We start from the raw sequence: 72,089 nt of genomic DNA, 5'->3' as shown, positions 1-72,089 counted from the left end.
CGGACAGGTGAGTAAGATACTGTTCGGGTCATTAGATGAAACAAATGCAGCATATTACAAGGAAAAAGTAGATGGGAAGGAAAGAAATTCAGGAAGATTGGTAAGGTTAACAAAGGAACAAGTGGCAGAAGTAAGGGCCACGTTAGCAGGAGTGAACAAGACAGTGTATACGTTAAAATCAAACGAACATGTTCTAAAGACGGGCATGCATAGTTTAGATAGGTTCATGAAAGACTATGTGAAAGAAACAGACATGGGTTTCAAACGTTTAGCGTCCTTTGCCACAATAACAGAACAAATATTACAATTAGCGGCAGTGTTTGGCCAAATTGAGGAAAAATATGAACAGATGATACACGCTATTGTAAATGGACAAAAGGGAATACTGCAGTCTCACATCATAAACCCAGTTCAAATTGTGAAATATTTAAGTTTAATACGTGACGAGCTAAAAGTTGTAAGTTTTCCTGTTCCTCTAGCCGTATCCTCAGGTTACCTACTACTTAGAATATTTGATTTAGATGTTTTCACCGCGGATAGTATATTAGGCTATGTAATCAGCATCCCCTTGATAGATAATAATAATTTCAACTTGTATAGAGTACATCCACTACCTATAGAGATCACGGAAATGAAAGGGAGGTATGTATACACAGAGCCAGAAAAGAAATTCTTACTAATAGACGCGTCCAAAAGGCAATACGAGAAAATTTCTGCGGAGCAGCTGAAATGCAACGAACTATGTAAGGGTAGACTACTATGCAGACTGTCATTTGCCTTGTTGTCAACATCCGATCACGAAGAGTGTGAAGCCAAGTTGTTGCAACCGGTGAGAAAAATTCGGGAAGATTGTGTGCGAGAAGTAGTCGCACTGAATCAAAGCATTTGCACACATCTAAACAGTAATGGATGGTAGTGCATAGCGCCAAAAGAGGAAGGCCTAACTGTACCACGCGGAAAGGAACCACCACGGGACCTAATAATGAAAGGCGTGGGTAAAATAAGCTTCTTTAGTAAATGTAAGGGATATGGAACCAGAGTGTTCATACAGACAGACAGAGGAAACCGTAGTAATACCACAAAGAAAGAGGTAGTGCCTCAGATTAATCTAGAATTCGATTGATTGATTGATTGAGAGAGGGGTCAACGATAAAAATGCATAGCCCGCGTTTTGGAGGAGGAAAGCTGCAAGCCATGGGCGGTGGCCCACGTAGAGGGCCGTCTGTTGGCGCCTTGGAGCTGGTGCTCAGCAGATGCCATCGAGAGGGAGCTGCACTAGATGCAAAAATCGTCAACATACAATGCCGGAGTAACCAGAGGCCCAACAGACATCACAAGCCCATTTATGGCAATGGAAGAGCGTAACACTTAGCACAGAACCCTGTGGGATACCATTCTCCTGAATCTGAAGGGTGCTGAGTGAAGTGCCAACTCGAACCCAGAAGAGCCGGTAAGATAAAAACTCGCGGATAAAAGTCGGAAGGGTACCACGGAAGCCCCAGTCATGGAGGGTAACTAAAATGTAATGGCGCCAAGCCATGGCATGCGCCTTATGTAGGTCAAATAACACTGCAAAAGGTGCCGGTGTTGAGTAAAAGCCTGTAGAATGGCTGATTCCAATCAGAGTAAATGGTCGGCTGGAGGTTGCCCTGCCTGGAAGCCACACCGATACAGTGACAAAAGGCCCCGAGATTCGAGTGCCCAACATAATCTAGAGTTGACCATCCTTTCAAGCAGTTTACAAAGCACATTTGTAAGGCTATTGGGGAGGTAGCTGTCGAGAGACGTTGGGGTTTTCCCAGGCTTAAGGACGGTTATAAGTATAGTGTCTCGCCATTGTGACGGAAAAACACCCACGAGCCAGATGTGACTGAAGACCCTGAGTAGCTGTTGAAGTGGAAGTCAAACCTCAGGTGGGGAACAATACGCAAAAAGGGTGAAAGAACCGGCAAAAGGAACAAAATTGCAACCAATACAGGAAACCAGGGGATTAGCCACATCGACATAAAGCAGAACACCGAGAGAGGGGAAGGAGGTTGCAACGGGGAAGGAGTGGGGATAGGGATGGAGGGGTCAGGGAGAAGGAAAAGCTGTTAGGGAATGAAGAATGAGCTGCAATAGCTTGGGGCCCTGTGTGCGCCACGCACGAACTCACGAAAGAACCGTGATACCCTGGAAAAATGGTTCAAATGGCTCTGAGCACTATGGGACTCAACTGCTGAGGTCATTAGTCCCCTAGAACTTAGAACTAGTTAAACCTAACTAACCTAAGGACATCACAAACATCCATGCCCGAGGCAGGATTCGAACCTGCGACCGTAGCGGTCCTGCGGTTCCAGACTGCAGCGCCTTTAACCGCACGGCCACTTCGGCCGGCGAGACCCTGGAGGCTAGAATTCGATTGTTGTATTCTGAATGAAGAGAAGGGAAGTGTCTCAGTGTTAACGTTAGATTCACGATTAGAGCAGCTAGTAACACAGTTGCACGATTTAAAATTCGCAGGAAAAGTACTGGACGATGTCCAGAGAATGGCAGAAAGACAGGAGAAGGAACTGAAATATTCTCGATACTTCACACACTATTCAGTACTTACATACAGGGTGGCGCACGAAATGTGTTACCAATTGTTTCTTTCACAATTTACGACGCATATTAGATATCCCACTGGGATATCTACAGCAGTACCAGCAGAACGTGGAAAAACAAATGAGTTACGAAATGACGTGTAATTTACGATACTGCCGCTAGGACACTAGTAAGCAGCAATGGCTGACAATGGAAGACTGACGACACAACAACGATCGGCAATTGTGTTATCTTTTTAATGAAGCGGATAGCCTTGTTGTGACTCAGAGGCGTTTTCGGCAACATTTTAACACACGATGGGTCCCTGGCAAGATATATAATACGGCAGCAAAGCATTAAATTTTTTTGGCATCCCAGCAGTCGGTAACGGTATGTTCAAGATAGTGTAGACGAATTCACAATAAACGTTTTTTGTTACAAACATTACTCCTTTATATATCGCTGAATCGAAGTTGTTAAAAAGCTGCTAAAACTTTAAATCACACCAAAAGTTCATTTTCCAGGAGAACATTAGGAACATACAACGTTGATGAGCATATATGATTAAAGCAACATCTTATTAAGTAACTAGGAACTTTTAATTTAAATTCAAACTAACCTACCTTCGTGTATATGATGAGTATGGGTCATTGGCTTAAAAAAGTTATCTCCGCTTTTATTTTTATGATCAGTAATGTAGTGTGTCTCGCATAGGGTCTTTTAAACCTAGTACAGATACATCACTTCAATAGTAGAGATGTTACGATTATTATGTAAATATACTGAAGGTGTTAAATTAAATGAAATTATATTTTGCTACTATAGTTGCATGAATTGTAGGTGTAATATCTGATTAAACCCTTCATCTCGATTCCTTTACGGCTCTAATTATCCCATGGTGGTTTGATGAATCTTAAATTATTTCACTTTACTTGATAAGATTGGATACTGCTGACTGCTGATCAGCTCACAAAAAATGTTATTTGTGCATTACTATTCACTGGTTAGGTCCAAAAACAAAAGCCAGATTGCATACAGTGTTGTCATGCATACGATTAAAAGGTTGCCATTCGCAGGATGTACTGGTGCAGGCAATTTTTGATATCCGTTATGAGTTAAAAAATAAGCTGGACAGTTAAGAGGGTAAATACTTCCATTTAATTCATTAAAAAAGAAAGAAAATAATGTAAAAATATACATAAAATTGATTGATTGGCGACTCCATGGAGTGATGTGTGCACAACGACCATATACACTCCTGGAAATTGAAATAAGAACACCGTGAATTCATTGTCCCAGGAAGGGGAAACTTTATTGACACATTCCTGGGGTCAGATACATCACATGATCACACTGACAGAACCACAGGCACATAGACACAGGCAACAGAGCATGCACAATGTCGGCACTAGTACAGTGTGTATCCACCTTTCGCAGCAATGCAGACTGCTATTCTCCCATGGAGACGATCGTAGAGATGCTGGATGTAGTCCTGTGGAACGGCTTGCCATGGCATTTCCACCTGGCGCCTCAGTTGGACCAGCGTTCGTGCTGGACGTGCAGACCGCGTGAGACGACGCTTCATCCAGTCCCAAACACGCTCAATGGGGGACAGATCCGGAGATCTTGCTGGCCAGGGTAGTTGACTTACACCTTCTAGAGCACGTTGGGTGGCACGGGATACATGCGGACGTGCATTGTCCTGTTGGAACAGCAAGTTCCTATGCCGGTCTAGGAATGGTAGAACGATGGGTTCGATGACGGTTTGGATGTACCGTGCACTATTCAGTGTCCCCTCGACGATCACCAGTGGTGTACGGCCAGTGTAGGAGATCGCTCCCCACACCATGATGCCGGGTGTTGGCCCTGTGTGCCTCGGTCGTATGCAGTCCTGATTGTGGCGCGCACCTGCACGGCGCCAAACACGCATACGACCATCATTGGCACCAAGGCAGAAGCGACTCTCATCGCTGAAGACGACACGTCTCCATTCGTCCCTCCATTCACGCCTGTCGCGACACCACTGGAGGCGGGCTGCACGATGTTGGAGCGTGAGCGGAAGACGGCCTAACGGTGTGCGGGACCGTAGCCCAGCTTCATGGAGACGGTTGCGAATGGTCCTCGCCGATACCCCAGGAGCAACAGTGTCCCTAATTTGCTGGGAAGTGGCGGTGCGGTCCCCTACGGCACTGCGTAGGATCCTACGGTCTTGGCGTGCATCCGTGCGTCGCTGCGGTCCGGTCCCAGGTCGACGGGCACGTGCACCTTTCGCCGACCACTGGTGACAACATCGATGTACTGTGGAGACCTCACGCCCCACGTGTTGAGCAATTCGGCGGTACGTCCACCCGGCCTCCCGCATGCCCACTATACGCCCTCGCTCAAAGTCCGTCAACTGCACATACGGTTCACGTCCACTCTGTCGCGGCATGCTACCAGTGTTAAAGACTGCGATGGAGCTCCGTATGCCACGGCAAACTGGCTGACACTGACGGCGGCGGTGCACAAATGCTGCGCAGCTAGCGCCATTCGACGGCCAACACCGCGGTTCCTGGTGTGTCCGCTGTGCCGTGCGTGTGATCATTGCTTGTACAGCCCTCTCGCAGTGTCCGGAGCAAGTATGGTGGGTCTGACACACCGGTGTCAATGTGTTCTTTTTTCCATTTCCAGGAGTGTATGTTAAATTAAAAGGAAGGTCAGCGTTGGCCGTAGTATTGATGGTTTATTGATAGCAAAATCGATTTCAATCACATAGTGATCATCTTCAGTGCTGGAAGTTAAAAATTTCACACAGCGATCAGTGAATAAGAAACAAAAACCACAAATACACCTGAGCATAAGCCAACTGTTGGAAAGAACATACCTGTGGTGTTCAAATTAAACTCATAGGCACTGGTATCACGTTATTGTCACTAACTAAAACTGAGAAACAATCGCAATAACTAAAGCAGCTGTTTACGCTCACCTATACAGCAGACCTCGGTGTGACAGGGTCTTGGAACGCCCTATATGTGCCGTGTGTCACTTGAAACTTAACAATACTTTATTTTGCAAGAGATTACCACAAAATATCGAAGTGCACTTGCAAATCATTAATTGAATATTTCAATTTTAAAATTGTTCATTAAAAAACGCATAGCAAAGAAGAAATGGGGAAATGCACATCGTGCCAACATACGCTAGCGTGTTATTTTCAAACAACTTAAAAAAAAACATGTAAGAATAAAGATCAACAGTTAAAGTTATATGGTGTCAGATTACAGGACTAGTAAAGAGGAAGTATATACAAATAACATTACATCAAATATAACAGAATTTGGTATTACACAGTAACCGCCAAATCAAATACATTAATAGTGGTAATTATTCAATGTATGTCACAATACAGCAGGTCAAAATGCCATGAAACACATTACGTGTTATAATTTTCTTTCGGGTGCAGACTAACAATTTTCATCGTATTTAACGACGTGATGATACACACTTCTAATTCGTCCCGTTGGGACATGTGAACACTTTATATAAATTTTAAAAAATCATCATAATTGTGAAAGAAGAATGTCTTAAAAGCACATTGTGGATCAGAGATCGTTTAGCGCACTCGTGAGTAAAAACTACTGTTACAATTTGCAAATAATTTATTATATGTTGGATACAGACATGTGTACGAAATACGCTAGCTTAGTAGATACCTCCACTATCACACCTATTATTTATAGAAAAATTTCTCATATGATACAAACAGAACTTAGGTATAAGGAAACAGTGTTCTCTTTAAGGTTTGTCCCAAAAACGTAGATCACACTCTAGTTACACCCATTTGCACAAGTGGTGGGTCAGAATCCATCATACATTTACGGTTGATACATGTTTTTTAATTGTTTGAAAATAACACGCCAGCGTATGTTGGGAAGATGTGCATTTCCCCATTCTTTTTTGCTATGCGTTTTAATGTACAATTTTAAAATTGAAATATTCAATTAATGATTTGCAAGTTCACTTTCGTATTTTGTGATATTCTTGCCAAATAGAGTATTGTTACGTCTTAACGTGTCACACGCCACATAGAGGGAGTTCCAAGACCCTGTCACAACGAGGTCTGCTGTATAGGTGAATGTAAACAGCGGCTTCAGTTATTATGATTGTTTCTCAGTTTTAGTTACGGATAATAACTTGATACCAGTGCCTATGAGTTTAATTTGTACACTACAGGTATGTTCTTTTCAACAGTTGGTTTATACTCAGGTGTATTTGAGGTTCTTGTTTTTTATTCACTGATCGCTATGTGAAATTTTTAACTTCCAGCACTGAAGATGACCATTATGTGATTGAAAATCGATTGTGCTATCAATAAACCATGAATATTAAGGCCAACGCTGACCTTCCTTTTAATATAAAAATGCCACTCCTTGACACCTTTCGATTTGTGGCTGTGAGACTGGTTGAAAGGCGAAGTCTACATAAGCAAATTAAATACAAGAGACGAACTGTTGGCTTGGATTATTAATAATGATGTCCCCAGAAAACTCGTGTTCTGAAAAGAGTTAAAAACAATACTGAAGTGGGATGTGGAATTTAAGAAAATCAAATTCAGAAATATAATTTGCCTTACCTTAACACTTTCGAGAGTATTTGTCTTCGTTACATTTTTTCATCAGTATCACTGCAACCAATAAATCTGGACACAAATTAAAGAGAACACTTTATTGGAAACAGTCTACAGTACCACATTCTAGAATATTTGTAGTAGATGAGTACCTGTCGTTACCTAGGTATGCATTTATTCCAATTCTGTAAGTCAGTTGCTATTCCCCCCTCTCTCTATCTATCTGCTCTTCCCCAGTCTATCTGCCCATCTCTTCCTCCCCTCTCTGTACATTTGCTCCTTCCTCCTCTGTCCTTCTCCTCCTTCTCTCTCTTATTCCATCCCCTCCGCCCCCTCTGTCTCCAGGCACCCTCACCAGCAACAAGGCGACTGTCCAATCCAACCAGATGAACCCTGCCGTCAATTTTCTTATTCAGGAAGGTTACACCTAAAGAAAAACATTTTAGCTACTTAGACACGCTGTAGCCAATAGCCTTGCTGCAGTGATAACACCGGTTCTTGTCACATCACCGTAGTTAAGCGCTGTCGGGTTGGGATAGCACTTGGGTGGATGACCAACCGGTGTGCCGAACGATGTTGACAAGCGGGGTGCCCTCAGCCCTTGTGAGGCAAACTGAGGAGCTACTTGATTGTGAAGTTGCGGCTCCTGTCTCGCAAACCGACAAAGGACTGAGAGAGCGGTGTGCTGACCACATGCCCCTTCATATCCGCATTCAGTGACGCCTGTGGGCCGAGAATGACAGAATGCCGCGGCGGCCTGTCGGTACCGTTGGCCTTCATGGCCGGTTCTGGAGGAATTTAGTTTAGTTTTAAGACAAACAGTACGTATTTAAGAAATGGTGAAATTTGTCAAATTCGTAGGTTTCATGATGGCAGGAGAACTGTATACCCCTGGCGTTACTTTATCAGACAGCACATGCGCAACACGGTGGGCACACATTCTTGGTTGACGGAACATCGGTATAAAGGTAACTTGGCAAAATGCGGTCATAATTTAAGCTAATTTCTGTTTTCATTGGTAGTTTCTCTGACACAATTGTCCACAGTTACTATTCGCTCTAATTTAATATCCGTAGTTATTAGGAGTTGGCCTTTGGTGTATCGCTAAGTGTTAAGAATGGAGATGGAACAGAATTGATATTCTATGAGATTTCTTCGTATATACTCGATGATAGCCTCTAGCTTTGTGGATGTTGCTGAGTTTCACAATAATGTGCACTCCAATTTATGATTTAGACCTTGCAGAGATAAAATATGAAGAACGTGGTATGCAGTCAAAATCATTCACTTCTGCTGAAGATATATACATGTCTAATTTATTAGTTAACTCCTTCTACATTTATCAGAATGATGTCGACATTTCGTTAGAAATTGCGTGAAAATTGGAAGAAACAGAAAATTCCCTGAATTGTGATTCTAACGGTGATATTTTGCTAATTACAGTCGGGGAACAAAAACACAGCATCTTCCAGGCTCAAAGCAACCATGTACAGTATAAGCTTTCAGTGAAAAATAACAGGCTATATATTTTTAGTTTTACGACAGAAGGAGGAAACACTTGCACATAATCGGTGTGTAAGACGCTTTAGTTTCGTAAAATATGAATAAGAAATGTCTAAACGTATCAAATAATGCACCAAAATAAAACACGCAAAAGAGTGAGACTAAAACCAATCCAACAAATTGGAACACCTCTTGAGAGTCAGTGCACTATTGTTGGGGGAGATCCAGGAGACTGGGCCGTCTGAATTGCAAGTGCGATGAACATTACTGATTTCTAGTCTTACGAAATTTGTCTCAAGTGAATCTGCAGAGGAGATATCATTAATAAGTAGTACTCTAGAGAAATTCGTAGCTGATGTGAAGATGAAGCTTCTTGTTGTCCCGTAAAATGCTGTTTATAAAGCCAATCAGTCAGATTCAATGCACAGCTCACTTTACTATTTCAAGCGAAAAAAGGGCAACGACATCTGCAAAGCCGATGAAAGCTATGACACATCAGTACTCAATAGCACCGGTGATAAAAATCAGTTGATTATCGTTTCCACTGTTCTGTATCTCTTTCCACGAGCACCAAAAGAAATAAGGACCAACAATTTTAAAAAGGACTGGTAACTTGCAAAAATCTTGTAATCGACGTAAGCAAATCTGTAATAATGGGAGAGAATAACTTACAACGTTAGACCGGAGACTATTTAAAGTAAATAATTTATTGCTTTTGTTGGACTCTTGGCTTGGACGTAACGACACCTCTGCCCTTAGGAGAGCGATGAAAAGACTGTTAACGTAATTAGCATTCCACAGGGAACTTACAGCGCGATTTAACCTCTGGATAAAAAAAATTTTCGACAGAATTGACGAAGGACATCTAAAATGTTCAAAGAAGGGCAGATCGTTTTGTATTATTGCAAAATAAGGGAGAGAGTGTCACGAATATGACACGTGAGCTAGGATGGCGGTCATTCAAACAAAGAAGTTTTTTGTAGCGGTAGGACCTTCTCATGAAATTTCCGTCACTATCTTTCTCCTCCGAATACGAAATTATTTTCTTTTGGCGCCCACCTACGTAAGGAAAAGATCATCGAAATAAAATAAAAGAAAACAGAGGTCGCACGGACGGATTTAAATTTTCGTTATTTTCACGCACTATTTGTGACTGGAATGGCAGAGAAATAGCTTAAAGGTGTTTCGATGAAACCTATGCAGGACACTTTAATTGCGAAACGTAGAGTAGTCGTGTGGATGTAGAAGACGCACATCTGTTTATTTCGACAACATGTTTCGAATGATTGACTTGCAGGACCCTGTTATTTCTTTTCAATGCGTAGTTTTCTCTCCTCAGCAGTTGTGTCTTAATTTTTAATCTGTCTATTTCGTGTTTAGCAGTAGCGTCAATGTTAAAACTACATCTGTACTGGTCGAAGGATCTAAATTAATTTTGTTTGGTGATAAAGCTTGTAAAGCTGACAGCATACTTTTCTCTTTCCACTCCGGTGATCTCTATAAAAAACAATGCGACATTAATTCTAAAGACGATAGTACGTAGAAACATGTTTCCAAAGACGCTGAATATCTGGCATTGTGTTTGCTGATGCTTGAGACAGCCTTAGATGCATATCCGTGCCAACTGGGAATTTTTTCTGATGCAAAAAGTCACCCTTTAATTATCATTTCAAAGGAATCCGCAGAAGCTCATTTTGTAAGGCCTCTTCGTAATCTTCGGAAAGGAAATTATCTCAATAAATATTTCCGCCATTCGCATTAACAGGGTCAGTTCTCTTACAGCAAGACACTCATTTGAGATATAGTTCTCATATCTTTAGGAAATCATTGGTAAGAGACATCCACAGTTTTATATGAAACATTTTTTCATTCAGTAGTAGCACAATAATTTCTAATTTTGCTCGTATTATAACAATTCGACCAGCAAGAAGAATAGCTAATATGAACTTCATCATATTAATTTAATTCGACCAGCACAATGAATAGCTAATATGAACTTCATTCTATTAACTTTAATTGGGAATCTCAGAGTTTGCGTGCACTAACAACGCACGTGTAGCGTTCTCGCCACCAGCTTCTCCTTTCCCGTATTCCGAACGACTACACGCCGTTTCGTCCAGGGCCAATGATATTTAAGGGCCATGTACCGAACTTGTGACGTCACACTTGTGAGCTAATCCGCCACACTTGGTGAACGCGAATCTCCGTGCAGGGCCGATGGGAAATCAACATTTAATTGAAAAGTTGTCCAACAAAGGTCTTAATTTTGTCGTATGCTATCTAGAACTTCCAAGCACGTAACCACACATTCAGGAATTACTAAATTCGTCTGAAATAGTTACTCCCTTCCCGCCGGAGATGGCTGCTGGCACTCATAAGACCTGTAGTGTCACGTGCTGTGACACACGTGCCACGGCCTGTCTTTCTTGTGAGCCTCAGTTTCGCCAGCAGACCGCGCGGGTAGCCACTGTGGCATGCACTGGGTCCCTGCAGCTTATCAGTGTGATGTGTGACGCTAGTTGCATAGCCACTAGGGGATACTACTGGAGACCTCAGTGCCTTAAATGAACTGTTCATTTTGTACTGATTGTGTGTGTCATTCAGTACACAGTGGAACGCACAAGTGAATTGTTGAAATAAATGCGGTAGACGAAAACTGAAAATCGGACGTCCAGAGCATGGAGACCGAGTAAATACATCTCAAGGATGAAACACATGGATTAAAAACACTGGAAATCGCCAATGAAGATAATTCATAAACAGAAAAAGCGAAACTTGTATGCCAAAAACCTTACTGTCTCCATCTAGTTGCAAAAACAGAACATCTGTCCATGATGTTTGAAGGAACTGGGGAACGACAGAAAATGAAATCAATGAGAGTTTATGTACCTTTATGTAGCTGAAATTTAATGTTTGCTGTCTCATTGCTAGAAGGCGATATAATACACATTTAAAATGTGTGAAATGTACCTGCATCTATGCACTAAAAACACCAGAACTATGTATTAAATTAGGGATATATGTGTTACCGGCCAAACCTGATTTTAGGATGAACTCGTTCATCCTGGTGCCAAGAGGATAAAACAGATAAGCCTAGGTCGAATCGGTTTATCCTATTTAGGATTTACATGCTTTAGGATAATCAGGTACGTGATACTCTGAACTAATTTTGCCTAGTCGGAACGCATATCGCTGCCTGTACACACGGGGAATCCCCCAATCATCTTTGGCTCGCCCTCGCGCTTCTCAACCGCTCTTCGCTAGCACTCTCCTTTGTTTTGAACGGTATGTTACATCGACGAGTGCGAGTGTTAAGTTGTTGTTTACGTTTAAAAGATTTTGTTAAAATCCTAGTATAATTATTGTGGGGCGTTTCATCACGGATGAGCCTTCGTGTAGTAGAAAAGCTAATCAAAAGCTCTGGAGAGAAAAGGTTCTGGACGAAATTTTACAGGGCGAAAAGAAAAAGTCTTCTCATTATAATGTTTTATCAATAGACGAATATGTGGATTTGGTTGAACAAGTAGAAGACGCGGAAAAGTTGGAAAAAAGAACATCATTACATGAAAGAAGACTGAAACGATTTGCTGTTTTGAAAATTGGTGATGTGAAAAAAAATCATTGCACGGGGTCAAGGGAATATAAAATACTTTGTTCCAGCTGATGAACTTCATACTGTGATTGATGCAGCTCATATAGCAGTAGGTCATGGTGGTCGCGAAGGGATGTTAGTCGAGACATCAATGAAGTATGCTAATGTCACAAAGGAAATGATATGCCTCTGTTTATCAATGTCTGATGTTTGTCAACAAAAGAAGACGAAAAAGAAAAGAGGACTATTTTCAAAGCGAATTCTCCATTCGGAAATGAACACCAGATGCCAAGTCGATTTGATTGATTTTCAATCATGAATTTTAAATTCATTCTAGTTTACCAAGACCATCTCACAACATTTCTTCTCCTTCGTGCGTTAACATCAAAGAGGGCTGAATAAGTAGCTTATCATTTGACTGACACATTCCTAACTGTAGGGGCGTCGTGCATTCTTCAATCTGATAATGGCAGAGAATTTGTCAATAATGTTACAAGTGATCTCGCAAATTTTTGGTCAGAACTGAAAATTGTGCATGGAAAACCAAGGCACAGCGAAAGTCCGGGTTTTGTTGAACGAGCCAACCAAGTATTGAAAATATGATAAGTTCTTGATTAAAGGACAACAGTTCGACAAAGTGACCGAAAGGATTGAGGTATGTCCAATTAATGAAAAATCGAGCTTAAGGCCCTGTCATAAAACAGTCACCTTACAAAGCATTATTCGGAATCAAACCTAGAATAGGACTTCAAAAGACTGATGAGGGCCTCTACAAAGTTGGACCAAACATGGCGTACTTCAAAAACATTGCAGGTATAATTTTATTAAAATTTTTCATTATTTTTTTCTAATAAAACATTAAAATATATTTGTTTTAACGTCTTTTTTATTTTTGTAGAACTGATTTCGACGTCTGCATTCTGAAGTTTTTATATATGGAAGATATTAACCAGGATATTGAAATATTTTTAAGAACTACAGCCACAAAACATTGTGTTGGATCAAGGCAAGGCTTCGTGAGATGCAGTTGCATGAAAATCTCCACAACAAACAAATGCAATTCTAAGAAAAACAAAGCGCCACCAAAGAAAAACTTTCAAAAATAAGTAAATAAGCAAATTGCAGATAAGGTGAATTCTGTGGATGGATATATTTAAGTTGACCTAGTGATATATGTGAAATTACTGATTAGTTAATTAATAACTTTAATGAAACATATTGACTGTTTTATTTCTATTCCTTTATATAGTTTACTTTGAAATGCTTATAGAAGACACAAACAAGGTGAAATTAGTTCAGGTTAGGACGTACCAGTTTATACTGAAGCATATAAATTCTAACTAGGATAAACCGATTCGACCTAGGCTAAACTGTTTTTCCTATCGGTAACAGAATGAACGAGTTTGACCTAGCCGAAACTAGTTCATCCTAAAAGCGGGTTTGGCCAGTAACATATGCACTTAAATATCTTAAACTAAAAATACGTCAACCATACACTTCAAAGGAACCTATTTGTATCTCTCTTATGGTAGATTGGGAAAAGGAATACAATATGTCTATAGTTAAAAAAAAGACTTAGTTAATATACATGTCATTCCATTTTCGCTTCTGCTCACACACTCAGCGCTTAGATGTAACTCGGATCCTGACTGATCAGCCTAAATAAGAGTAAGTTTATAGGTTCTACATTAACCTTTCGGTGGGCGTGCTTGCGACAGATAGCCGCAAGATTTAGTTTTCTGTTAGTATCACAGATACCTTTGCAATTACGTCCACGCCCAGATACGGATTTCTCGTTCTCAACGGATGTCACCACTTGCTACATTTGCGCGATTCATGCTTTCAGCAGTTTAGTAGCTAATGTTGTTTCAAACGTGAGTGTTGCCTTTGCGGTGTGTGCGTCTTGTGATGTAAGTATTTTCTGTACTTACGTTTTTTTTTCACCTCAAGGCAATCTTTCTTTTAAATTAGTATATAATGGATATTCGAATCGAATCAAAGTTCCCATATACAATTTTCACTGCTTTTTACAGTCTTTGATATTGATTTGCTACAATATATTACTTTTACAAAAACATGTGTTTCATTAGATCTCATAAAAGCGTGGAAGTGAAGAAAAATGGCATCTGACAGGCACCGCCTAATTGTGAGTCGAGAAGAGTATGATAAAGTACTGCGAGAATTGTCAGAAGAAGAATTACAAGAGTTGTCAGATTCATGTGAATCTGAGTCGGAAGAGGTCGTTATTGAAGAAGAAAACCACAGCAGTGACTCCGAACAATCAACAGAGGAAACAGATGGCCACCAGGTTGAAGAGGGGAGACAACAAACAGAGGATTACCGTTTTTATGTGGGAAAAAATGAAACTATTTGCGTAAGTGAACCGCTTCCTTCATCTTCTAAAACCAAGACCAAGAACATCATAAAATTTTTGTCAGGTCCAAAAGAAAGTGCAGAAATTACGGAAAAAGAAATTGATGCATTTTACCTATCTATTACTGATGGGATGTTTATTTTTCCTTAGGTTAAAAATGAAAAACTAATTGCGGTGCAAAAGCCGCAACGCGGCCACTCATGGAAGTATGACAGGCGTGCCCACCGAAGGGTTAATATAGTTCGTTTTCAATTATGTTTACAATTAAAACTATTCAGAATACCACCCAACCCGAAAAGCTGGAAGGATGTCTACATTTTTCGACACAAGTCAAATATGTATCAGGCTGCTAGAGACGTTACAGAGCTATCCTTACATCTCATCATGTTCTCACCACCAGCGCCAGAAATAAGAATGTTACCGGTGTTTTATTATCACGAGAAATATCTCCTGGTACTAACACATATTGGTACCAAGTTTGATTGACATTGCTAGAGGTGTTACAGAATAATGGTCTACAAGACACACACTAATTTAAAATAAAAATTGTGTATGTATTGTTTATTATCTGTTTTACTGCAAAGGGAAGCCAAAGAAGTATTAGTATGTTTTACTGACGACTGATTTCTCTCTTTACATAGAGAAGTCTTGGTCACACTTCACGTTGAGAAATTTTGTGGAATATTTTTAGAAATATACTTCAGTTGTAGCTTAAGTTGCGTCGTAGATTGTTATGTAGATTTTAAACACCGGCCGCGGTGGTCTCGCGGTTCTAGGCGCGCAGTCCGGAACCGTGCGACTGCTACGGTCGCAGGTTCGAATCCTGCCTCGGGCATGGATGTGTGTGATGTCCTTAGGTTAGTTAGGTTTAAGTAGTTCTAAGTTCTAGGGGACTAATAACCACAGCAGTTGAGTCCCATAGTGCTCAGAGCCATTTGAACCATTTTTTTAAACTCAACAATTTGCATGGTTTTAGGTTTGTACAACCTGCTATGAGTGCTTCAGTATTTCTTCGACCAGGGTGACATTTACTGGAGCATATAAAATGAAATCGTCATAACTTCTGAACGGTTTTCGTTACGACGTTCAAACCGCACAGCTGACCGCGGGGCATGATGGGAATTAGTATGTGCATGCCTAAGGTTTGATTTAGCAACGAAGCCCACTTTCATTACGATGGCTTCGTCAATAAGCAAACTTCGCTCATCTGGGGGACTGAGAATCCGCATTTCGTAATTGAGAAGTCTCTTCGCCATCATTGGATGACTGCGTAGTGTGCAATGTCCAGTCACAGAATAATCGGTGCGTTATTACTTGATGGCACGTTGATTAGAAAACGGTACGTGAAGGTTTTGGAAAATGATTTCATCCCCATTATGCAATGTGACCCTGATTTCGACAAGATGTTGTTCATGTAAGACCGACCTCGACCCCATTGAAGCTGGAGAGCGTTTGATGTCCTGGAGGAGCACTTTGAGGACCGCATACTGGCTCTGGGGTACAAAGAGGCCGTTGTCATGAGCCTCGATTTTCCGCCATGTTCTCCGGATCTGAACACATGCGACTCCTTTTTGTTGGACTATATTAAAGACAAGGTGTTCAGCAATAACCCCAAAACCATTGCTGAGATGAAAAGATTCATACAGGAGGTCATCGACTGCATCGATGTTCCGACACTTCAGCGGATCTTCCAGAATTTAGCTATTAGTCTGCGCCACATCATTGCCAATGATGACAGGCATATCGAACATATCATAACCTAAATCTGATTATATGTAGTAACGTTTACATGTTGATTAAGGTGTGTGCACTGCGTACTTAGTATGTAATTTACGTTTCTTTTCATTTAGTTCAATAATTGTCAGGCTTTACTGCTAGAAAGGTATTCCCGTCACGTTTTCCAAGTTCGCACCTAACGGCAACTGCTTCAACATCTTTGTTCTTGAAGGGGCTTAAAGGCATTGCAGAACTGGCTTCAGGATTCAGGAAATTGAAGTCTTTCCCTACTGTGCCAAACAAGTTACGTGCTTTAATTTGAAGTAGAAATACCACCAACACTGACAAATACAGCCAGTCTGGTATCTACCAACTTACTTTCAACTGCTGTCAATCTGTGTATGTGGGTCGAACATTCAGGAATTTCAGAACCAGGTATATAGAACATCTTAGAGCACTGAAAAGCAATAGCTCACACTCAACATTCGCAGACTACCAGATAGCACACAATCACAACCCAACAAACATTGAAACTGTCTTACACATCCTAAAACTACTAGGAGCTTATACCAAAAATTAACTATAGAAGAAAACTATCGAATCCAGAAACAAGTAGACCAAGGAAAGACAATATTAAATGAATACACATTACTGTGCAATGAAACTCTATGTGTTGTAATTGTATGATAACTATACAAATAACACCCGCACAAAAACAACTCATGAGAAGAAAGAAGTCTCTCTCTCTCTCTCTCTCTCGCACACACACACACACACACACACACACACACACACACACACGGTCGCACGCTCACACAAACCAACCACCACAAACTTGCGCGCCTCATCTAGCCAAACACGCTATGAAACAAATGAATACTACATTGCCACAACACGTAATGGCGGCGAAAACTCTGCCCATGTTTTGAAAATTCGGAGAAAGTGTGATGTCAAGCGACCATAGGTCACGAAATCAGCCTATTCACCTCGCCAACAACATATGAGAAAACACTGCAACATCAAAACCTTACAAAAAACGTGATATATATTCATTTCCGTTTGTAAATCTATAATAAACAGAAAAATAAAAAATTATGTTTTGCAGGTGAGAAGTTTTAGATTGAGTAGCAGACTAGCTACAAACATAAATATCCAGCGGCATCATGTGAGGTATGTAAACTAATTCATACATACACTCATTTGCCGACTAAGCTATAACTAGAAATTTATGCATAATGTTATAAAAAATACACAGTGCATCAGGTCGTTAATACATATCTCAACTGTGAACAAATGATGTATAATATTTTACAACAATTATTCATTCACAATTGTAAATATTTTGTACCATAATTTCGCTAAATGTTAATATGAAACAACAATTTTACAGAAAGAAAAATAAAATAAAATAACCCACTGAAGGTAGCACAAAAAGTGCTGAAACATATCTGAGTAAAACAAACCTGAAAACGTGTCTTCCATAAGGCGGAATTCCTCGTCCAATTTTCATAGCAAGCACGGACATAACAAGAACTGCAACACCACAAGATGATTACCTAGGAAAAGTCTCAGGTTTACAAGCATGTTCTGTATTGTAGACGCTACATTCCCGTATAAATCTTGCGGAAAGGCAGAACTATGTTCCCAGGAGTGAGGACTGGAAAGGAGCACCACTTCCCTACTTCCTGCCGCTATCACGTCTAAAGCATCGAATTCGACTCCTACTACAGGAGTTATTCAACCTTGTTTCCACAATCACAGCGGATAGATTTAGGTCACAAAGGGATAGCACTACTCTATGGATATAAGAGTCGACTCCAGACTAAATTAAATATCTCACAAATCGAACAGGGTAACTAGGCATAGAAACAGGCGTCAAAACTGCCTGGGTACCAGAAAGTTATTACTGGACCAGTACACAACACTCCATCAGTCATACAAAACTACAGATGTAAGTAATCGGTGGACACAAAACGAAGAATGAAGCACGTAAATGATGGCGACTGAGAGAGACACTAATAATGGCACATGGCAATCGAATGTGGCACGTTACCCCGTGAACTGCATGGAAACAAAAATAAGAATTAAGGACGTAATTGAGGGCGACTGAGAGAGGCACTAAGGGTAGCACATGGCAATCGACTGCGGCACGTTACCCTGTGAATTGCATGGAAAGTTCTCGGGATGCAGTCATAATTGCGAGTTGCCATAGTAGTTCCAGCTGATCTGTTTGTCACAACAACAAGATCATTAAATTATTCCCTGACTACCCTGCCATCCATTACCAGATCTTTTAGTGCCTGTACCACTCAACCGCACAGTCTGAACATCGCGCCTCGACGGCAAGACCATGTTTTCTGGAGACTGACTGTACCAGTTTCAGAAACGCGTCTTGAAGGCAGTTGATACTGGGTCTCAGTGAGGCTGAGATCTTGCTGTGAGGAATAGTAGTATATCTACGGGTCTTCTGCCACATTCCTTAGCCTTGCGTTAGAAGCTAGGGGTCCTGGCTCCAGAAACCTGTGAGAGAACTATGCCAATATTTGTGGGGCGACTAGATGCAGGGACTTTTACATCGCAATTGAAGATGGCTGTGGCGGGACATTTAGAGATGCACAATGAAGCTGGCGGAAAATTTAAAAGTAAAAGATGGTAGTCGTGCGAAATTTAAAAGTTTTAGCATCCATTAAAATGAAATAACCAACAAACAGACAATCATTATGTGGTCGCCAAGTTCAACGTTATCTGAATGATCTCAATGTTATTTTTTGCTTCATATTAAAAAGATATTTGGAATACAACGGTAATTCAATATCACAAAAATTATGTCAGTTCCACCTAAATGTTGTAAATTCGCGGAGTGGTCAAAAGTGTCTAAATTACCAGAAATTTTATAGAAATTGTATTAGCCCATGTAGACACTCACACACACATCAATGTTGCATAACATTTCGCCTCAGAATTCCATCTCTCTCTCTCTCTCTCTCTCTCTCGGTCTCCCTCTCCCAATCTGTCTTTCTCTGTCTCTTCCGTTGTGTACTTCACTAAACAAATGTTTGTGTCAAATCCTCTACTATTTTGTCAGTAAATTTCATCTCACAAGAGAACACACACCAGCAAAAGTCACGCAAAAGCGTTAAGTAAAAAAATATTTGTGTCAGAGACCATACTGCCTTTTTTGTAAATTTCATCCCTGTCATGTCAGCTACTGTGTTACAGTCAATCACAATAACAAATCCATGTCTCCGCAATATCCTTTCTTTCAGGAGAGCTACTTCTGCAAGATTCGCAGGAGAGCTTCTGTAAAGTTTGGAAGGTAGGAGACGAGGTTCTGGCAGAAGTAAAGCTGTGAGGAGGGGGCGTGAGCCGTGCTTGGGCAGCTCAGTTGGTAGAGCACTTGCCCGTGAAAGGCAAAGGTCCCGATTCGTGTCTCGGCCTGGCACACAGTTTTAATCTGCCAGGAAGTTTCAAATCAGTGCACACTCTGCTGCAGACTGAAAATCTCATTCTGGAAACAAAGATGCAGTCTGAATTACTTTACTGCGATGGTCAAATGGTTCAAATGGCTCTGAGCACTATGGGACTTAACATCTACGTTCATGAGTCCCCTAGAACTTAGAACTACTTAAACCTAACTAACCTAAGGACATCACACACATCCATGCCCGAGGCAGGATTCGAACCTGCGACCGTAGCAGTCGCGTGGTTCCGGACTGAGCGCCTAGGTACCAAACTTCGTACCATTAATGTCCAGCCTGTGGGGAGCATATTTTTATGAGTCACAGCGCTGTCGTCGAGTTCCAACTATGGTCACCAGGTGCCATTATGAGTCAACGTGATTCATAGTTGCACACACCTGACCAGTCGCAGTGCATTTGTTGACGTGTCAACATGAGCTTTCATGCAAGATGGGGCCTCACCACACATCACTCGTGGAGTTCACCTGCTTCTCCGAAACATATGTGGAAACGATCGAATTATCAGTCGATCGTTTCCAAAAGTTTGGCCGGCACAATCACCTGATCTCACTTCCTGTGGTTTCTGGTTGTGGGGCTACCTGAAGGACGGTGTGTACCAGGGGACGATTGTTTGGTTTAAAAGAGGGGGAAGGGACCAAGCTGCTAGGTCATCGGTACCTTGTTCTGAATAAAACAATTCCACAAGGGTGAGAGTAAAACAAGAGAGATTGACAACACAAAACGGAGAGAAAGGAAAAACCGCAAGAACAGCGGAAGGGTAACAAAGAATTAAATGGACTAAAGAGGAGAAGAAAACTACAGAAACGGATGAATCTGGTAGAAGAGATGAAAACGACAAAACAGATTACCATTGCTGGCTGACAATGAGAAGAAAAAGGAGAAGCCACCCACTCTGCAACACGTTAAAACCTCCACTCTAAAAGCACTAGGCTGGAGGGACATGAGATAAAACGTACATCAAATGATAAAACCCTCCCTCACGAATGGAACGTAAAACTGAATCACTCGATGAGGTGTTGTCAGGTAAACGGCAACGAGAACGGTGACCGAAGATTTCTTCGCAGGGCAGTCAAAGTGGGACAGTGCACCAGAATATGGGCCACTGTCAACCGGGCGCTGCATCGACACTAAGGCTGATCTTCACAGGGTAGGAGGTAGCCGTGAGTCGCCCAAGCGCGGCCAATGTGAAGCCGGCAGAGAACCACAGAGTCCCTGCAAGAGGTCTGATTCGAGGACTACCACACATTCGTAGCCTCCTTAATGGCACGCAGTTTTTTGTGCGTACTGTGAGGTAATGGGCGAGATGTGGCGGCCTGAAAATATTCTAAGTTCTGAGTTGGCGTGGCCGCGCGGGGGCGTCTCGGCGGCCACGGCTCGTCGGTGCCTCATGGTGCCGAACGTTAGCGGGGTAGCCCCAGCGCGTGGTCCAGGCCATCCACATGGCTGGGAATTCAATGTTGACGCTTTGATGAGGCCTGTGCTTTGTGTTGATGAAGGAGATGTGTATGATGGGATTGCCAAAGATGCCGGGCTTTGTGAAACCATAATAGCAGACGTTACACAGCTCATGTGGAAATTAATAATAGCCCGAGGGATCATGATATCTTAAAAAGAAACATGTACATTACCATTATTTGCATGACGATTCTGATGGTGGAATCAGATTTTCAACATCTTTATTAGTTTAAAGTTTAGTATCCGACTATAAATAATACAAGTAACACCGAGCAACGAATTTCCAAAATCCAAACGGTTCCTCCAATTTTGTAGATCGACGTGCCTGTAGAAAGATATTAGTGTAACCTTAACTGATATGAATTACAGGCATCTAACTTGAATACTATATGAGTTATTGAAGGTCAAAGTGGCCGATTACTGGTAATCACGCCAGGCCAGAAGTACTCCACAGTTACACGAAAAAACGGTAGCAGCATGCTTATAAATATATTTATTCGTGTATGTCTTTGTTTATATCTGATGTATACTATTCATGAAGAAATTGGTTATATATTTACTGTGTATTAGAAAGCAAAGAGACATTAGGCTACTGGACTGCCTATTGTTTCTATTCCTTTGATAAATGTTTATATGATTCGTTTATGTTTTTAATAATGTGTTTTAGAGCGTGATTACGGTCCAGCAGTAGGAATATTTATTTAATTTCAAATTATTTAAATGTAAAAGCAGGATTTCGTATGTGTTTTAATATGTGTTAGAGTGTGCGTAGGCTTGAAGACATGGTGGGAGCACTCTAGCCAATCACAGCGCTCGTTAATGGATACACTGTATGGAAGAGAGGGAGGCGCATAGAGTGCTAGACAGGAGAGAGAGTGCCGGACGGGAGGCAGCGACGGGAGGTCTGGGGAAAGACTTGGAGAGTGGAGCAGTACGCGCGTGGTCACGATAGATAGAAATGTTTCTTAGTGTCGACTTGTGCACGTGTGAAATTTCCGTGGCTTCTGCAGTGAAGACGTAGTATGCGTTTAGAAGTGAATATCTCGTGAGTTATGTTGTTGCTCATCACTAATTACGTGAAGTAGGAATCTATTGTTTCCCTGTTATTCAACTTATATTTCATGTAATTGCTGGACCATCGACAACAATAAGTGTTTTTCAGTAACAAAGGGCATTCTTGAAGGTACTTCTGCTATCGCGCTCATCATTTAAAGTCGTTCAAACAGTACCTGCAGATTTTATTTAATTGAAATCTTTCAATTTTAAATTTCTATGTAACATTCAAAATTCGCAATTGCAGAGTGATAGGAACCTTCGACCACTCGATTCATGTGTATATTCATATTGTATACTGTAGACTCAGCAGTATTTGGCTTGTAATGCGGCAACTACGTATCCCAGCCCCTAGACAACGTAACCAGCCAAAACTTTCAATATTTCAACTCTGGGTCTGAGGGCACGTAGTTCAGGGTCACATCATTCATCACATTTTGTTTTTTGAAAGCCCGTAATTGGGGGATCGTCCGGGATTTGTGTCCTGCAAAGTGGTGGTGGTGGTGGTGGTGGTGGTGGTGGTTGTGGTTAGTGTTTAACGTCCCGTCGACAACGAGGTCATTAGAGACGGAGCGCAAGCTCGGGTTAGGGAAGGATTGGGAAGGAAATAGGCCGTGCCCTTTCAAAGGAACCATCCCGGCATTTCCCTGAAACGATTTAGGGAAATCACGGAAAACCTAAATCAGGATGGCCGGAGACGGGATTGAACCGTCGTCCTCCCGAATGTGCAAAGTGGTAATTCCTTTACTGTCTGCTATTCAGTCAACTATGTGAAGTGTGAAACCCTTTGCAAAACCAGTAGAGATTCCTGTACAGTGAACCTCTCACAAAACACAGTGTGAGATCGTTTTTTCTTCCAAAGTAGGTTTCTGGATTTAGTGAAATCACGCAGTAATTTTCCCAACTAACACATGCTATCGCTAGAGGTCGTAATTTGTCACATTAAAGGCAATTTGCTTGGTGGCTAGGAGTCTAAATAAGTTTAAGTACAGCGAACAATAGCGGTTAGCGCATTTAACAGACAGCGGTATCGGAGATGGTTGGAACACGCATTAACCAGCGGTAGCTACAGTTACTTTAGGGCGACTTCTCCAGTGGCGGACACAGTTCAACAGCAATACGACAGCAGCTCCTTCGTTTACTCAAGGGCAGTCGTCAATGTCGACTTCCACTACAACTGACGGCGTCACCATGGCAGAGGGAACCATCTCAGATCAGATAAGTGCCTGCGCAAGTAGTGAGACAGTGTTTAACTCTGAAGTTCAAGCTCCACTTATAGATCTCGCGAATATAAAACAGTAACCTAGTATGTGTAATTCAGAAAGCGGAAATGAGCCGGTTAGTCTCAAATCAGAGCGCGAAAGTGTAACTAGTAGGAATCCAGGGAAGGAGAAAGAATGTAGGGGAGATATGATGTCTCAGCTAATGTAAATGATCCAGGGATTGGAAAATAATATGAATACAATGGCAAATAATATCAGTACAATTCGAACAGACACGGATACAATTTGGACTGATAAGGGTACAATGTACAGGTTCCGCTATGAAAGAGGAAGTTGAAAAAATTATCGGTAATCTTGAAATAACAATATATGATAAATTAAAATGTGTCCGAATGAATACGGGGAAAATTACAGACGAAGCTGTAATAGGAAAATCTAAAATCGAATCAGTGGAAAGAGATCTTGGGGAAAAATGGATAAGATACAGACGGAACTTGGGGGCAGGGTAAGCGACTGTATAAAAGCACAATATACTAACGAAAGCGATGTAAATTTAGCAATTAGTGACATTGACAATCGTGTAGGTGAGGGGAGAATGAAGTGGGAAAAATTAAAGATAAAATAGAGTCCAGTATCACTTGTAAAAATGAATTTAAAAAACAAATACAACAGATAAAAAGTGATTTGAATTCGTTAGCCTCCCAACAAGTCACGCCGGTTATAAATATCTCTTGGGCAAATACCGGATCTGCGAAATGTTACACAGATGATGGAAGATATCACCCAGAAAATTTCTTGGCTTCGTGTAGGGACGCCTTTGTTCACGGAATGTCGGACAAAGCGAAACTAAAATACGTTAAATGGCATTTGGAGGGAGACCCACAGTCTTGGGCAAATGTTAAATGTAGTTCGTGCGAATCGTAAGAAGAGTTTGAAAAGTGTTTTTTGGATAAATTCTGGAGCAAGGCAAAACAGACAAGGATCCAAAATGAATTTTTAAACGTTTCAAGTTACAAGTCCGGTAATGGGACCATGAGAGATTTTTGCAAGCGCGAACTTGGCAAGCTTATGCATGTGAAACATCAGTAGGGGGTTTTGACGGAAATCACCACGTTAAAAAGGCGATTAATCGAAAATTTGCAGTTGGATCTTGTTCATAGTCCATGTGGTTCCATGGACGAATTTCTAGAATTTGTAGAAAAATTAGAGAGGGCTTTGAAGTTCAAACCCCAGAGCAAACCGGGTGGTAGTTATCAAAATGGGAATCCAAATAATCATCACCAAAATAAAAATCGTGAGTGGAATCAAAGGAATTCTCATAGAGATAGTAGTTGGAATGAGCAGAATGGTCGGAGAACGAACGGGAGTGATTACTTCAGTGAAAAGGACCCAAGTAAAGAACGCAGATTTGATGGGGGAAATTCGCGCGAAGTGCAATCGCTTAACAATCGGTCGGGAAACTGATGTTCGCCACATCTCAGGTTTGGGGATGGTGATCTGAACAGGCGATGGAAAGGACTGAAGATAATGGTAATGATAGAAATATTAATAGGTTTGGAGAAAGGCAACAAATATCTAATATGGAGTATGTTAAAGAGGAAAGCTGTATAGGTGGCTCTTTCAATAAAAGCAGGCGCTAACAGCGGAAGCATAGAGCTGTGAAAGATTTAAGTAAAAGCAATGGGAATAAATTTGCGGCGAATGATGTAAGTTACGGATGTGTAATGAATGTGTGTGTGTGAATGGTGATGAATGGGAAGATTCAGTGGTTCAAAAAGAAGTAAAAAAGGAGATGAATTATGTGAAAGCAAATTGTGTGGAGAGTTCTGAAGAGGTATTAGCAAATAGTAGCAATTGCAGTAAGTAAGGTGTCATAGTAGCAAGTATTTGCGAATCGGCGGAAAGCGTCGATGTTAGTGAAGGCGGTGTTGCTTTGGTCTCGCCAGCTGCAAGAGAGGGTAATTGTATTCCGGCGGAAAGAATTAATTTTACTAAGGGAGGCTTACCATTGCTCTCGCCAGCAGTTGACGTTAAAAACGTATCGGCGGAGATAGATGATTTCTGTTTAAAGGAACAAAGTAATGGTAATTTATGTAATGATGTAAAAGATACTGGTAGTGATACTTCGGAGGAAGGAATTACGTGTTTCTAGTCACGAATGAAGGCGAAACGAAACTTATTGAGGAATGTGTGGATCCAAAACGTTTGCCAGAGTGTGAATGTGAGAATGTACGTCAAGTAGGATTGGGGGTTAATCTGGATGAAGAGTGTGTAAAAATGGCAGTGTATGCTGATTTTTGTCGAATCACAGCGGACTGTAACAATTCTGGAAGTCCCAAAATTGTACGACAAGGTAGCAGCAATTTGCGTAATCTAGAGGCGGAGGATAAAGTTGTGTACGAAAAGTTAATTTGCCGACGAAGGAAAGTAAGGTTTCTGACACGAATTTTTCTGGTGATTTAAATGGTGTATCAGCAGATAAGGTTGCTGAGATGAATATTTACGGTGATGATGGCTTAGGCATCGATGTATTGTTTCAGGAAGATATAGCGTTTAACAGTGAATCGATGTGTAATTTCGTTGAAGCTGCAAGTGTAGATATTTTGGAGCGGAGGAACAGTAAAGTTGTGCGTGCTGTGAGTAGTGAATGGGCGAAAGGTCTGCAAGAACTAACAGAAAATATACAGAAGGCTGAAGTGAATAGTGTGGATGAGGGTAGTTTGTGTAATGAAGTACGTATGAACTGGTATATGAAGGAGGAGTGTGATTTTAGTGTGACTGATATGCGTTCGTACGGTAGAAAATTACGGTCGCTACCGCCGCATATGTGGTAAAGAGAGAAGTTTCAAATTGTTAGAGGTTTAGAAAACGGAAGGAAGGAATTTGGGGCGAAGGAAATATTTAATGAATTATTTCTGGATGAACATGAGACTGAAGGATGGATAGAACAGGATATGTGTACGCTAGAATGGGAAGACAAGGGACGAGATGTAGAAAATGATTTATTAAGGGAGATATATTTAGAAAGAAAGTAAAAGGTAAATGTACAGAAAATAATTGAAATGAAAGTTGGCAAAGAAATGGTAGATGTACTTCTAGATTCAAGCAGTAGTGTCTCAGCAGTGTGGTAAAGGCAAGGGCTCCAGTTTGGAAAGAAGGAGTGGTACACGAACTGCAATTGGAAGCCCTTACTTGGGCCGCCAATGCAGGAGATGAACGGCCATAGGTGGGAAATGGGTACGGTAATTTCAATGCGCAGGAGAATTACGAACGTGTGCAATGTGACTGGGCAGCAGTTGTGCACGCCTATCCTGCAATGGAAAGGCTCCGGCCTCCAGCAGGACGCTGGTCACCTGATCCGACCTAAAAGCTCCTGTCGCTAGGCGAAAGCCACAGTGGTGCACTGGGCCAAGTAAACGCCGAAACATAAACCAGACATACATAGTCATGGCGGGTCTGAACAAGGGATCTGTAGAGCTGCAGCAGCGTAGAGCGATTTGCACCCCAGCTGGTGCTGCTCAGGCAGCGCCTGTTAGACTGTGAAGGTCCGACAACCGATTAGTTCCAGTCAATCCAGCAGGAAGGAGGTACACAGCTCGTGTTGTCTCTAGTTCAACCATGCCTAGGCGGTGAATACCGCGGTTCGATCGCATTGTTACTTTGTGACAGGAAGGGCACTCAACAAGGGAAGTGTCCAGCTGTCTCGGAGTGAACCAAAGCGATGTTGTTGGGACATAGACAGATACAGAGAGGTAGGAATTGTCGATTGCATTCCTCGCTCAGGCCGCCCAAGGACTACTACTGCAGTGGATGACCGCTGCCTACGGATTATGGCTCGGAGGAAACCTGACAGCAAGGCCATCATGATGAATAATGCTTTTTGTGCAGCCACAGGATATCTTGTTATGACTGAGACTGTGCGCTACAGGCTACATGATGCGCAACTTTAGTCCCGACGTCCATGGCGAGGTCCATCTTTGCAACCGCGAATCCATGAAAAGCGGTGCAGATGGGCCCAACAACATTCCGAATGGACCGCTTGTGATTGGCATCACGTTCTCTCCACCAATGGGTGTCGCATATGCCTTCAAGTAGAGAATCGTCGGAGATGTGTTTGGAGGAAACCCATCAGGCTGAACGCCTTAGACACACTGTCCAGCTAGTGCATCAATGTGGAGGTTCCCTGCTGTTTGGGGGTGGCATTATGTGGGGCCGACTCACGCCGCTGGTCGTCATGGAAGGTGCCGTAACGGCTGTACGATACGTGAATGCTAACCCCCGATAGTGCAACCATATCGGCAGCATATTGGCGAGGGATTTGTCTTCATGGGCGCAATTCGCGCACCTATCGTGGGCATCTTGTGAATGACTTCCTTCAGGATAACGACATCGCTCGACTAGATTGGCCAGCATGTTTTCCAGACATGAACCCTGTTGAACACAGCTGGGATAGATTGAAAACGTCTGTTTATGGATGACGTGACCCACCAACCACTCTGAGGGATCTACGCCGAATCGTCGTTGAGGAGTGGGACAATCTGGACCAACAATGCCTTGATGAACTTGTGGATAGTATGCCATGACGAATGCAGGCACGCATCAATGCAAGAGGAGGTGTTACTGGGTATTAGAAGTACCGGTGTGTACAGCAATGTGGACCACCACCTCTGCAGGTTTCGGTGTATGGTGGTACAACATGCAATTTGTGGTTTTCATGAGCTATAAAAAGGGCGCAAATTATGTTTATGTTGATCTCTATTCCAAATATCTGTACATGTTCCGGAATTCTCGGAACGGAGGTGATGAGAAACTTTTTTGATTTGTATATGTGAGCACCGATTAATGAGCATACCCACAATGTTTGTAACCTACGATGTATTTAGGAAGCACTACAGCACTCTGAATAATCTCAGTTCAATTATACGTACCCAATATCTTTGAAAGTAAACAGTTATATTGTGTACGTTCATTAAATATAATTAGTTTCTGAGAGTGCATGTGTCTGTACAGTTCACGTCAATCTGCCAAACACATAAATGTATGTGATCGTTATGAACGAAGGTTCTTGTGTCCTATGAAACAAGTAAATACAATGTAAATACATTTGCTGGCACTGTGTATTTTGAATAATTACGATCCGTGGACACAATATTTAAAACATCTGTTTACTTAAATTAGAAAAATGTAAGAACGTAATACTAATAATTTCATGTAGAAGGGCTTGATTTTAAGTTCTACAGTTAGAACAGTTAATGACTCTCCTCTAAGCGATGCTAGCAAGTGCTGACATAAACAAGTCTACGACATAAATGGATAAACTGCGATTCCTCGCTCAATATATTCAAGTCTGGCCCGCATCTCGTGGTCGTGCGGTAGCGTTCTCGCTTCCCATGCCCGGGTTCCCGGGTTCGATTCCCGGCGGGGTCAGGGATTTTATCTGCCTCGTGATGGGTGGGTGTTGTGTGCTCTCCTTAGGTTAGTTGGGTTTAAGTAGTTCTAAGTTCTAGGGGACTTATGACCACAGCAGTTGAGACCCATAGTGCTCAGAGCCATTTGAACCATTTTATTCAAGTCTGTAGCCAATTGTTTCCACATCTGTGATGAAGTCACACCTCAACTTCACACGAGTTATATAAACTATTATGTAAGCAAGCGCACGCAAGGCCACTGTGAAAGAACGGTAAGCAGCCACTCCTTCCGGGCTCGCTTTATCGGGAATACTGACTGTGCTGTATAGGACTGTCGAAACGGAGTGCTGAGCGGATAACCATTATTGGCTTAAACTTTGCACTGCCAAATTTTAAAATTAACCTGCTAGAGATACTCAGCCAGTGCATGTTGTGGACATGGACATTCATAAAACTTCTCCGTGAAATATAGGACACGTCCTGAATAATAGGCAATAAATGAATCAGTATATAAAATGTACGCAGATGTGACGAAAGGCATGGGACACCATCTAATAGCCGGCCGAAGTGGCCGTGCGGTTAAAGGCGCTGCAGTCTGGAACCGCAAGACCGCTACGGTCGCAGGTTCGAATCCTGCCTCGGGCATGGATGTTTGTGATGTCCTTAGGTTAGTTAGGTTTAACTAGTTCTAAGTTCTAGGGGACTAATGACCTCAGCAGTTGAGTCCCATAGTGCTCAGAGCCATTTTTTGAACCATCTAATATCGTGTCAGACCTCCTTTTTGGCCGACATAGTGCAGCAACTGGAAGTGGCATGGACTAAACATGTCGCTGGAAGTCCCCTGCTGAAATATTGAGCCATGCTGCCTGTATAGCAGCCCATAACTCCTAAAGCGTTGCCTGTGCCAGAATTTGTGCACGAAATGATCTCTCGATTATATCCCATAAATGTTCGATGGAATTCATGTCGGGCGAACTGGGTAACCAAATCATTCGCTCTAAATTTCCAGAATATTCTTTGTTACAGCGTAAAGTGAAGCGCCGTCACGTCAGTCGGGAACGACAAAGAAGAGAAGGCTGTGAGAAGAAGTCAGCCAATCGCACGCTGACCAGCCCCCTTCCAGGACGACAACGCCACAGCAGCGGCCCCTATGTGAAGACAAGCGCCGCGCCCGAATGGTGGCTGTCAGTTAGATAGCAGCGTCAACGTTAGCAACTTCAACAGCAGATTCTAGATTAGCTACTTGGATAGCAGCATCAATGATGGCGACTTCGACAGCAGTTCAGAACAGACTTGTCAGTTACAGATCAGCAGTCCCTGCAAAGACTTATTATTTCGTAAGACGCCCTTTGCTTGCCACACATACGTGTGATTGCCAAAGTTAAGTACTGCATTTGATTAATTGTAATAAAACTCATTAATATGACTTGTTTGATTGTTTGTCTAGCAAAAAGAGTATTCCTAGACACAACAAGTGTGACTGCGAGGCTCGTCCAAAAAGATTCTTCAAACAAATCGCGAACAATAGTTGCTCGGCGCACGATCATTGATAAAAATTTCATCGTTGTTTGGAACATGAAGTCCAGTAACGTCTGCAAATGATCTCCGAGTAGCCGAACACAATCAGTACAAAGCCCATTCCATGCAAACGCAGCCCACACCGTTATGGAGCCACCACCAGCTTGCACAGTGCCTTGTTGACAACTTGTGTCCATGGCTTCGTAGGGTCTTCACCACACTCGAACCCTATCGTCAGCTCTTACCAACTGAAATCTGGACTCGCCTGACCAGGTCACGGTTTTCCAGCATCTATGGATCAACCGATATGGTCACGAGCCCAGAAGAGACGCTGCAGGCCACGTCGTGCTGTTAGTGAAAGCACTCACGTCGGTAGTCTGCTGCCACATCTACATCTACATCTACATTGATACTCCGCAAGCCACCCAACGGTGTGTGGCGGAGGGCACTTTACGTGCCACTGTCATTACCTCCCTTTCCTGTTCCAGTCGCGTATGGTTCGCGGGAAGAACGACTGTCTGAAAGCCTCCGTGCGCGCTCTAATCTCTCTAATTTTTTCCACTCTGCCCTGAACGCCAGATTTCGTCGCACTGTACTAACGGATACGTTCGTCGTACGTCCTACGTTGATTATTGTGGTTATTTGACGCAGTGTTTCTTGTCTGTTAGCTCTGACAACTCTAAGCAAACTCAGCTCCCGGTCGTTAAGATGGAGCTATCCCTGGTGAGAGATAATGCCTGAAATTTGTGCCGAGAATACCAGTCATGACACTGTGAATATGAGTCTAACTCCAACCACGTTTCCACGTTCGAGGTCTGGTAACTCCGATCGTGTGGCCATAATCACGTCGGAAACCAATTCACATCAGTCACACGCGCACAAATGACAACTCCGCCAATTTACTTCTGTTCTTCGTGTATGCGATACATCGGCCCGGCCATCTGTATATGTGCATATCGCTACCTCCTGACTTTTGGCACCTCAGTGTACGGTTCGATGGGCAGTGAACAGACCGCTAAGCCTAAAGAAAAGAGAAAAATGGCCTCCAACCGAAACACTGATCTGTTTAAGATAATCAAGTAACTAAGAATTTGTTTTTGTCCTTACGGGTACCTTACCCACAGGGAAGGAAAAAAACACAGCACCATAAATAGTTAATGTAGAGTAATGAACTTCCGGGATGCGTTTGTCTAGGTAACATATTTAATGAAACACCATTGCAAGATGACTGTATAACGTAAGCACGAGGTAAGCCACTGGAAATGTGAAATGCTGGTACAGTAATAAGCGGTGTAAGAACCAGAATGTTGAATGCAAGCATACAAATGTGCATGCATTGTATTGTAAAGGTATTAGGCGTGAGTTAGTTTGAAGGTGTTCTATGCCTGAGGCACTTGGTCGATCAATACACGGACAGTTAATGCTGTTTGTGAATGGCGCTGTAGTTTTCATCCAATAATTTATCATATGAATACGATTGGAGAAATATCTGGTGACCGAGCATGCCAAGGCAACGTATCGACGCTCTGTGAAGCATTTTGGGTTACAACAGTGGTATGTGGGCGAATGTTATCCAGTTGGAAAACATACCCCGAAATGCTTTTTATGAATGGCAGCAGAGTAGATCGAATCACCAGCCTGAAGTGCAAATTTGCCATACCGTTGCTCCAGGTGTCGAGCACGCAGACTGGTTGGTTGCAGGTAATCAAGTGGCCTAATTCTGATCAACATACGGCCATCACTGGTACAATGGTGGAATCAGCTTTCATTGGAAAGTACAACAGACTTCCACTCTGCCCTTCGATGGCTTCTCGCTTGACACCAATGACGTCACAAGTGGAGGTACTTCAAGGTCAGTGGAAAGTACACTATAGGGCATTTGGCTCGGAGCTCTCCTCGATGTGATCGATTTGTAGCAGTTCGTTGTCACTGTGAATCGAACTGCTGCTTATAGTTCTGCTCCAGATATAGTACGATGTGCCAGAGGCTTAAACCGAACACGATGGTCTTTGATGCTACATTGTCGTCCGGAGCCTAGCCTTGCGATCGTTCATTCCAGTGATCACCACTGCCAGTAATCATGTACGGTGACTACATTACTGCTTCTTCTTTCTGTAGTATTGCAGAAGGAACTTCCAGCTTCTCGTAACCCTGTTACACGACCCTATTCAAACTGAATATGGTATTGACAATGTCGTCTTTGTCGCCTTAGAGGCATTCTTGACTTACATAAACTCACCACGTCCGCTCTCGGAAGTAACTAAATACACGTTGTAATGGTCCTGAGAGTTAAATTAAACCTTATTTGCAGTCTTATAGTGTCGCTACTAGCACCACTCTTATGCGACTGCCGCAAAATTTGAGTGGACATCAGCTTTTAGATGTAGGAACACGCCTCCCAAATCTCGTCTATGTTAGACAATTCCTTCTTGGTGTCGTGATTGTTTTCTGTCAGTGTATGTGTTAATAAGAATTTTACTTCTGAACAGCCTACCATACGTGTCACGTCAATTGTTACTGATGCGAATGTACCACTGTTTCATGTTATCCATATCTGATGAACTGTCTCCTTGAAGTGACAGCAACCTATCCTGCGGTCCGTAACATCCTACCATATCGTTTCCTCTCTACAATTGATTCTGCGTGAACGATAGACACTTCCTTTCTACCGGGGATCCAGTTCATCTCGTCTCAACAAGGAAGATCCCGTCGACAGGTACCGTCCAAAATGTCCAAACTTTTCAAACCCACTGTTATAACCCACATGTTAACCTGTGTGTCTCTTTTCCATACGTTGACAGAACTCTTGTAAAAACTAAACTCATATTTTCTATCGACCAAGAAAAAATTTTTCCCTTCACACCATGTGTACACGAGATGCTTTTGGAAAGGCTATTATGACACAATAAATTCCATGAAATTTATTTATTTTATTCCAGACAAAACACACTGGGCACAGCAGTATGTTCCCTGCTTAGGGAGAAAATTTAAGTTTTGTTGGATGCTGTATACGCCAGAATTTCTTCACTTTTACTAATCCTGTTTGAATCACATGAAGTACGTGTAAAATCCATACACTTACACCATTTTTCAAAGACCTCAAATTCGGTGTACTAGAAGTAAATTCCAAACGTTCTGTGACAAGCACCTTCCGATCCATACTATTTGTTATCATGAACTACGCTATTGTCTGAAGGCCCTGTGCCACCTTTTCGCTCGGGTTTCTTCGCCTGAATACATGGATAAACATATAAAATATGATTCTAAGCATTGTTAAAGTAATCTATATTCTGACCATCCACTATGATCTCTAATTATCCAGCGTAAACCTGATAAGATCTGTAAATATCTAATGAGGTGAACACTATGCTGTGGAAGGACTGTAAAAATAAAGTCTGTTTAGCAAAGCCACATTCGAATGATAGCCAGTATTGTCCAGTCAAATCATTCTCTTACCACGAACACTAATCAATTACAGTAGCGAAGTGACTAATATTTTCTGTACCTTTCCAAACATTTTCATAAAACTTGAAGCGAATAATATCCAGTCCAATGCTAATACACAGGTTACAGTAATGATCACTGCCGTAAACAATACAGGATGCTGTATAACATACCTCAAACCACTGTGTAATATTCCTGTTTATGGACTCTTTTGTAATAACCCCTGATGTTATTTAAGAGAAATATTTCAAAATTATGGCAACTGAATCGAGTGGACAGTAAGGAACAATTTCTTTTAAATGATTTATAAAGAGGCATACTCTTTGGAAAGGTTAACGTTTGTAAATCCCTTATATGATACTAATCTTTGTTCTGCAAAGTCTTAATTACTATATCTATAAAGAAAGCGACATTACAATCTTTTCTTCTTCGCTTTCTGGCTGTGGCACTATACAGATGTAAGGGAATTCATTGTACATTTAGTCATTAGCAATTGGACCACTGTATTTTAAACTTTGTTTTATTTTCCAAAATGACCTACCTCACAGGTTTCCTGTTTTAATTATATAATGCAAGTAATTTCTGGCTAGAAGTGACTAGCTTGGTGATGGAACGATCGTGCGCCATAAGCGTTCTGTCCTTATTTACATCACTTTTTGAAAGTGGAACCTGCATCTGAATTCTAAGCCTCATTAACTCTATACGGTATAGTTTCTTTCGCATGAACATTAATTGTGTACAGGGTTATTCGTCTCCAAATGTGTCTTTAACCAGCAATGACCATAAAGTTACTTTGGGTCAAAAAAGCACGTTTTGGAAACTCGTAATGATATTGCTACATGTGGAGTTTCGGTTGATCTAGTATACATACACTACATAAGCAGGTTTCATGTACCCTATCGAAATTATTGCCATTGTGAGAGTCACGAATTCTTTACTGAAGATGATGGTTAGTTTAAAATTTGACATGGTGATATAGACTCTTGCTCCGTAACGACGATTCCAATGGGTGACTAAGCGAATTTCACAGTGTTCTCTGATATTTCCATATGTTTGCCGAAAATTGCGTTATTCATCACTTCATAAAATCCTTTTCAAAGTCATACATCACAGAAGCCACCTTTCGGTATTTAGAACAATGTATTCCTTCGATGCGAAACACTGTTGCCGGAATTAGTGCTGGTGACTCTATCCAGTTGCAAACTCAATCTTCAGATATTGCTATCTGAAGTACTATCTTGGATGTTAAATTTCTCACAACCTTTAGCCTAGGCCGGATGTGCTGTGTGGTGATGTGGGAGTTCACTGATCGTGGTCTCAATTTCAATTCTTGTAATGGAGTTCGGAGCACGTATTCGGTGTTGCCGTCTACATCCATATCTACTGGTGCGTCATCTTGGATTCTATACTTAGAGCAACTGATCTAATTTTAAGTGTCACGAATAGGGCAAAAGCACATTTTTTTAAAAATTTCCCACAAGTTTACACTTAGGATATTTACGACATTTGGGCTATTTTAACAATTCCCTTGAAACTAACTTTCTTCCAAAGGTATTAGCTGATTACTTCTTGTGTTGTACACCCATGACAATTGTTTGTGAGAAAGATTCTGCGGAATTAGAGTGAAGTATGTTTTGTTCTTATGTTGAGGAAATTAATAATGCATTTCCTTTCATTGAAGCCCGAATGAGAGTAACTACTATCCAAAACTAAGAAAATACAGATTCTCTGACTGCGAGATACGTTTCTTTTAATTGTTCGATTTATCTGGACTTAGGAATCATTTTGGGTAAAGCACAGTCGAATATGAGGAAGTACCTGTTTCTGGTCAAACTAAAGAACCAACGAACCCGTAGAAATTCCCAAAATTTCCGGTAAGGATTTTATGCATTTATAACGTCCACGTGGAAACGTGTTATTTCAACCATCATCAACACAGCCGAAAAGTGCAGCGTCACCTGGACTACACTGTCGTTGTTGTTGTTTTTCCTTTTTGCTTTTAGTCTGATGCTTGCCGTACGTATCTAATGCATTGTATTTTATAGAATGAGTTTTCTTCTATTATTTTATGTATTAGCTATATATGGTAGTGTTTGTCCTATTTTGTTTCTATTTTGGAAGAAACTTTCTATCTCTGTGATTCTTATAGTTTCTTGCTATTTCATATGAAATTAGGCAATTCAATGATGTAATATGGTACAAGATGTATGTTTGGTTTTGAAAATCTCCTTCAGTTTTAACACCATCCTCGATTTTACTACAGAAGTAAGTTGTTACTCTGTTAAAAGTTTTTTGGTTGCATTCCATTTGCACAGTTCACTGCTCTACAATACGATTTTAGTGTGGAAATGCATCCACCGGTAAAGCAGTCTCAAAACTCTGCAAAGCGTAAACCTTAGGGCTACAAATTACTGTGGCTTTATATCACATGAGTTGTTGTCAGTTTTGTGTCCTTTGTTCCCTTAGACTGCTAAATGGTAATATTGCTGACGAATGGTAAATAATATTCAGTATTTACTTCAGGATTACCCGTTTCGTAAACTGACATACGGCCAGGAGAGCGGTCTGCTGACCACATGCCCTCCATGCCCGTATCAAGTGACGCCTGTGGACTGAGGATTACACGGCGGTCAGTTGGCACCGTTGGGCCTTCATGACCTGTTCTGGCGGAGTTGTATTATTTTTTTAGTATTTAGTACATCTTTGGTTTCCTGAAGGCAATGCTGCTGGAGTAGATGGCCAAACTGTCAATCGATCATTGCTTAAGCCATTCGAAAGGTTTTATAATCAGTATGCTTCACAATGTCGCGACTCGCTACGAAGTGTTGAGAATTTACACCTATGGTCATGAATGCAATACGTGTAAACGTAGATATGTGTTAAAGTAAATATTTATTGACTGAATGTGGGAAAAATTGGACCAACTGAAATGGAAAATTTATCTAGACACTCTGATTATTTTAGATTCAATATACTCAAAGGTAACTAAAACTTAAAATAAATTCAACTGAGTTCTTATGTACTTGATTATCTGTTCTGTGGAATTCACTTCGTGAGTCACGATCGCAGTAGCGGGGAGGTACGTGATAAACTTTGGAACGAGGAATACTGCCCTCCACTACAGAGTTGTGACACATCGCCAGTGAGTCAGCTGCCGACCATTCAGCAGTGAGTGCAGAGAGTAAAGCTTATTCGGTTGTCAGTTGCCCTGCAGTGCGTACGTCATCGCAGCGAAGGAGTTCTCAGCTAAAATGAAAGTCTTCGATTGGTTCGTCGCCTTTCTTCTTGTCAACGGTAAGTCTCTTTACAACATTACAACTATAATTTTTTATTCCCGTCTGATAAGGTGCGTTATAAAGTGTTTGAATTCTGATACGGGTACTTGTCATCAATCAATATATCTTTGGCTAAAGCTGAGATTCTTCAAGTAGCGAGGCTCGAACAGGTTTACTTCCACATTAATATCTACAGTAGCTAATGGTCTAACACATATAACTTTGACATCGATGGTATGTTAAATTGTGTAACTTATTCGTAGCTTGTAGAAATGATGAGGAATTTGAAGTTATTGCCAACCGAATCACCGGGGTGTGTCTCTCACTAGATTAATACTATAAGAAACGATAGTAACTTGTAACGAGGTAGATGAGTGCTTCAACTTGAACAACTATTTACGTACCAACCGTCTCTTTGTGTACACTTGTCTTTCTGGCGACATAAATGAAATACATTACAAGGTATCCTTTTGACCTGGTTACATTGTGTGCCACTTGATGTGTCTTTTCTTCCATCCCTATTGGATTTAGGTACTGATCATCATATTTAGTTGTTGATATGAAATGTGAGACAACAACGGTTGTGTAACGGTGTGTAATTATAGTCAAGTTTTCATTTCACTGTTGTCATACATTCGATATATTTACGAGGCACATAACTTTATCATTCTGCGATGCGATCATTATCTGGACAGTAAGTTCAAAATTCACTTCCCAATCTACAACGAAATAATTATATGGGGCACAAAGTCGTATTGGGCACGGCTGCGGAAAGGAACATAGTGTGGACTTTTCAAAGAAACTATCCTATTAGTTCTCTGTAACATTTTATGGATACCATGGGAACCAGAAAAAATGCATGAGTGGACGGGTATTTGATTTCAACTTCTCCGCAATACGTTTTCACTGCTGGTCGTTTGAATTCATCTTGTATGTAAGGATACGGTAGTTGCAGGACACGCATGCGAATCAATCAGGTTTTGCTGTAGAGGGAAATGGAAATACACAGCCTGACAAAAAAAAAAGAAAAGTTAACCGCACAGAAGAGGAGGACAAAGACAATTAAACTTAATGAGATGAGGGGCATTTTACTTCAGCGATTTCAAAACTGAGTCAAATTTAGAAAACTTGGCAATATGACGCCACATATAGGTAAGATGCTGCACTGCCTTCTGCCGCCGAGCAGTGTGTCAGCAGTGCGCAATTAGCAGCAACTGGCTTATTTAGCGTTCATGTAAGTGTAGTAGTCAAGTGGAAAATTTGTTTCAGTGTTCTTAGCGCACTTGTTTAGTCAAATCCATCAAATCATTGAGTAGTTTAGTATTTAGCAGGGGCAGATATGCATTTTAATATCTGTGACGTGTAAAGTAGCGTAGTCGTCTCTCATTTGTTTATTTCTTTCAAATAGTCTTTCTACCTTACTGACAGTACAGTTATCCTTATGCCGCCGAGCAGTGTGTCAGCGTGCGCAAGTAGCAGAATTACTGCATTTACTAGGCAGTCTTGTATTTTAATAACCGCTTAAATTTTGTGTTGAATTGTTAGTGCTCTCTTTAGATTAGTTGAGACGTTCTTTGCACAACAGTATTCAGCATGGATAGGGACTGCGACTGCTGTGTTCGAATGCGGGCTGAGTTGTCATTCCTTCGCTCCCAGCTTTAGGCAGTGTTGGCTTCGGTCACACAGCTTGAGGCTGTTGCCAATGGGCATCACTGTAGGGGGCCGGACGGGGGTTTGTCGTTGACAGCCAGCTTGTCCCACGCATCCCCCGATCGGACTATGGCTGTGGCTGCCCGGGATACTGCCTACATTGAGGCTGACCTCTCACCCGTGGTAGAGTTGGAGGTCGTCTCGAGGTGTGGCACGGGGCGTAAGACATTCAGATGGCTTAACGGAAGGCCTCTCCAGTTTGTCTGACGAAGCGGTTTCAGGCTCTTTTTCCGGCTGATAATGATCTTCAGCCAGACATGGCTGCTTGTCCTGTTCCAGAGGTTGCCCCTCAGTCTGCAAGATCCGGGCGGTCGTAGAGTGTGGGCTTACTGGTAGTTGGGAGCTCCAACGTCAGGCGCGTAATGGGGCCCCTTTGGGATATGGCTGCAAGGAATGGGAAGAAAACCAATGTGCACTCCGCGTGCATATCGGGGGGAGTCTTTCCAGATGTGGAAAGGGTCCTTCCGCATGCCATGAAGGGTACAGGGTGCACCCATCTGCAGGTGGTCACTCATGTCGGCACCAATGATGTGTGTCGCTTCCGGCGGCTATTTGATGTGGTGAAGACTCCCAGTCTCGCTAGCGGGATGAAAGCGGAGCTCACCATCTGCAGCATTGCCGACGGGACTGACTGCGAACCTTTGGTACAGAGCCGAGTGGAGGGTCTGAATCAGAGGCTGAGACGGTTCTGCGACCGTGCGGGCTGCAGATTCCTCGACTAGCGCCATAGGGTGGTGGGGTTTCGGGTTCCGCTGAATAGGTCAGGAGTCCTCTACACACAACAGGCGGCTACAAGGGTAGCAGAGACTGTGTGGCGTGGACTGGGCGGTTTTTTAAGTTATATGGCCTCGGGCAAGTACAGAAAGGGCAACAGCCTCAAAGGGTGCGGGGCAAAGTCAGGACATGCGGGGACCAAGCAGCAATCGGTATTGTAATTGTACACTGTTGAAGCTGCGTTGGTTAAGTACCGGAACCTCAAGCGCTGATAGAAAGCACCGAAGCTGAAATCGTTATAGGTACGGAAAGCGGGCTGAAGCCAGAGGTAAATTCCGCCGAAATTTTTACAAAGGCTCAGACGGTGTTTAGAAAGCATAGATTGCATGCAACCGGTGGTGGCGTGTTTGTCGCTGTTAATAGTGGTTTATCCTGTAGTGAAATAGAAGTGGGTAGTTCCTGTGAATGATTGTTGGTGGAGGTTGTACTCAGCAACCGAGCTAGGTTAATAATTGGCTCCTTTTACCGACCTCCCGACTCAGCAGCATTAGTGGCAGAACAACTGAGAGAAAATTTGGAATACATTTCACATAATTTTCCTCAGCATGTTATAGTCGTAAGTGGCGATTTCAATTTACCAGATACAGACTGGGACATTCAGATGTTTAGGACGGGTGGTAGGGACAGAGCATCGAGTGACATTATACTGAGTGCACTATCCTAAATTTACCTCGAACAATTAAACAGAGAACCGACTCGTGGAGAAAACATCTTTGACCTACTGATAACAAACAGACCCGAAGTTTTCGACTCTGTAAGCGGAGAACAGGGAATCAGTGATCATAAGGTCGTTGCAGCATCCCTGAAAATAGAAGTAAATAGAAATATAAAAAAGGGAGGAAGGTTTATCTGTTTAGCAAGAGTAATAGCAGGCAGATTTCAGACTACCCAACAGATCATAACGAAAATTTCTGTTCCGACACTGACAATGTTGAGTGTTTATGGAAAACGTTCAGGGCAATCGTAAAATGCGTTTTAGACAAGTACGTGCCGTGTAAAACTGTGAGGGACGGAAAAAAGCCCACCGTGGTTCAACGAAAAAGTTAGGAAACTACTGCGAAAACAAAGAGAGCTTCACTGCATATTTAAACGCAGCCAAAACCTCTCAGACAAACAGAAGCTAAAAGATGTCAAAGTTAGCATAAGGAGGGCTATGCGTGAAGCGTTCAGTGAATTCGAAAGTAAAATTCTATGTATCGACTTGACAGAAAATCCTAGGAAGTTCTGGTCTTACGTTAAATCAGTAAGTGGCTCGAAACAGCATGTCCAGACATTCCGGGATGATGATGGCATTGAAACAGTGGATGACACGCGTAAAGCTGAAATACTAAACACCTTTTTCCAAAGCTGTTTCACAGAGGAAGACCGCACTGCAGTTCCTTCTCTAAATCCTCGCACGAACGAAAAAAGGGCTGACATCGAAATAAATCTCCAAGGAATAGAAAAGCAACTGAAATAACTCAACAGAGGAAAGTCCACTGCACCTGACGGGATACCAATTTAGTTCTACATTGAGTACGCGAAAGAACTTGCTCCCCTCCTAACAGCCGTGTACCGCAAGTCTCTTGAGGAACGGAAGGTTCCAAATGATTGGAAAAGAGCACAGATGGTCCCAGTCTTCAAGACGGGTCGTCGAGCAGATGCGCAAAACTATAGACCTATATCACTGACATCGATCTGTTGAAGAATTTTAGTACATTTTTTTTCTCGCGTATCATGTCGTTTCTGAAAACCCAGAATCTACTCTGTAGGAATCAACATGGATTCCGGAAACAGCGATCGTGTGAGACCCAACTCGCGTTATTTGTTCATGAGACCCAGAAAATATTAGATACAGGCTCCCAGGCAGATGCCATTTTCCTTGACTTCCGGAAGGCGTTCGATACGGTTCCGCACTGTCGCCTGTTGAACAAAGTAAGAGCCTACGGAATATCAGACCAGCTGTGTGGCTGGATGGAAGACTTTTTAGAAAACAGAACACAGCATGTTGTTCTCAATGGAGAGACGTCTACAGACATATATATATATATATATATATATATATATATATATATATATATATATATATATGACCTAGTAGGCAATGTCGGAAGTTCCATGCGGCTTTTCGCGGATGATGCTGTACTATACAGAGAAGTTACAGCATTAGAAAATTGGAGCGAAATTGGGGAAGATCTGCAGCGGATAGGCACTTGGTGCAGGGAGTGACAAATGACCCTTAACGTAGACAAATGTAATGTATTGCGAATACATAGAAAGAAGGATCCTTTATTGTATGATTATATGATAGCGGAACAAACACTGGAAGCAGTTACTTCTGTAAAATATCTGGGAATATGCGTACGGAACGATTTGATGTGGAATGATCATATAAAATTAATTGTTGGTACTTCGGGTGACAGGTTGAGATTCATTGGGAGAGTCCTTAGAAAATGTAGTCCATCAACAAAGGATTTAGCTTACAAAACACTCGTTCGACCTATACTTGAGTATTGCTAATCAGTGTGGGATCCGTAGCAGGTTGGGTTGACAGAGGAGATAGAGAAGATCCAAAGAAGAGCGGCGCGTTTCGTCACATAGTTATTTGGTAAGCGTGATAGCCTTACGGAGATGTTTAGCAAACTCAAGTTGCAGACTGCAAGAGAGGCGCTCTGCATCGCGGTGTAGCTTGCTGTCCAGGTTTCGAGAGCGTGCGTTTCTGGATGAGCTATCGAATATGTTGCTTCCCTATTTATACCTCCTGAGGAGATCCAGAACATAAAATTAGAGAGATTCGAGCGCTCACGGAGGCTTTCCGGCAGTCGTTCTTCCCGCGAACCATACGCGACTGGAACAGGAAAGGGCGGTAACGACAGTGGGATGTAAAGTGCCCTCCGCCACACATCGATGTGTGGCTTGCGGAGTATAAATGTAGATGTAGATGTATCTGGCCTGGATGCGTACACTTATTCGGCTGAGGCGAGTTCCATCACCTCCTGAAGCTAGATGGCCCTCAACTGTTGTAACTGGTACTTGATATCGTGGATATTGGCTCTGAGACGGAGTTGACATCTGAGCTGGGTCCCCAAATGATCCATCGCAGACTGATGTAAGGATCTTGTTGGCTGCTGGAGTACCTCCACATCTTGCAAACTGTTCACAGAGATAGGTGGCAAGTGTAGGTGAGTGTTCAAAAATGGCACCACGATACCGTCTCATGAGCGGTAACACGTTAGAAAGCAAGATGCACGTGTCGTACCGTTGCGGCGTCAGAGTTTGTTCAGTCACTTCCATTCTACCAGCCGTGACATAAAGCTGTACCTGATGGTTCCCCAACACCATGACGCCAGGAATAACACCTCTGTGCCTCCCAAAAACACTGAAAGAATTGGGTCACCGTTATATTCAAGATCGACATCCGGGGTAGAGCACAACATGATTCATCGCTGATTACAGCGAGATGCCATTCATCAGCTCTTCATGCTTCCCGGCTAAGGCACCACTTGAAAAGCAGCTGTATGTGTTGTGGTGTTTACAACAGCTCACGGATTAGACAGTAACTCCCGTGTCCAGTTGCAGCTAGTTTACGTGTAATGGTCCGGTATGCAACAGAATGATGCAGGGAGTACATTACTTGCTCTCGGATGGTAGGCACAGATGTGAAGGGGATCGATGTGCTTGACTTGCAGCACGGTGTTCTTTTATTGTACTGATAAGATGTCGTCAACCAGAAACATGACAAGTATGCATGCCATTCCGTTGCCATGGAGTCCAACATTTAGCCACTGCCACATCCGAAAACCCCACAAATATGGATGTTGCACGATTCGACCACTCGGCCAAATGAGGGCTCAACATGTGACCACTTCTAAACTCGGTCAGGTGCTGATAATGCCGCATCAGTGGCTACGCGGCACCTCCGTATCCTTCACAATGATCACTCAACGTCTGAGGCTGTTAATGCCCTTGTGTACCCTACCTAAACAAGTGCTACACATGTTTACATGGTGAAATCTTGACTAAATTACGATCATTCTTACCAGTAATAGTCTCCATAAGAAGGGAACTCCTTTAGATCTGACAATAATTTTCACTATTGCCGGTAATCCTGTTGGCTGTCACTATACTTCAGTCAGAACTTGTCCTCTTTTTCCACTCAATCGTCTACTACTTCTACGGGGAGGCTGAGTATACTATCGCAGATTTTCAATATGCTAATGCTACTTACGTACAATTGCTCTGACGACTCACCCTGTATTCATTTACTTTCTGATCAAAACTATACGGGCAAGCCCATGTAATACAGAACTGATCAGTAGTTATCACGAAAGGACACATGTGTATCGTGTTTTCAGTACAGAAGCAGTAACAGTAGAATAAGTCGTTCCGGATAGCTTAGTGACTTTGAAACTGGACTAGTCATGGGATATTACCTGAGTAACAAATCCATCACTAACATTTCAACAGCTCTAAAGCTCCCCAAGTCTACTGCTGATGCTGTGACTTTGAGGTGGAAACACGAAGAAACAGTCGCAGCTAAATCAAGCTGAGATAGATCGTATATGTCGATGTATAGCTACCGTCGAGAATTGTGGTTAGTGGTTGTGAGGAATCGCATGAAATCAGCGTAACGAATAGTTCTTGAGTTCGAAAGTGCTGTCAACAGTTGGTTTAGCGCAATGATTTTGCGCAGAGAGTTAAAAATTATGGTGTGCAGTGGTCGAGGAACCTCTCACAAGGCACACATTTCTGTATGAAGATGGTATCTGTTCTTTCGGACATGTCGGAAAGAACAGATACCATCGGTGACCATGCTGCTCTCTTAGAACGAAATGATGAATAAAATAAGACCCTAAGCTGTGACAGGCGTTAATATACATCAACGGGGACAGTTGAAAATGTGTGCCTCGACCGGAACTCGAATCCGGAATCTCCTGCTTACATGGCATACGCTCTATCCAACTGAGCCACTGAGGACACAGACGATAGAGCGACTGCAGGGATTTATCCCTTTCACGCTCCCCGTGAGACCCACATTCCCAACATAATGTCCACACACTTCACTCGTAGTGGCCCTTCCCATTACACTCATTACTCACGGCAGACAATCTTACCGAGTTTGAAATACGTGTAGAAACTTTGGGGATATTATGCTCACATTAACACGATTGATAAGTATAAAATTACGACGAGAAATGTTTGCTTTACTAACTAGATATAAAAACGTGCCGAAGGAGCAGTACTACCGATTTTACTTTGTTTGTACAATACAATGACCACTAGACCACTAGATCTGTTCAGTAGTAATGGTGAATGACAAAAAATATTACAAAGTCCTCCACCTGTTGCAATGGATCCATGGATCTTCGGACATGACAATGTCACATAATTTAAAAAGTTGCTTTCTACGAAGCTTTCCTGAAGTTAACCTCATTGTCACTCGCTGTCGCATGCAATAAGGACTCTCAGTAACCCCATATAGAGAAATCGGCTAAAGTCGCAAAATACTAAACGTGACTGTTAACGATTGTACTGAGAAATGGTAGCAGATAGATAGAGGGCAGAGTGCGATATTGGAGAGAACAGTACCTTTAGTTTATGTTCGCAGCAGTTTTCTCCGCAGTGGATGTTCAAGGTAAAGAATTCAACCACATATCAACTGACGCTATGCCATCTTCCGTAAATGTTCCTGTCAGTACGTTTTTTTCACATTCTTAAAATGATGCCCACTGTTCTTTTTTGCATGGAGTTATAGGTGACTACTTTGGCATTAAATGACTTTCCACTTAACTAACACAACTGCTTTTCACTAGGTAAGTACAACATCGGAGAAACATCAGGTAAAACCAAATTACTTTTTACAAATGTAGCTCTATTAATGTGCGGTATTATTAACGTGCCATGACAGTGCTATAAATGGCTGAAGAGCATTCTTTTGTTTCGTTTCCAGCACTCCAAGGTGCAGTACAATTCCCTATCATTGACGATACTGCTCCATATTTTGATGACTTCCCAGGTGGCGAGTCCACAGATGCAGTTCCGTTGTGAGTATTCTCATGGCAGCATTCATCGCTGGCGCAGTTCTGATTACGTTCGAGCAAGCCGTGTATTCAAAGTGCCGTCATTTGTTCTATTAGAGAATTCAGCCATAGGCACAGGCGAGGTACTGGGCTATTCTTTTGAGTTCCTAGATGGTATGATTCACTTTCAGCAGCACATGTTAACGAAAACACATTCGTCTGTTTTAGCGATTTGGCAGAATTCGTGCAAGTAGTAGCAAGTAAACGAGTTTGTCCAACTGTTAAGGACAATATTCGATGTCATATAACTCTTTAACCATGTACACCAATTATAGAATGAATTAGGTACACATCTGTAGTATCGTATCGCACAACATTTTGCCCTGAGCAAAAAATCGCAGTGTCGATCTACATATACATGGTGTCCTAAAAACGTTGCGACAAATATCGAATGGTGGTATAGAGTAGCTTGAGGAAAATATTGATGATGGGCACTCGTGTCAGGAAAGTCATTCAACGACGCTACAGAGCGTCGAAGTTAAAGGTGCCGGCGCCTGCCACAAGACCAGCTGTCGCCAGCAAACGTGACTTTGTACGCTGACGGACCATAGTCGGCATGTCTCGCAATTTTGTCTGCCATTCTGTTATCGCAGCTCATTGTCACTATGATCTGTGGAGAAGATGGAGCTAGCTGCTGCGAAGACAGGACTTATTTCCTGTGAATGTGATTGTCTTCTGTCTTGGTAGATGACAGTTTCGGACACTGATTACCATCTGAACTTTTATTTTTCCACTGTATGCCGAAAAACATTTGAGATTTTAGAGGGTTCTAGGAGAAAACTGTACTACGGATGGAAACCTGTGTCCAAAACCGTTATCTGCCAGAGCAACAGAGCATTCCATCAGTAGGAGAGAAGGCCTTTCTACGCAGCAGCTAGCCATGCCTTGTACACTGGTCATCGTGACAGTCAAAGAACATTGCGAGATGTTCCGCCTACAGTCCGTCAGCGTACATGGCGTCTGCTGCCGAACGTGAAGCCTAGTAGCAGGTTCCGGTGCATGTAACTTCGATGCCCTGTAGCGCCGTTGGACGACGTTTCCGGACACGGGTTCCTGTCCTAGATTTGTTCCTCAAGACAACTTCTGCTATCCGTTGAAGTCTGTCGCAATATTTCTGGAACATCATTACTCTGCAAACCCCTGTGAAGTGCGTCGCAGATGGTACGTCCCATTGTATTATTTATTAAGACTTCCTCTCATTCTATTCCCGTATGGGAAGAATGATTACTTAAACGTTTCTTTACGTTGGATAGTTAGTCTATTCTTTTCTTCACGACTAATATTGGAGCCATAAATAGGAGCTTGTAATATATTTCTAAATTAATTACTTAAAGTTGGATCTAGAAATTTTATAAATAGCTTTCCGCAGTTCTCTATAGGAAATAAATGAATTGGTGCTCTTCACAGATATCTAGAATACATTAGCATAGACTCATTAAGTCATATTCATGATAAACGTTATGATGTGGAACGTGTCAACTGAGCAAGTAGTAAAAAATTAATTTGATTACATGCTGGTCGTCTACAGGTATTTTACGCATAAATTACTAATTGTTGACATTTTCTGTCTATGAAAGATCATATTTCCGTTGGTGTACCAACAAAGAGTTTTATGGCCGGCCGAAGTGGCCGTGCGGTTAAAGGCGCTGCAGTCTGGAACCGCACGACCGCTACGGTCGCAGGTTCGAATCCTGCCTCGGGCATGGATGTTTGTGATGTCCTTAGGTTAGTTAGGTTTAACTAGTTCTAAGTTCTAGGGGACTAATGACCTCAGCAGTTGAGTCCCATAGTGCTCAGAGCCATTTGAACCATTTTTGAAAGAGTTTTATAGAGCTATATTTCACCCTTACCAGTGCCGAAGTCAAGATCTGCAGCGGATAGGCACTTGGTGCAGGGAGTGGTAACTGACCCCTAACATAGACAAATGTAATCTATTGCGAATACATAGAAAGAAGGATCCTTTATTGTATGATTATATGATAGCGGAACAAACACTGGTAGCAGTTACTTCTGTAAAATATCTGGGAGTATGCGTGCGGAACGATTTGAAGTGGAATGATCATATAAAATTAATTGTTGGTAAGGCGGGTACCAGGTTGAGATTCATTGGGAGAGTGCTTAGAAAATGTAGTCCATCAACAAAGGAGGTGGCTTACAAAACACTCGTTCGACCTATACTTGAGTATTGCTCATCAGTGTGGGATCCGTACCAGATCGGTCTGACGGAGGAGATAGAGAAGATCCAAAGAAGAGCGGCGCGTTTCGTCACAGGGTTATTTGGTAACCGTGATAGCGTTACGGAGATGTTTAATAAACTCAAGTGGCAGACTCTGCAAGAGAGGCGCTCTGCATCGCGGTGTAGCTTGCTCGCCAGGTTTCGAGAGGGTGCGTTTCTGGATGAGGTATCGAATATATTGCTTCCCCCTACTTATACCTCCCGAGGAGATCACGAATGTAAAATTAGAGAGATTAGAGCGCGCACGGAGGCTTTCAGACAGTCGTTCTTCCCGCGAACCATACGCGACTGGAACAGGAAAGGGAGGTAATGACAGTGGCACGTAAAGTGCCCTCCGCCACACACCGTTGGGTGGCTTGCGGAGTATCAATGTAGATGTAGATGTAGATGTAGACTGTGCAGATCAGTTTTGTTCTTCTAGTGTTGTAGTTATGAATGTCCCTGTCACTCACAAATCTATGTGGACTGTTGATAAGTTACATAAGTAAATGAAAGTAGAATGAGCTTGTGGTTAATATTCGCAGCCGATTAAAGGGATGCCAGCAAAATGAGAACGTTACCTTCAACAGAATTGTAGAGTATGATATAAGGAGAGTCACAGTGCGATGTTTATTGACATTTGTGGAGTCACTTTTCGCACAGAGAGGCCTAACATATTTCAACACATCTTGGAAAATGTTTTGAATTAATTACGCATTCCATAGCAACGCAGTACATGTTACTAGCCCACGAACTCATATTGTTTTGTATGTGACCTTAATCACCCAACAGGAAACTTTACTTTTCAGAGACATGTTGTAGCGCAGTCTGAAACACTGCGTTGACGAACATCAGCTGTATTCGATTAAGAATGAAATCGAAATCTGCGATTAGGGTTCTGTATCTGCTGCAGAATATTTCAGAAGAAATAAAAATTTTTACCAGGCCAGTCCTCGAGCAGGGACTGAAGATACCAGGGCAGCAGGACAAATGGAGATTTTGGCCGCTCGTGCAGGCGTTAGCCGAAGTAGCTAAGGCAAATGCTGGCGACGAGCGGGGAATACGGGTTGGAGTCCCGGTCTGGAGTAAATTTACATTTCTTCTGAAATATTCTACAACTGATGCGGAGAGACTTGACTCTTTTAGGACCATAATACTATTCCACATTACAGAGGAAAGAGTAGGATCACTTGTAATTTCACTAAATACCTTCTCTATCGTTTCTTTAATTTGTATTTGTTTTCTCTTCTGAGCTGTTTCCACGAGTTGCTCAAAAGAAACTTTTAAAAATTTCCGCTACGCAAGAACTTTCTTTTAAGAAAAATGATATTATGTGCCATGAGTTCTTTCCATGTCTCGTTTAACAATACCCCATAAAGATTTGATTTTATTGTCTCGTAAGTCAATATCAGACAGCAGGCACATGCTCCAGGATTTTACTACATCAATTCTTAAACTGTTACAGTGCTGTTTACAACATCAATCTCTTTTAGTAACATTATCAGTTGTTCCTATTTTTTCATTTGGAACATACTATGATACCTGTAGTACCTTAAGTCTCTTTAATGACTTCCCAATATTGCATTTAATTATCTTTCCACGAAAACTACATTCAGAATTGGATACATATTTATTAATAAATATTTTATATTTAAATCTAGCATTAGGTTCATAGCAAACATCACTCCAGGTAATATTTTTATGCTTTCTTTAAAATATTCGCTTGTTCTTTCATAAATCATTCTGTTTCTTAACTGTATATGGAGCTATGTTGTGTAATGTGATTCACTGCACATAATGATCTGATAATCCGCTTACCACTTAAATTCCACTTGTTGTATGAGTACATTATCTGTAAGGGTATTATTATCTTCAGCAAGTCGAGCAAGAAAATTTATGACTAATTTACAAGTAGCTGTAAGTACCACTAGATCACTTTCCTTGTCAAATTCCCTCGAGAAATCGACTTTAAAGTCACAAAAAAAGTCAATAATACCGTCATTCTGTACGACGAATATCACAATGAGGCATCAAAAACATTTATCGATATTTCGCAGTTACGCAGACAAACACAGATATATCATTTTTCAACATTAATTCACAAGAACATATTTCGGTACACTGACTTATACGTAATTCATTTATTTCTAAATTTTTTAATTTATATTTCTGTTTTATGAATGTGACAGCTCTTCCTCTACCGATACTGTATCTACATAAGTGTGCAGCTAATTTATAACTACTTACATATAAATTTTCTATCCTTGTCATTTTATAGTTTTGAGACGAATTATAACAATTTCTTTCCAAGTAATAAGACCATCTATACACCATAACAAATCACTTTCTCTATTTTTTATCCCCTTGTATTCTGATGATGCAGACTTATTTTACCTTTCACTCTATTTTTATAATATTAACTGACAGTTTCTATCGATTTAATTTAGGTTATAACTGTCTGTATTAACGCTGACGTTGATATAAGCGTGGTGTCTCACATCTTCCTACAGCAACTACTGAAACAGCACTTATATGTACTCGACATCCGTTTAAAGGAGCATCCGCAGCACCACGTTTACTCACGTAATAGTAGAGAAAACACGGGACTGATCAAGGTTCCACAAAAGCCGTATTTCTGTGCTCAGCAGCTGCTTAGATTTTGTCTCGGTCACCTCTATTATGAATTTTCCGCTTTAAACCAGGTTATTTCCAAGTTCCCCAACTATCGGTACTTGATCATCTTTGGTAAAATCCTTACACAATGGTGTAAGCTTTCTGTTACCTGGATGAGACGCAATAGATGTAATGAAATATGAATGTATATTGCTATTTTCATATGTTTCTTGTGTGTAAAATCAGGCCTAATATTAGGAAATAGGTGCAAGAAGAAAATGTACTTTCACACAATTTTAACTTGTTTGTGATGCAAATAACACTTACACGTACGTAATTACACTCATGTAATACTCATAACAACAACAAATGCTTAAAACTAGTTCCTAATATCTTATTTATTGAATTACTTACGACAGAGGAATTCACTACGAACTCGCGGGCCCAATATTTCCTCTGCTTTGGTGGCTTTCTTTTGGTAACATCTCGGTCAGGAGGATTTATTCAGACAGGGAAGTGGTAACTGGAATGTAGATCATCGTCCAGTTTCCGCTAAGTAGTGACTGCAATGCCTGGAAAGCAGTTAGATATACGGGGTGGTTGTAACGAAACTTTCACTGCTTGTGATGTCCCCTGGGACAAACAAGTGACTGTAGGACATTGAAACTTTGAGGAAACATTTATCAGTACACGCAGAACAGAAATATCGAATAAGCCATTGAGAACAACACATTTTAATTTTCACGTTAGATGGTAACATTTGTCAGTTGCTTACCCTGAAAACGTTTCAGGCTGCAACCGGTGCTCAGTGTTAAGACAATCTGCATCCACGACAGCCTGGAACCACACTGCAGATACCATTTCACAATTTTTCGCAGCACTTATCGAACGGTGGAACATATAATGTATAACTCTCATAACACAGCTCGTGCACTACTTGTATATCGCACACTGCGCACTGCATTCTCAGTCATGGCAATAGGAACTTCTTCGACAGTTTGTTGCGCAATTGGCCGTCGACCTCTCCCAAGAACAATTCTGAAAACGCCACATAGTTCCAACTTCCGAATCATGTTCTTCAACCCCTGTGCGGAGAGAGGACCCCTCAGTATTGCTTCAGTACTTCGACACTTGTGAAGAGCAGCAGCACTGTTACTGTTGTTTTGATAAAACAGCCTTACGAGCAAAGCCCTGGTCACCTTGTCCGGACTCATATTGACTGTCTGAAACTGTAAAGCGCACTGATGCATGTGTTTCAAATTTACGCTGCCGTATCGGTAAAGACGCCAAACGGCAAGACATGACACTAACACTACTAACAACGCAAATGCTGCAGAGCACAGTCTGAACATCATTCCTATAACGTTTGGTAACCACACAGTAAATGGTTCTGTTCACCCTGACCCAAGCAGTGGAAGTTTAATCATAACCCCATACATCTGTATACTATAAATAAGATGCATACTCACTGTCACACCTATAGCAAATATTAATATATTTATCTGCTTATGATTCAGAGATGTATCCAGTTCAGATGAAACCACCTCAAGAAACACACTGGAACCGAAGTTCAGTGAACCTGTCGATGGGTCAGATGTTTTGCAAAAGAGTGACTGTTCCCTGCCACCACCAGGATGCACGTCAACTGGTTCTACATTTGAAGAGGTTGAGTTTTTCCGGATTACTACACAGAAACCTCCGAAGATTACCTCTCCGTCTGTTGAAACTGATGGTACAACGTATTCGCATGCACATACATACATAGTAATTGGTTCCTTTTTCCTAGGAACTGTTTTTGTGTATGTTGCTGCCATATCAATAACGTACTTGGTGTTTTATTTAAAGGATAGGTGTTATGGTGTACATATTGATAATGAACAATAAATCCCAGCAGTCTCTCATCTTCTGCATATAATATATGGTACTGAGCACATATAAGCACATACGACTTTGTACTTAGGATTTATTGACAGAGTGTACACATTTGGGAAAATGAGAGTGGCAGTTATCGATAGGAATAAATATTAATAAAAAAATTCTGATGATTAATTCCTGTTGACGATTCTGCAGTCCGTTGGGTTGCTCTAGAACTTCATAACAATTGCAGCAAACCACTGTTTCTTAGCTTTCATTTATTTGTTCTGTTTTTATAAGCACAAATACACTCATAATGTACGTATTTGATGATTTTAAATAAAAACTGAATGGAGAAAGAGAGAGAGAAAATGTGTTTTACTTTGTACCTTATTAATCTCAGTTTGCTGAAAAAGTATCATCTCTCCCTTGGTGTTTTCCTTGATAATAACACATCCCATTTATCAATAATGTATTCGTTCTGCATATTTTATTTTGTTGAAAGATTTCTTGATGCCTTCAGCTCCCATTCTGTTTATTTCATGTACGATTGTACAGTTTCGGCTTTCGGCCATTTTTAAAGTGTTTTATGGATGATTTTTAGTAATAAATTATGTCATGTGTGTCGTTGCTCCTGGAACCACAGGAGGAACCACGTACATGACGTAATTTACTACTAAAAAATCAGCTATAAAATACTTGAGAATGTCCTTAGGCCGAAATTGTATAATCGTGCGTGAAATAAAGAGAATGGAAACTGAAGGAATCAAGAAATCTTTCTAAAACTTCATCGCAGCTGCGGATTCTATCGCACTGAAAGTGATTTTATTTTTATTGCACTGGACACATGTATGAATGTAAAATATTTCAGAACGTGTCAAATATTAACAAAATATAATGATAAATTAAACAGTAAACTATGAAATGTAAATTTTAGTTAAATAATTGTTGATAATAAATAACACCACGACAATTTTCTACTTTATACATATAAGCAAGGAAAGGTAGGATTTCAGCCTTTGTCGATCAGTGTGAACCGTTCACTCATACACCTGCACTAATTTATTAGCAGTAATCTTCAAACGTAAGTTAATGAGAGCAACAACAGAAAAATTGTGCCAGTCTTACGATAGTAGAAATAGAGATAGTTAGTAGGCAAACACAATTTACAGGGATAATAGTGGCAGAATACCGGAGCATATGAGAAAACTATTGCTGGTGTTACTTCTAGAACATTCTGTAGTGTTCTATACATCAAACGTGGTACTCACACAACTGTGTGACTGTGAATGCATTCATTAATGTCCTTTGAAATTATCTTCGCCGGCCGGAGTGGCGAGCAGTTCTAGGCGCTACAGTCTGGAACCGCGCTACCGCTACGGTCGCAGGTTCGAATCCTGTCTCGGGCATGGATGTGTGTGATGTCTTTAGGTTAGTTAGGTTTAAGTAGTTCTAAGTTCTAGGGGACTGATGACCTCAGAAGTTAAGTCCCATAGTAATAAAAAAAATTTATCTTGTCTCAAAACACGGCGAAAGCCCTGTGTATAATACAAGGACCAAAAGCAGCCTCTGTAATTACTTCTAAGGTATGACATTAGCACGGAAAGAAGTCAGATACGGCTGTATATAATACGTGTATACTGTGAGGTTATAGTTTTATTGAATCATTTGTCACGATCGTCGGCAATCGAATAGGGCATAGAAGTTTATTTGTGTACCCTCAGTTTTGAGTCTACAGTCAGTAATTGAACTGAGCTTAATGGAAAACAGCGTTTGCAGCAATCATTTTTCAGCATTAACACGTCCCACCAGCGACTGTCCCACAGCTTCAGCCATTTAAGTGTGGTCGCTTTGTGGGACTGCAACAAGCCGGATAGATGTATCGACCGTCTGTTGCACATGTCTGTCACAGTCTATCAGTGGTGTGTTGCTACTTTCAACAGTGGGATCTGAACTATCTGGACGTCTGCGTTGTACAGACGCACTTTTAAATCCACGCGTTGTACGAGCGAGAGCGGTGGTGGCCAACTCAACACTCTCCAGGTACGACATCTGTGCACATGTCGCACCTGCTGTGTCACCAGGGATCATTAGGGACCGTCTGCTAGCAGCGGGACAAAGAACATACACGAATCTGGCTAGGCTACCACAGACACCACATCACCGCCGATCATGGGTACTCTGGTGTCGTGAGAGTGTTGACGAGAGTAGGATCTGTACGTATACGTGTAAAGGACGTTCACGTGTTAGTAGTAGATCTGTTGAGCTACCTTTTCCAAAGTGCATTCGCCGATGACACATGGGTCCCACCCCACGATTAATGGTGTGAGGGGCGGGGGAGGATCATTTACTGTTCATATTCACATTAGTTGTTTCTATAGGGTAAAGTAACCAGAACCCGCTATACTACACGGGTTTTTATCCCCGTGCTACTACCATTTCTTCGACAGGAAAGTAATGTACTTTTTCAGTAGGATAATGAATATGCGAATGCGGCTGTTGAGACTTACATGCTCTTCGTCGTGTACGACAACTACTATGGTCATCCAGATCAGCAGATAACTCTCCAATTGAACATAAGTGGACATGATTAAGCGGGAACTTACTCGTTCTCCAGGGACTGCAAGAACCACTGCCGAAATACGACAAAAGGCGCAATACATTTCTCGACAATTTATCGCTGGATACCATTCTGAATCTTTATGATCTTTAGCATGTGAGAATAGACACTTGCATTTTTGCTAGAGGGGGTTACGCTGAGACTGTTTTGGCACGCTTTACTGTGTTATGTGAGTTTCATTTCGTCGTAATTTGCTATCATATATTCCAACAATAATGAACTACCTGACTCTTCACTTGAAAAAGAAAATGACTTAGTCCATGAGAGAGTTGCATATTTTCCTCTAGTGTATAACAGCGTTTCAGGGTGAATCAAAGAATTTTCTGTTAGGAAATTCCTTCTACACCACTGTAGAATATCTTTACGAATATTCTTTAAATTAATGTATTAGGTTAAGAAACAGCCGCCAATTTTCGAAGCCGGTATTATAAATAATGGTGAAAGAGAAAAAGTTTCCTATTTGTCACCAAAGCCGGCCGGAGTGGCCGAGCGGTTCTAGGCGCTACAGTCTGGAACCGCACGACCGCTACGGTCGCAGGTTCGAATCCTGCCTCGGCCGTGGATGTGTGTGATGTCCTTAGGTTAGTTAGGTTTAAGTGGTTCTAAGTTCTAGGTGACTGATGACCTCAGAAGTTGAGTCCCATAGTGCTCAGAGCCATTTGAACCATTTGTCACCAAATGGCTCTGACCACTATGGGACTTAACTTCTAAAGTTATCAGTCCCCTAGAACTTATAACTACGTAAACCTAACTAACCTAAGGACATCACTCACATCCATGCCCGAGGCAGGATTCGAATCTGCGACCATAGCGGTCGCGCGGTTCCAGACTGTAGCGCCTAGAACCGCTCGGCCACTCTGGCCGACTATTTGTTACCACTTGCTCAAACACAGCCTGGGGGCCGCAAAGATTGACTTCTTGTCTTCGTAGCATTCGACCAGCCTGCTGAAGGAGCTGCTTCTATCACCATAGTGATTGAATTTTGTTTGATTATCGAAGTTCCTCAGGCATTCGTGATAAAATGTTCCATTTCTGTAACTCCTATACAGACACTATCCCGCTCACTGTATGTGTTAGAGCAGTACCGAAGCAACATTAAATGATAAATTAACCACGAGTTAATTTGGTAAAAAAGACTTTAAGTCACGCATAAGGCTTCATTTCTCATACTTCTGCAACTATGTTACTCGGTTACTCTCACTGTCTGAGACATCTCTTGGGGAATGTAATTTCACACCCATTTAACAGATATGACAGTACTGAGAGGACTACAGAGCGTAGAAAAGGTGAATCAAGGAGGAAGCAGTTAATCAATTGAACATTTATTACATAAGAACAACCTCTCGAAATCCGACATATTCAATACGTCACTAACAACCACGACTTTAGTAAGTTAGTATGTAATTAATTACATGATCAGCAAGGACTGTGGAATTTGGTGGTTTGGACGTTAATGAAAGAAATCGTGCCGGATGTGTTTATCGTGCATATAGGAATGAGTAGTACTGAATGTAGTTATTATCACGTAGTTAAAGAACGATGCTACGAAAAGTCAAGGGAAGGACAGAGTCACTCAGCGAAGAAAGGCACTTTCATTCCAATAAATTCGACGTACTGAGAATTATAAGCATGCAACAGTGTTTGTTAAACTTAATGAGTTGCACGGCCTCTGATAGAAAGGATCTTTTACTGTAAAGCCAAAGTACGAAAGCACATGGTGGACAGTGCCACACACAGGATGGGCTCGAACTACAGGTCATATCGTATACAAACTGGAAACCAACAGGACCGTTCTTGAATATAAAGACGAAAGATGGCCGAAAGTGATTACATGAAAGAGTAGTAAGTGGGCTTTCGGACTGCAAGGGGATAGTACAGTAAACTATTACACATAATGCACAAAAAATCTGCTACATTGAAAAGACTTCATTCACGTTGCATTCCGTGACAAATTAATACTCAATGGAAACACTAGCATTGAAAAGTCATATCCAAACATGAAATACTAAGCTTTGCAACAACTGAAATAGCACATGGTTAGTAATGGAATAAGGAAAAGACATATCTGCATGTTTATTGTGTAAAGAAAACTATATTAAAAGTAAGATTATTTTTTGGGTAATTGCGTCAGGAATAAAACATTAAATGCAAAGTTACAGTTGTGTCAAATCTTTAAAGAACAAACTATTAAAAGTTTTATAAAATTACAAATTGGGTGGTCATATAATGAATATATTAATAACATAAAGTTTACAATTAAACTGACATTATAAGAAGCAAAACACTAATAACAAAAATATACAACGAGTAACTGATCATTACTAATCACACTGACAAAAACATTAAAACAAGTATTAAAACATAAGAGACAATACTAATACTATCAACCAAAATGGTTATCTGAGATTGTCTGTAGCGTGTCGACAAATATTAATAATGTGTTAGTGGAAACTCACATGAATTCCAAAGTACGAGTATAGGTTGACAAGTCATAGCCGATCATCACGAATTATAAACAGAGAGATATACTCAAATTCAGAAAAAAAACAGAACACCTTGAACCACTCGAGATACATCGCTCATTTTCACAGGACATGTACATTAGTACGTTCGGCAGAAATGATTAGCATTTAAACCATGTCAGCCTGTGGGTTCAAGGTCAACATCGATACCACGGCGCAACACCACCTACCAGTGAAATATGTCTGCGGCTCTCGTTGTCGCTATAATCTGAAGGTAATGAATCGGTGCGACTTGAGCAGACGTGCAGGATGTCTCGCAGAGGTATGCACGAACCGTACCGTCAAATCAGTGAATTTGAAAGAGGACGCATTATTGGCGTGAGAGAATGTAATGCATCCATTCGGGAAATGACTACTCGTGTGGGACGAAGTGTTTCGGCAATGCAATGGGTGTCTGAAGAATGTTTCACGATAGGCAGAACACGACGAGATGGATCTGGCTGCACAACTAAGACGTGCGTCCTCAGCTGTGTCGCAACAGTGGAACATTGTAACATATCGAACGCTACCGGAGGTGACAGTCTGTCGGCGTCTTCCACTCCTCCGCCTACCTTTGACGAATGTGCACAAACACGCTAAGCGGTAACGATGTATGGAACGACGTCACTGGGAACAGGAATGATATCAGATGGTGTTTTCGGCGAATCCGGATTCAGTTTCTTTGAAAGTGATAGCCGCATTTTGGTTCGGTACAGAGAGGTGGAGCGAAATCACATTCACTGCATTCGCACAAGACACAGAACATCAACTTCGGCCCTTATGGTATGGGGTGCTGTTGGGTATAATCACAAATCAAAGTTGATGCCTGTTGAGGGCATTGTGGCCAGTGTGCCCTACGTGAATGCCATCCTGTGACTTGTAGCCATACCCTTTCCTCGCAATATAGCAGACGCCATTTTTCAACAAGACAATGCATGACCGCGTGTTGCTGCACGAACCAATACCTTCTTGTTGTCACAGTATGTCAGCCTCTTGCTTGTAGCCTATCGAAAATGAGTGGAATATGGTGGAACGATAGGTACAGTTCTGTGATCCAATGCCAGTCACCACAGATGAACTTTGGAATCAGGTGAATGCAGCATCGATGGCTATACCACAGGACGCCATTTCCGCCTTTTACGCGTCGATGCCATCACGCAAGGAACAAGTTATCAAGGACCATGGAGGACCGTGTGTCTACTAGGCAACAGGACACATGCTGAACCGAGGTGACTGAAATGCTAATAATATTTGCAGAACATGCTACTATATTCATCCTCTGAATATCAACGTCCTGTCTCTAGTCCTTGAAAATGTTTTGTTTTTTCTTCACACGAGAGTAGGATTACAAACACATTGATTATACACTATGTGATAAACAGTATCCGGACACTAGGCTGAAAATGACTTACAAGTCCGCGGCGCCCTCCATCGGTAATGCTGGAATTCAATATGGTGTTGGCCCACCCTTAGGCTTGATGACAGCTTCCACTCTCTCAGGCAAACGTTCTCAAGCAGGTGCTGGGAGGTTTCTTGGGGAATGGCAGCCAATTCTTCATGGAGTGCTGAACTGAGGAGAGGTATCGATGTCGGTCGGTGAGGCGTGGCACGAAGTCGGCGTTCCAAAACACCCCAAAGGTGTTCTGTAGGATTCAGGTCAGGACTTTGTGCAGGCCAGTCCATTACAGGGATGTTATTGTTGTGTATCCACTCCGCCACAGGCCACACATTATGTAGAAATGCTCGATCGCCATCCCCGAATTGCTCTTCAGCAGTGGAAGCAAGAAGGTGATTAAAACATTAATGTAGATCGGTGCTGTGATAGTGCCACACAAAACAACGAGGGGTGAAAGCCCCCTCCACGAAAAACATCACCACACCTTCACACCACCGCCTCCGAATTTTACTATTGACGCTACACATGCTGGCAGAAGACGTGCAACGGGCGTTCACCATACCCACACCCTGCCATCGGATTGACACATTGTGTACCGTGATACGTCACTCCACTCCACACAACGTTTATCCACTGTTCAATCGTCCAATGATAACGCTCCTTACACCAAGCGAGGCGATGAAACGAGTCAAATGGCTCTGAGCACTATGGAAATTAACATCGGAGGTCATCATTTCCCTAGAACTTACAACTACTTAAACCTAACTAACCCAAGGACGTCACACACATCCATGCCCGAGGCAGGATTCGAACCTGCGACCGTAGCGGTCGCGCGGTTCCAGACTGAAGCGCCTAGAACCGTTCGGCCACTCCGGCCGGACAAGCGAGGCGTGGTTTGGCATTTACCGATATGATGTACGGCTTTTGAACAGCCGCTCGACCATGAAATTCAAGTTTTCGCACCTCCCATCTAATTGTTGTATTACTTTCAGTGGATCCTGATGTAGTTTGGAATTTCTGTGTGATGGTCTGGATAGACGTCAGCCTTTTTACACATTACGACCGTCTTCAACCGTCGGCGGTCTCTTTCAGTCAACAGACGAGGTCACCCTGTACGCTTCTGTGCTGTTCGTGTCCCTTCACGTTTCCACATCGCTATCACGACGCAACCAGTGGATCTAGGGATGTGTAGGAGTGTGGATATGTCGCGTACAGACGTATGACAAAAGTGACACCCAATCACCTGACCACGTTCGAAGTCCGTGAGGTCCTCGGAGCGCCCCATTCTGCTCTCTCACGATGTCTAATGACTACTGAGGTCGCTGATATGGAGTACCAGGAAGTAGGTGGCAGCAAAATGCACCTAATGTGGAAAACGTATGTTTTTGGGGGTGTCCGGATACTTTTCATCCCGTAGTGTATACAATTAATAATGGTTCTCGTAGTAGGGACCAACCTGAAAACATATCATATGAGAACGAAAAGGAAAGAAGAAATGTTAGCAATTATCTCACATTGATACAATACCATTAACTGATATCTAGGTAATGAATATTTAAGAAGAGACGGACACACAAAACTTAACACCAGGTATTAGTATAAAAAAAAGAGCTCACAAATAAGAAGAGATGTAGACAATAGGACAACGTCAGTGAAAAGGAAAAATGCTAAATACATTTGAGTGAACATTTGAAAATTAACATTTGAATGTAATTGTCTACAGAAGTATCTAATGACAGAAACATTGATGGCACTATTATTGAGACACAAATAATACGCTTGTTTTATCATGGCACTACACTGGGTATAACTGAAACACAAACTGGTTCGAAGATAGAGTAGACACTGACGTGAAATTCTCTGTTGCAATATCTTGGATGGAGGGCATGGAAGTAAGCTTAGTTGACACGATTCTACGAAGACAATGTAAATCTTTATTCAAAGAGGACGAACAGATTTCAGATATTTGCTGTCGAGAAACTGATACACTTTGTTCTCACTGGACAGAGGAAGGTTCAGATTTTTATTTTCGCGCAGAAACTATGCCATACACTCAACCCGAGCATTATGCGTTGCTCGTCAAACGTGTATACGCTAGTCTATTTCATTTTACATAAGAATCAACAGGTCCCTGTTTACTGAATCGACAGATTCAACAGTTCGCTTTCTCAGTTTTTGAGTAGTAGCTGCCACAGGTACGACAAAGTCTCTGTCTTCTGCACATCCTCACAGACAGAAATCACATGGTGTAAAGCCCACTGACTTAGGAGGCCAAAAACAATGAAAAAGGTCTTGTTGTCCAGTTCTTCGAATCGAAGGTTGTATCATTTGGTGTTAAGATAACTCTGCACCTCATGGTGATAGTGAAGCTAGACGCTGTCATGCGTAACAGTGAAATGATAGGAATATTCGTGAAGTTGACGCAATATCTAATTTTGAGGCATGTCCAGATATGACATTCCTGCCACAGAAAGGCCTATAAACTTTGTGAATAGAAATGGCACAAAACACAGACAATTCTGGTGAGTCTTTTTCATGTTCGACTGCGACACCAGCATTTTGTGACCTATAAATTTTTAAAATATGGTGGGTTACTCCACCCAATTAGTGAAACGTTGATTCGTCCGGAAATATGAATCGTTCGGAGAAAGTATCCCCTGCCATATCCTGGAGACTGAAATGCTAAACTAGTACATTCTCTTACGGTCGCCGGTACGTAAATGATGCAGTAACCGCAAGTTATGGGGCTTCGTGAACAAGCGTCGTTTCCGAACACACCGAACCGTTGTTTGAGGAGGCTGAAGTTTCCCGCCTGCCCATCTTGTGGACTTCAGAGTGCTCCGTGTGAACGCATCTCTGACAACCTCGACATTTTTATTAGACGTGCGTGGCCGGCCAGTGCTCTCTCCTTAGCATACGTAATCAACTTCCGAGAGTTTTGTGTGTAAGTCATAAATCTGCTTGTGCTGTGGCTGAATCGACGGAGGAATGCACATTGCGCTTGAACAATGGATTGAATGAGTGCAAATTGTAACACATAAAATGAATTCGCTTGTGATGAAGTCGCAGTGTTGATCAAACAAGCAACAACGCAGCTGTGGAAAAACTTTGAACCTTCCTCTATCCAATACACATGCACTATGTGTATCTACTTTTACAGTTCGTCAGTAATAAACCATTGAAATCTTTCTTGCTGAATGACTCGGAACATCAGTCGAAACACTAATCACCTCCGTGTAACCTGAAGTGCAGCCTCTCGGCTCTCTCAAGCTCTATACATTCATTAGTTAATTCCAGCACATATCAGACACCATCTAATATTATTTCATATATAAAGTATAGCTCAGACTCCGTCGTCCTCAAATTCACTGTGGCTCCACAAGATTAGTATTGTTCATTAATGGTCACAAAATATGAGCTCCAGTTTGACTCAGTTTCTTAGTTCATACCACTATGTTTTAGTGATTGCCCTCTCATCTGTTCTTGTGAGTGAGTTCATCTAAGAGTTATTAACACTCAAGCGTGAGGCACAAGCTGACTGTAGGCAGAAAATGATCGTCATTGGTCACTCTTCACGCATGAGGCATGTCCAGGTATGACATTCCTGCCACAGAGAGGTCCATAAACTGTGTGAACAGAAAAGGCACAAAACACATACAGTTCCGGTGAATCTCTTTCATGTTCGACTATGTCACCAGCATTTTGCGATCTCTAAATTTTTACGGTATGGGGGTTTACTTCACCCGATAGAGGAAACGTCGATTAGTCCGGAAATATGACTCTGAAGTCTACAAGACGGGCAGGCCGAGTACTTCAGCCTCCTCAAAGAACGGTCCGTTGTGTTTGGAAACGACGTGTGTGCATAAAGCTCCGTAAGTTGCGGTTACTGCAGCATTTGCGTAACAGCGACCGTAACAGCATTGAAGCATTTTGTTGTTAAGATAACGCTGCACCATATATGTATATATACCAAGAACAATTTGTCCTTCCGTTTTCCATCTCTCCACAGATAGCTTACTGGCAAGTCCCTCTGTTTTCCCTCTCACAGTAAGTCCCCTTGACTAAGCGGTTTTCGAGTCCTTCTCTGCGATGAACTTGTTCGGAACCTTCTGACAATAGCTCATACCCCCACGCAACAGTTCATATGACATCAGGAAGTCGATCAGCTCCAACTGTTCATACAACCGCTGGCCACATAACCTCAGGTAGAACAGCTCGTCGCTGCTCTGTCAGCGTGTTTACATATGGCCGACTGAGGAGACGGATTATCATGTGTTTTGAACCACCGTTCGCCTCAGCAATCGCTATGTTGGTACCTTTTACACGGAGCCTCAAGCAGCTATGGCCGAGGAAGGATCTCCTCGCGTGTACATCAGCAGTGGCAGCAACCTCCACCGTGTGGCCGGAAGGGGAATGGAAACAAGGTCATCTGAGAACAACGATTTCATCTAAGCCGTAAATAAGACGGTATCTTTCGAACTCGACCTACAAATCCTCATAACAGTAACAAGTGTGTTTTTCAAGGCGTACCTGACACTGGAGTCCTTTGACATAACCCCAGTCACACACAAAACGTAGAGTGAAATACAAGATTTACAACAAGAACAAATGAAATGAATTCGAATTTTACATTAGAATTGTCACGTCATAGTATAAAAACAGTAAAGGGTACACAGAATTTGGAAGCGCATTTGGCAGAGCCTTATAATGTTCCATCACTTGTATGAGATGTACAGTTTGCTACCTAGAAGATATGTAGAACATATTTGAGATACCTCAAAACTGATTCTGGATAAAAAAAAATCATAGGATAATCTCATGAAGGTTCATGAAAATAAGACATCCTATGATAGGGTCAGGAAATGGATTCACAAACCTCCGAATTCCATTATTAGACGGTATGATACCCGCCAAACAGATATTAATCGCCCAACATAATAAGTAAAAACTATGTTACCACAAACATTTAAGTTACCCTGTATCGTGTTATCCCCTGCCAGCTACACTACTCTTCCACATGTTAACTACTATACACAAAGAGATAACCTATCCAATTCAAATACTATTTCAATACTCACTCCTTGTGATTGTAACTCTCCTCTTCCTCATCAAGTGTCCTCCATCCTGCTCCATAGGAAATCAAGTCATGCATAAGCACCTTTACAACCTCGACAACAAGTATACACCCAGAGGATATTTCATTTGTATTTGTCTCTTGTGGGTGTATGTTAGCTTTCCATAGGTGGTTATACATTACTAGGTAGGGCATAACCAACTATGGCACGCTAACAAAAACCCACAAGCGACAAACGTCGGCAAACCCCTGGATATCAGTAACGTTTACTGCATATGCCAGCTGCTATTAAAGCCGACCAGGGAGACCGGCGCACAAAATAATCGCCAACATCGCCCTACATTGTGAATCTGATATATGACCTTTCGGACACAAAATGATGATGAACCTAACTTTTACAAGTATACTGACGCTGACCGAGAAATCAACACCGGCACCGAGCGGCAGTCTCCGAGTAACAGCACCGCACAACGTCAAAGGTTCCGCGTGATACCCACTACTAACAAAGCCCAGTCTTCCTTGACCTGTCGCAGGCAGCAAGAAAACCGCTGCTGCTCTTACAACCCGGCCCAAGTCGAAGACGTTTTCTCCCTTGGCTCTTGCCTTGGCAGTTTTCCCCCTGCGCCCTTCAAACCACTACACTTCGTACAACTTTCGACCCAATCTGTCTCCAGATTAGCGCGTGTTAATGGTTAACCTTAACCAGACGTATGCAAACATCACTGTATCCACATCCTGCGAGACCTCACTCTAGTGAAAACTAACCCTTTTGCAGAGATGGCAGTAGACCTTTTAACTTTTGTGTTGGCCATCCTGAAAAAAAAAAATCGTCATCTCGATCAATGAAAAGTCAAGCAAATGAATCCTCTTTTTCATTACACTTAGTCAAAAGAAACACGATTCGGAATATAACAATAACAATCAATAGAGTTTTCACAGTTAGAATAAAACATTATAATAAGAATTTCACTTCAGATTGCCTTAAAACGTTGTGTCAAAATACATATCTTACCTGACCGATCCTTCATTTAAGTACTTCTTTAATAAATATCTTCTGATGGGGCAAGATGATCCCATATTGTGTCCATACCTCTCTCTTTTTCTTTCTCTGTTGTTCGATCTAGCCTCTGACATCTCTGGTCATCATGCACCACAGATTTGTAGTTCTCCATGACATCCTCCTTAAAAACTCTGAACGAACCATTCGTTTATGAAAAAAAGTAACTTCACCACTGATTCTAATACAGCCTAGTTCCATACGATTCACTGATCTCCCTGCTCTCTCAGGCCAGTTCTGCAGCACACCGCAACTTCTGCATCTGCTAATAAATACATAAGCACAGAGCAAATTCCGCATCTGGCAATCCGTACATGGGCACCACACAACTTGTGCATCTGGTAGCTCATATGCACAACGCAACTTCCGTATCAGCCATTTTAATGAAATACCTATTATAACATAGCAACCCTACAGAATTTCTACTGATGGTTTCAGTCAAGCCTCTTCACATGTGACTTGACCAACTTTATTTCACCAACAAAAACTCAAGGAGGAAATTAAATCTGCACAGCTCACGTCACATGATAACACAAAATGTCAAGTAATTCCTACTGGAAATTCTGCTCCTCATCATAGCAAAAGAACATACTTCGTTATTATAATATCCTGGAAAGCTTTCTCACCCTTTGTCTGCCAAACTTCCACTCACATCCTTCTCTAAAACTCTTGGAGCTTCGATAAATGTAGAGCCACTTGTAACCTTTTCATATTTGATATTTCCACTTCGACGACTTTCGGATGCAATATCCTTCATTCTCGAAATGGGCAGCAAAACACATTAAAGAACATACCGCGAGGAGGCTTGTGTCTCTTCAACAATTCGTGTGATTTGAATAACATCTTCTGCCTACCCTTAAGATCCATCTGACATGACACTCCTTTGATGATCTTTCTGCTTTTGTGAGCAACAATATTTTTCTCTATTACCAATCTTACAATTTCTGAATGCCAGTTTCTCCACACAGTAGGAGATTGAATTGATTGTTTAATCTTGTTAGCTGATCACTTTCTTTTCCTATAAAGAATGGGACCCACCCCACAGCATCATGAGGCAGTTCATTGATCTTATTTTGAAAACCTTTGAGGAAGATATTCCAGACTCCACGTTGTCTTTAGCAACAGAGTCAGAATAGCTTTCCTAGATGTTCATAACTCTTTGAGCCACATTGGTAGCCATATAATACCGAGATGAACTGACGGCCTTAATCTCCCTCCACAGAAATGTATTTAGTCACCCATGAGACCAGAATTTAACAGCACAGCACTACTGTTGAAAACGACCTTTTCCACTTTCTCTATTTCTGTAAGGAATTTATCCTTAAACGCCGTGGTCACAGGCCTTGCTATGCCACTACTCAAAGGGACAAAAGTCACCAACTTGAAAGTCAATCAACACGTGCTGAAATCCATGTTGTGTTCGAGGTAAAGGGCCAGACAAGCCGGCTGTAGCATTTTCCCACAATCTCACCACCACAATCGGAAAAAATTAACTGTTGAGTGAAACAATTGGCAGTTTTGACTCTTGGCAGGAATTTTAGGACGCAGAAACCCTTCTATATCTCTTTTCCAGCTCACTGGAATATGAGGATTCCCACATTTTGCTGTAGCACTTCCACGTATTAAAGTGTATTCAACTCAAGTGTGTGTTCCACTTCTAATTGTTTGATAATTCCTTTAGGTTACACAGCATGCAATTATCATCTAGCTGACTTAGTTTTCAGATGAAAACTCCATTTGTAACCATAGACAAATGCTGAATATTCGCTTGGTTTCCACCGTTTCATTTTTTCTTCACTTCGTTAAGTACGGGGTCTTGATCGTATTAATGGGCACATTCGTTACAGTTACACCATTGTGGTTCCCAAATGGTATGCAAACAAATCAAGACAGCTTTCAGATAAGTTGTTGTCAGTTCCTCATTTTAGTCCTACTCTCACCAGTGGGTCAGAGCCCAAGTATAAACTTCATTGCATTGCAGAGCCTTAAGACTGCAATATACGTTAGTAGATGTACCAAACAGAAAATACCACAACTAAGTAAATCCTTGCACATTTGTGAGAGGCTCCAACTACGCCAGGTCGGTATTCCTCCTGGTGTTGTTCAAAACACAGCTTGTGAATGCAATGGTCTTTAAGAGTATTGGGCCATCTGGTTCCACTTGCTTGAAGAGATGAATAACTCTTGCAGTTCCTAACCCGGGTGGACCAAGACCGGTCCGTTTATTAATGCCTACTTCAGTGCTTGAAACTCTCTTTGCCTCTCTTCATTCCAGTACAAGTTTACGTGTTTGACAGTTAGCTGGATCAAGGTTGGGGTCCTTTATGGTGTTCTTGATAAATCTCTTACGGACTTAGTTAATTCAAGAAATGTGTGACCTCCATGTCTTGAGGCGGGTACCGCATAATGTGCGATGGCTTGTAATGTCTCTGAGGCCCACATGCCCCAAAAATTTCACTTCTTGAGTACTCTAATAATTAGTCAAGGGTCTCATTATGCACGTCCCACGACTTTTCCCTATCAATACAAAATCTACATAAAGCGTAATGTATTTTATTAAACTCTCTGGGATTACGGTATTGAACCCTCATACGAAGGAGGAAGATGATACAGTCACCCTGAATGCAGTTTTAGGAACTGATAACTGTTATCAAACCAGAGGAAAACTGTGTATTTTCGTCATGGTGGGTGTAACTCGATCTTCCAATAGCTTGTTTGGAGGTTCACTGATGTGAGCGTCATTTATCGTGAAAACGCGTGTCTCTGATGAGTCCGTCCCCGTTTCTACTATTGTATTGACTTGCTGTGAGTCAGGAACCAGTGTATGGATCCATCTTTTCTAGGCATGCGAAGAACTGACCTGTTGTAATAAAGGATCGCTGGTTCGATTACCTTGTGTAACCACAGAATGGATTTTGACATTATAGTAGCAAAATTTTCATAGGTATGCTTTTAACCATTTCAAATTTCTCTGCTTTTTTGACTTACGTCTCTTGGCTTCTGTCACCAGAGGGGCTGTGGGGATGACAGTAGAGCCATAATAAACAACATACTTTGGTCGACATTTCCAAAATGTAGGTACAGACATGTCAGCACAGGCAGGCTCCGGCTTGTCAGCCATACATGCTGGAAAGTTTCATAATGTTGCCGGGGTATCTTCGAGATGGTACAATTTTTGGCGTCCATTTCCACTGCACAACATGCGAGTCAGTTGGTGTGCTGAGTTATCTGGAGACATTACGGCAGCCATCTGCAGTGGTGGATGGTGCTCGCATTTATGAATACGTTACCAGAGAGGACTTGGCACATGGACCCTCTGACCACAGAAGAGAGCTCTACCTTACATTTTTTGTTTAAACAAAGATGCAGTTGTTGCTGTCCTTGTTCTGTCGCTAACTTTAACGTTAGAGTGTCACTTTACAATGTTAGAAATGTGGAGAAAATTGTTTACGCATTAAATATGAGCATAGCACAAGTGGACTTACACTTGCGACAAGTAGACTCTGAGCTGTAGTATCACAGGAGTGGTGGAATCCAAGGATTTTTGAATTTCCCACCATTTTACCATTAGGATATGATCGTAAACTCACGACCTATGATATCGGAAAATGATGTGTATCCCTTGGTCCACCACCTTCGACGTAAATGACCATGCAGAGTGTTCTCATAACGCCAGATGACCTGTATACGATCCTGATGTCTTACAGGCTGTCCTCATGTCTCCAGTCAACCCCTTGGTTATTTCAATTTCGCATCATTAAGACTATTTTTCATACTAGTTTTTCAAATTCCCACCATTTGACACTCACGTTTAGTGGGCTACTTCCACAGTGATATCTCAGTGGTGGGAAAAATATGTGGCACTATTTGGCTATTTTCAATTTCCCAATATTTCTTCTAATTTTCCATCATATTATATGTAAGTCAGTTGAGCTACATCAGAGGGGCTGTGGGAGGGGGAGGGGAGGAATCTGCCAACATTGCCGACTGACCTCGTTCTCTCTTAGTCCTACTACTTGTGAACATGACTGATGTTATCTAGAACAATGAGAGTGCCCACAGTTTACTCACTGTCGTTCCTCCAGTGTAACGAGATGGATGAACCCTTCGGAATTCATCAAACACGGTAGAAGGACTAAAATATATATGTATTTATTTACAATATATTTGCTAGAAAGCATACATAACATTGTATCCTGTAGTCTCTCTGCTGTATCTCCCTCTATCCCACTGGTATTGGATTTACAATAGTCACTGGCAGTCGCAGCAGTCCTTTTCGGGGCGGAAATTTCTCATAGCACTGTTTTCCGTTCGATATGATAATATGAAGTTAATCTTAGCATAACGTAAAGCCAGGCTCTGAGTCTGTCGGCTTATAGATACAAGTAGACCAATCACAATTTCGGGCCGTAGGGTGACCTTATTTTGGCGTTCTCTGGCTGTGTGTGTCACGGCACCTGACGGAGTCTGACGAGACCTCTCTAGCAGCTGACAGCTTAGATGAGGTCAGTGCGTGATGTGCCGAGGGCAGTAGACGAAGGTACCGTCGATACAGCACTCCTCCTCCCCCCCCCCCCCCCCCACAAAAAACGAAAGCATTGCTAACTCTCTTCGCATAGCGGGGGTACAGACGACGAACGGGGTTAGTTTTGTATTATCGTGCTGCTGATGAAACTGCATATGTCCCAAATAACGTTCAAAAAATCTGGAGGGAGGACGTCTATGCAGCGGCAAGAATCTGCTCGACTATTGGTGCTGCAGTGAAAGCAGAGGGCTTGGCAGTTCATGCACACTCTTCATCCTTCTCTTGCGTCGCTGGAAGTTGCGGTGGATGCTGTTCCAGCGGCTGTGGAGGTGGCGGCGGCTGCGTGGGCAGGCAGTGGCCGAGTCCCGTGGTAGAGTCGTCTGACGAGCCAAGGATCTAAACGTCATGCACCAGCAACATCTCCTCGGGGCAGCAGTCTGTGGTGCAGGTAGCGTTTCTGAAATGTGAACGTTTATCGCAGGATCAAAAAATCACCAAAAGGTAATTTTGGTGTTGTCGATTGGTATCTGATTTGCCTCAAATGGTATAATGAGCCCTACCAGTCGCCTGAGTTTCGATGACTGATTTACAGTTTTGATGCTTGTTAAAAACACGATAGAAAACTTTTTCCTTCGTGAAGAACTTCTTTGCGAAGTTCGTGTCTGAACTAGGATGTTGAGGTTGAAATTGATGCAGAGCAGTGACGACGACCATGTAATAACTCTGCCGGTGAGGTATCATGAAAAGGCAGAGTACGATAGGCCCTCAGGAACAACTAAAAAGCAGTTTCCCTCGACTGCGAAGCACGAGTTTTGGAAATCTGAACGTGAAAGTGCGAACGAAACGTTTGGTTTCGCAGATACATTGAGGAGATAGTGGTGCCGATCGAGTTAAGGCGTGGGCGACTAATCAATGCATCTTTAAACTTCTCAAATGAATGTTCGCATTCTCCAGTCTATTGCAACGGGATGCCTTTACGCTGAAGATCATACAAGGAGTAGCAATTTGTGCAGCTCTCTCGGAATAAGCTTCATATGGTAGGTAAGTTTGGCCAGAACTGCCTGTATTCTACGTTTTAAAGAGATTCCAAATAACCACTCCTGTAAATTACACTCAGGCCCTGCATTGGTTAATACTTAGAGAAGAGGTTCCAGGTATTTGATTTGCTGTTCTGGTATTTTTTCGGAAGCAGTGGTGACATCCAAATAATTTTAACATGACGGAACTTTCGACGTAACTTGTTCAAGAAAGTGGTAAATAACTTAGGAGCGGATGTGCTTCCGTAGGGAAGACACTGGTACTGATACAAGTCGACGTGTTTGTTGACCTCCATAAATTACTTTGTTCCCGCATCCAAGGGAGGCTCAGAAGCATTGGCTAAATCAATTTTAGAAAGAATCGTCCACCTTCTAGGTGATCCATTAGGTCTTCAAAACGTAGAAGCGGAAAAGAACCATAACCACTGAGCGTTAATGTCAGTACAAAGGATAATTTTTCCATTCGATTTTTGTACTAGCAAAAATAGTGTTCAAGAGACCAGTATGTTCTGCTGAGTTCAGAAGGTACTTCATTGTGAATGGCGTGAGTTAACGGAAGTGCGCTGTGAAAGTTTGGTTGAACATTGTCTTTGAGCGTAATGTACACTTGAAAATTCTTTGCATATACCAACGTACCATTGAATAAATCTACATATTTTTTACACAACTGCTGAATTTTACCATTCGATATTTGAGTACCAACAGAATGCATCTTGTCCTAAATATCTAATGCTAACCAGCCAAAAGTATCCTTGCCAAAGATATTGGTACTCGATGGTGATCGAACTACTGTGAATTGCACTGGTACTGTCATACTTCGATATTTCGCCTACAAATTTCACGTTCCAAGAACAGAGAAACTGTCGCCGTTGTAGGCTGTAAGGCGAAAAGTGATTTTTTTATTGAGAGAGTGTCCCTGTAGGTCGTAAGCAGTTTCATTAACCAGAGTTACTGAAGCACCAGCAACTTTCAGAACTGGTATAGATCGATAGCAAATCTGTAATGATAAGAATAGTTTGCGGATTGTTGTCTGAATGTAACTGCCCGTTCTCACTTTTGTAAGACTGCTTTAATCTTTTTGTGAGAGACAGAGCCTCTGTGGTTTGTCCATGTGAGGAAAACTGATCTAAATTACCCAAGTTTTGCGTTTTACTGATTTCTTTACAGTTCATGTGAGTATAGCCAGGATGAGGGGGTTGTTGTTGTTGTGGTCTTCAGTCCTGAGACTTGTTTGATGCAGCTCTCCATGCTACTCTATCCTGTGCTAGCTTCTTCATCTCCCAGCACCTACTGTGACCTACATCCTTCTGAATCTGCTTAGTGTATTCATCTCTTGGTCTCCCTCTACGATTTTTACCCTCCACGCTGCCCTCTAGTACTAAATTGGTGATCCCTTGAGGTCTCAGAATATGTCCTATCAACCGATCCCTTCTTCTAGTCAAG

At 41.9% G+C, this 72,089-nt stretch overlaps 1 protein-coding gene across 1 annotated transcript; it reads left to right on the top strand.

The window, feature by feature from the left end:
* Positions 1-14,385: 14,385 nt before the first annotated feature.
* LOC124556178 lies at positions 14,386-52,497 on the top strand. The gene is made up of 5 exons (XM_047130175.1): positions 14,386-14,640; positions 37,140-37,230; positions 45,625-45,718; positions 52,100-52,321; positions 52,428-52,497. The coding sequence occupies exons 1-5, from the start codon at positions 14,386-14,388 to the stop codon at positions 52,495-52,497; spliced, it is 732 nt and encodes a 243-aa protein (XP_046986131.1).
* The last annotated feature ends 19,592 nt before the right edge of the window (positions 52,498-72,089 follow it).

Source organism: Schistocerca americana, chromosome X (assembly GCF_021461395.2).
Source record: "Schistocerca americana isolate TAMUIC-IGC-003095 chromosome X, iqSchAmer2.1, whole genome shotgun sequence".
NCBI lineage: Eukaryota > Metazoa > Arthropoda > Insecta > Orthoptera > Acrididae > Schistocerca > Schistocerca americana.
The sequence above is the reverse complement of the archived record's forward strand: the minus strand, read 5'-3'. Positions and strand labels throughout refer to the sequence as shown.

Excerpts from the sequence above, each read along its gene's own strand:
- LOC124556178 (XM_047130175.1), top strand. The coding sequence starts at position 14,386 with ATGGCATCTGACAGGCACCGCCTAATTGTGAGTCGAGAAGAGTATGAT. Across the intron at positions 37,231-45,624 it reads CGCCTTTCTTCTTGTCAACG|CACTCCAAGGTGCAGTACAA; the intron begins GTAAGTCTCTTT and ends TTTCGTTTCCAG. Across the intron at positions 45,719-52,099 it reads TCCACAGATGCAGTTCCGTT|AGATGTATCCAGTTCAGATG; the intron begins GTGAGTATTCTC and ends CTTATGATTCAG.